The 68,647-nt window shown below is 40.1% G+C and overlaps 4 protein-coding genes across 4 annotated transcripts; all 4 read right to left on the bottom strand.

Annotated features, from left to right (window-relative positions):
• Positions 1–7,925: 7,925 nt before the first annotated feature.
• On the bottom strand, positions 7,926–8,879 carry LOC113891828 (olfactory receptor-like protein OLF3). The gene has a single exon (XM_027540308.1). It carries the CDS (start codon positions 8,877–8,879, stop codon positions 7,926–7,928), a length of 954 nt encoding a protein of 317 aa, XP_027396109.1.
• A 14,426-nt stretch (positions 8,880–23,305) lies between these two features.
• On the bottom strand, positions 23,306–24,259 carry LOC113891797 (olfactory receptor-like protein OLF3). Its single transcript, XM_027540280.1, has one exon. It carries the CDS (start codon positions 24,257–24,259, stop codon positions 23,306–23,308), a length of 954 nt encoding a protein of 317 aa, XP_027396081.1.
• Positions 24,260–42,510: 18,251 nt separating this feature from the next.
• Positions 42,511–43,464, bottom strand: LOC113891829 (olfactory receptor-like protein OLF3). The gene has a single exon (XM_027540309.1). It carries the CDS (start codon positions 43,462–43,464, stop codon positions 42,511–42,513), a length of 954 nt encoding a protein of 317 aa, XP_027396110.1.
• Positions 43,465–65,403: 21,939 nt separating this feature from the next.
• LOC113891831 (olfactory receptor-like protein OLF3) lies at positions 65,404–66,357 on the bottom strand. The gene has a single exon (XM_027540310.1). The coding sequence runs from the start codon at positions 66,355–66,357 to the stop codon at positions 65,404–65,406; it is 954 nt and encodes a 317-aa protein (XP_027396111.1).
• Between the last annotated feature and the right edge of the window lie 2,290 nt (positions 66,358–68,647).

The raw sequence follows: 68,647 nt of genomic DNA on the forward strand, positions 1-68,647 counted from the left end.
TCCAATTCTATTTCTATATATTCTGGATAGGGATTTTTGTGGTTTGGAGACTACAAAATGTAATGGAAAAATTAAAGTTAACTCAGTGAAATGACTGATGATTACCTCTTTCCTTTAACCCTCTTTACTTTTATCTCCATCTGAAATACGTGACTGTCCCCTGTGCCTTAGAAAACTGTCTTTTCTCATCCTAATGCTATGCTCCCTCTTACTGTGCCTAACATGACCAGAAAGTAATAGCATACTCTGTTCAATACCATCCTCAAACTTTCTAATCCTGCTGATGTACTAGTACTTCAGAAAGTACAAGAGCTTGAGTATTATCTCTGGAACGCTTAGTAATTTTCAATTCAGTTCAGTTCAGTTCAGTCGCTCAGTCATGTCCGACTCTTTGCGACCCCATGAATCACAGCATGCCAGGCCTCCCTGTCCATCACCAACTCCCGGAGTTCACTGAGACTCACGTCCATCGAGTCAGTGATGCCATCCAGCCATCTCATCCTCTGTCGTCCCCTTCTCCTCCTGCCCCCAATCCCTCCCAACATCAGACTCTTCCAATGAGTCAACTCTTCACATGAGGTGGCCAAAGTACTGGAGTTTCAGCTTTGGCATCATTCCTTCCAAAGAACACCCAGGGCTGATCTCCTTTAGAATGGACTGGTTGGATCTCCTTGCAGTCCAAGGGACTCTCAAGAGTCTTCTCCAACACCACAGTCCAAAAGCATCAATTCTTCGTCGCTCAGCTTTCTTCACAGTCCAACTCTCGCATCCATACATGACCACTGGAAAAACCATAGCCTTGACTAGACGGACCTTTGTAATCTTACTTGGGCCTTATTCAAATCACAAGTGATTTCCAGGAACCTCACAGACCAAACAAAGCCCACTCTAGATTTTCCACATGCTCTGCCCCTCAAATTATTCTGTCCTTTGTGTAGAGAAAGTGAAATATAAGCACAGCTATCCCAAGAAAATGTTACCTGCTTGCTGCCTGTGATCAGAGAGGGTCATTGAATATATGATGAAAATCATACTTTGTTTTGAGGGTATTCATGACAGTCAGGGCAGATAACCGCAGATAAATAAGATGCCAAAGGTGCCATCCAGCAGAGAAGGGTCTGTGGAAATTTGCATTTGATAATCTTTCTAATGTCTATGAATGAAGCTTGATAAACCATTCTCACTTCAAGAGATAATTTATATAAGTTACAAGAGGAGGCAATAAAAGTACAAAATGTTCTTTAATTCTTTAGAATTTACTCTAGAGCTTCCGATTAGCAAGTCACTTTGTAATATTTCTATCAAAGAAAGAGGAAACCTACCTTTTTATCCCCAGTAAAAAGGGAAAAGTTGGAATATGAAATTATCACTGGTGAAGACCTCAAGTACCAGAGAGAGGTAAGCGACTTCAGAGGGGAAAATCAGAGAACTTTCAGTGGAATGTGACCATGTATATAACAGCATTTTAATAGACAATATTTCTAGAAAGGTATGTGAGGTAGTCTTTAATCCTGCTATAACACACAAAACAATTCGTGTAACACAAGTTCTCTGGGAGAGGGCTAAAAGAAAAACAAAGCAAAACAATCCAGGAGGTACCTGATGATTATTCAAGGTATTCTCAGGAACCAAATAAGGAGACTTTGCTGAAAAATCTGATGATGATGTCTTGTGGTTTTGAGGCTTTCATCTCTTAAAAACAAATAATAGTTAAGGGCTTGACAATGAAAATATAGTATTCCCTGTTCTTGGGTCAGTAATTCCCCTTAAAGGCTCAGCAAGTTATTGATACAAATAGAAACACTCATTGTTAGCATGTCATGTTTCTGCATCATCTCCATGCTTTTAAAGTGCCATGCCCTGGGGTGAATGAATTGCTTTGTCAATGAACTTGCATTTCCCAGTTCAACTATCATTACCTACTCTTGCCCCTTGGTATCCACGGGATTGGTTCCAGAACTCCAGTGAACACCAAAATCCATGGATGTTCAGCTCCCTTATATAAAGTGGTCTGTTATTGCATATAACTCACACACATGCTCCTGTACACTTTAAATCATCTCTAGATTACTTATAATATCTAATACAAAGTAAATGTGATGTAAATAGTTGCCAGTATGTAGCAAATTCAAGTTTTGCTTTTGATAACTTTCTAGAATTATTTTTAATATTTTCAATCCATGGTTGGTGAATCCACAGCTGAGGAACCTGTGAATTTGGGAGTCTAGCTGTAGCCTCTTCATCTGTCTAAACACAGCATACATTCAAATCTGTCCCAATTCATTGGAGTGAGGGAAGTAGGAAGAGTGATGGAATTAGGATATGATGTCAGTAGTAAAAAGAATAATTTTTTAATCAAAAATAAAGATTCAACAGCAAAACAAGTAAAATGAGTAAAACTTTCAAAAATATGATACATAAATAAAAGTTAAAAACAGACTTTCAAAAATAAGGTGGTGGTGTTATAAGTGACAATAACAATAAAACAAACAGCATTCCTAAACCACTTTTCCTTCCTAGAACTGTGATTCAATCTCCCTAAAGAAATGTTCTTCTCAAAAAAGAAGCTGGCAGGAAAGCTTGAGATTTCTCCCAAATGTTAACTGGCTAAGTTGCTATCCCCACCTGATTCCTACTTCCTAATGCACACCTACACTTCTTGGAGCAACAGAAAGTTTAAAGCCAGTTATCCAGCTGAAGTTGCCACCTCTGACCATCATTGTTTAAGAATGAGCTGGTTAACACAAACCTGTCCTCTGGTCCAGATTTCCAGCAGTGTACAGGTGCTGGGGGTGCAATGTGACACAGGGAACACAGCCGATAGTAACTTATGTTCAATGATTCCATGAATGCAGTAAAAGCCCTATTATAGGTACTTCATTTCTCAGAGGTATTCAAAGAAATTTCTCACCAGTTTGGCTATTGAAATGTATTTTCTTACAACAAATTGTTCAAATGTGACCTTTATCTTTATACTAACCAAACTCAACCCAACTGTCACATGAGCCTAGAAAGAAGCTGTGTGTTAAGGAAATCATTTCTTCTTGACCATAATCCTAAGAACCCAATGGAGAGCCTCTGATCATGACTGCCTTACCTCCAGGACAAGAGGCCAGCATTGCCCCAGGAAGAGTTGGGCTGGGCAAGATGTGGGATCTTCTTTTCCCTCAGAGATAAAATCTCTGCAGGCCAATTATGCTGTGCTTGTTAGGTTTCTGTTGTTTTTTCTCTTTTTCTATATGATAATTCTCTCACCTTAAACTCTTACCTGCTTTTAAAGAATTTACAAGTGAGAATAATTTTTTAATGAGCCAGAAAAGAGAGGAGAATCTGAAGCCCTGGTTCCCCTGGAGACATTCTCCTGCCTTTGGTGAAGTTTCACTTTAAGGAAGTTAAAATTTGCCCATGACTTTCTGTCCATGTACTCACGATTGAGACTATTTGAACCAAAGTGTCCAGTTATTCATGGACTGCTCAGATATCTTTGAGCAATATCTCTTCTAACAAGGTTCTGAAATTATACATGGGCTATAATCATATACTATCTTCAGAACTGATGCAGCTATTTCATGGGACCTGTCCCCATTTTGCCTTACTATTGGGGGGTTCCTTTTAACTGGGCATTGTCAAATTATGCATTTTTTATCTAAAAGTCTGCCCTCTTTCTGAAAATACTTCAAAAGTTTACTACCCACTGAAAGAAAGAAATCTGATATCCATCCCATTGATAGACATTTAGTTTGTTTCTGCTTTGCTGCTGTTAAAAAGAACACTCAGATGGACATTCACATACACACACACTCATCTTTTGTCCCACAAATGTCCTCATTTCTGTTTCCCAGTGGTGCAATTGCTATATCACAGATTATGTGTGTGTCTAGCTTTAGCTAATATTGTCAGTTTTGTGAAAACAGATGTTCCAATTGTATGCCCACCAAATCTATATGAAATTTCTTTGCTCTAACCATTCTTTATCCTTAGTCATTTTACTAAGTACTTTACATATAATATTTCATTGAATCCTCTCAAACTTCTCACAAGGAGCTTATTATTCTTTGCAACTTACGAAAAAGAGAGCTGATTCTTAGAGAGGTTTTATAACTTGTCCAGGATCACACTTCTTATTTTGTTATCCTGCTATACTTTGATGAGGACTATGTAGAAGTCTCAAAGAAGTCAGGCAATAGCATGCATACAGCGATAATTTCCATAAAAAGGGGAAAAAAATCTCAAGATAACAAGGATCAGATTTTGCTGAAAGTAGCTTAACCCAAATTTGATGCTAGAAGGACAAGCAAACCACATCACTCTGGCAAGACACACAACCACTTGGTCATGTATATTTTATAGGATCTATATTTTATACAGCAGAATTAGGCTTCAAAAGCCTGAATTTTAGTGGGAAAAATAGGGGAGAGCTTGATGGTCCCAGATATCACAATAATGGACAGTACAGAGTAAAAGCGGAAGCTTGTGTCTCCAGAAGACCTATCACTGGGGTTAAATGCTGCTAGGGCTAAGAAGTAATATAAATCATTCAACTCACACTCAGCAGATATCTAAGAATGATGCTAATATGTGATTTGTGTCTTGCATTCACCCATTAGTTTGGAGTCCTTAGATTTGGGGCAGATGAACCTAAATGATGATAAGAAATGAGATGCTTTCTGAAATGCAAACCAAAGTGAGAACTACTTCAGTTTCTCTTCACCATCATGACCTCAGTCTACATGCTGAAAGAATCCCTTTTTCCTTTTTATATCAGTGCTCTTTATGTGTATACCTTGTGTTGCAATTTTGCAATTTTGTTCCATTTCCTTTATAATACTGTGGCAAACTGTTGCCCATAGGTCAAACTTGGCCTGCCACTGTTTTTGTATGGTCCACAGGAAAAGAATTTTTTTATATTTTAAATGGTTAAAAAAGAAGATTTTATGATGTAAAAATTATATATAATTCTAATTTCAGTGTCCCTATATTTAGATTTATTGGTACCAGCAACATTTATTCCTTTTTTATACATTATCTATGGCTATTTAGTGCTATTATGGGAGAGCTTGACCCAGAAAACCTTGAAAATTTTCTATCTGGCCTAATACAGAAAGAGTTTCCCAACCCCTGCCCTAGAAGACTGTATATTTCCTGAGGTAGTGGCTATATCTCACCAACTGAATCTTTGACTATGCTAAAGCCTTTCACTGTGTGGATCATAACAAACTGTGGAAAATTATTAAAGAGATGGAACTACTAGACCACCTTACCTGTCTCCTGAGAAGCCTGTATGCAGGTCAAGAAGCAACAGTTAAAACAGACATGGAACAAGGGACTGGTTTCAAACTGGGAAAGGAGGATGGCGAGACTATATAGCATCACTCTCTTACTTAATTTCCATACAGAATACATCATGTGAAATGCCTGGCTGAATGGGTCAGAATCTGGAATCTAGATTTCTGGGATAAATATAAACAACCTCAGATATGCAGACAATACCACTCTGATGGCAGAAAGTGAAGAGGAACTAAAAAGTCTTTTGATGAGGGTGAAAGAGGAAAGTGAAAAAGTTGGCTTGAAACTCAACATTCAAACAACTAACATTATGGCATCCAGTCCCATCACTTCATGGCAAATAGATGAGGAAACAGTAACAGATTTTATTTTCTTGGGCTCCAAAATCACTGTGAATGGTGACTGCAGTCTTGAAATTAAAAGATGCTTGTTCCTTGGAAGGGAAGCTGTGACAAACCTAGACAGAGTATTAAAAAGCAGAGACATCACTTTGCCAACAAAGGTGCATGTATCCAAAGCTATGGTTTTTCCAGTAGTCATGTATGGATGTGAGAGTTGGACATAACAAAGGCTGAACACTGAAGAATTGATGCTTTTGAATTGTGGTGTTAGAGAAGACAAGAGAAAGTCCCTTGGACTACGAGGAGATCAAACCAATCAATCCTAAAGGAAATCAACCCTGAATATTCACTGGAAGGACTGAGGCTAAAACTGAAGCTCCAATACTTTGGCCACCGGATGTGAAGGGTCAACTCATTCGAAAAGACCCTGATGTTGGGAAAGATGGAATGCAAAAGAAGAAGAGGACGACAGAGGACGAGATGGTTAGATAGCATCATCCACTCAACGGACATGAATCTGAGCAAACTTCAGGAGATTGTGAAGGACAGGGAAGCCTGACTGCTGCGGTCCATGGGGTTGCAAAGAGTTAGACACAGGTTAGCCAGTGAACAACAACAAGTGGCCATATCTAAACACAACTTTGATACCACGCAATGCCTATAGCAGTGTCTTCGACAAAGTCAAGGTCCACAAAATGACCATATGTAACTTTGAGAGGGCTGAGAATAAAGTCGTTCAAATTAGAGGGAAAATGTGACCTTTGTGACCTTGTAATTGAAGATACTGAGATGAAACTTAAAGATACCTGAGGCAGAGAGTGGTGTCCACAAGTGAAAGAGGGACACTCGTCTGCCGCCCACTGTGGGCTGTACCTTCGCCATTCTCACATCTCACACCTCTGCCTCTTCCTCCCTCCTCTGCACTCTCAGCCATGAGAGCTCCATCTTGTTTCACGGAGAAGAATAGGTGCCAGTGGAAATCCCTCAGCTTCTGATCACCACTGCCGAAACACAAATCAACCAAAAACCAATCAATTGACTTTATAATGAGACAAAAAAGAAAAGGAGAGCCTCTCTTTTAGACTCCTTGAAGACAGTGAGAAGACCCACAATTATTATATTCTTTGTCTCCTCTTACCTATCCCTTGTTTAATCATTTCTTTCCACTTTTATCTTGTTTAGGTTTATCCTTAGAGTCAAGATGCACTCACAGGCAATGCCAGCTCACAAGATTTACAGAGGGGATTTAAGTAGGGGGTTAAGATTTAAGTAGGGGTTTGTGTCTTTGTGTGTGAGGTGTGTGGAGGGGAGTACAAGAACACCTTTAATACGGAGACTTGAGAATAACATCTGCACAGCAGACTGACCTATCCTTATAGTACAAAATCCATATTAAAGCTGTATTATCTTTCATTGGCTTATTCAAGGAAACTACTTTCCTTAGATTAACTGTGTCTTAACATTGAATTCATTTATCTTGCTGTTTATTTGCTTATTTTTTTCCAAAAGTTCAAATAAAGGTTTGCTGAATTTTAAGAAATTACAATTTTACCTTTTGAAAGGTACCCAATATATACAATTGTTTCCTTACCAAATTATTCATATGTTATTTAGCAGTAGCTGTCTCATATTTTTCTTAAATAATATCAATCACAAATAACTCAATTATATCTTTATCGCAGTAAAAAAAGAACTTTAGTTGATGTTTCTCCTCTCATTTATTTCCATTACTCACACAGAGACTGTACATCCACAATAGGTTGTGCAAAAAACATTTCAATCACAGTTGATAGCAACATGCTCCTTAAGATAGTGGCTCACACAATTAATAAATATGACTATATATGGCACACAATGTTTTGAGCATTCAAACATGAAAATGCATTTTGTTCCCAGTGGAAATGAGATGACCTCCTTAAAATGTGGTTGAATAATTCAGTATTCCAAGGTAAAATCCAAGAATGGGTCCATAATTGCAACAATTTTTCATGTTGCTATCAAAACAATAAATATTTTCTTCAAATATTCTAGGGTCATATGAATGGATACTGAGTGGATAACAGTGGGAAGTTCTATTACAGCACTGCTTACTGTCTCTGAACATCCTGCTGTGACATAAAAACACCCCCACATCCCACACCCAACCCAGTCACTCAGCCTCCTACCCAGCATCACAAGCACATGTTTTGTCATCTCCTTCCCGGTTGCCACGGCAATGCAGTTATAAGGCTTCATATCTGAGATGGGTAAGAGAACACACAGGCAAAGCTCCTTTCTCTAAGTGATGCTCATGATTCATCAAGTTGCCAGTTTCGATGTTAATCCAAATAGTTGTCCTAGCAGTTTCTGCCAAGCTTTCTTCACCTCCTTATTCCTTAGACTGTAAATCATGGGGTTCAGCGTGGGTGTCAAAATGGCATAGAAGAGAGAGATCAGCTTCTCCTGAAGCACAGAAGGGCTGGGATTGGGTTGGATGTAAGTGAAAATGGCCATACCATAGCACAGGACAACCACTGTGAGGTGAGAGGCGCAGGTGTGGAAGGCTTTCTTTCTCCCCTCTGTGGACTGGATCTTTAGGATGGTGGAGAGGATCCTGATGTAGGACAGGAGGACCAGGCAGAAAGGCGTCATCAGCAAGACAATGCTAGAAACCATTATTGAGATCTCATTGGAGGAGGTGTCCACACAGGCCAGCCTGACCACAGCTAGGATTTCACAGGATATGTGATCAATATACTTGTTCGTGCACATAGGCAACTGAAAGGTGATGGCAGTATGTATGAGAGAGTTGACAGAGCCACTGACCCAGGATGTGATGGCCAGCCTAGCACAGAGCCCTCCATGCATGATGACCGAGTATCTCAGGAGGTCGCACACAGCCGCATAGCGGTCATAGGCCATCACGGCCAGGAGAACAAACTCAATCCCACCCAGGCCCAGGGAGAAGAATAACTGGGCTGCACAGCTCACATAGGGGATCCCTTTATGTTCCGCAAGAAAATGCACCAGCATCTGAGGAACGATGCTTGTGGCATAGGAGACATCAACAAGGGAGAGGTTGGTGAGAAAGAAATACATGGGAGTGTGGAGTCGGCTGTCCAGTCTGATCAGAAGAACAATGAGGACGTTCCCCAGCAGGGTCAGCAGGTAAGTGACTGAGAACAGGACGAAGAGAGCGACCTGAGTGTCCCAGTCACTGGACAGGCCGAGGAGAATGAATTCTCTCACCCAAGTCTGGTTATCTGCTCCCATTAAAAGATGTGAGGTTATTTATCTGCAGAGACTCAGAAATAATAAAAGCTGTTGAATCAAAGAACCATTTTTGTTGTTCAGTTGCTAAGTCATGTCTGATTTTTTGCAACCCCATGGACTGCAACACACCAGGCTTTCCTGCCTTCACTACCTCCTGGAGCTGCTCAAATTGATGTCCATTGATTTGATGATGCTATTTAACCATATCATCCCTCAGATGCACCCTTCTCCTTTTGCCTTCAATATTCAGTCAAAGAATCATAAAAATAATTTTTTATCAATACATACTGTATGAAATTAACCAGCCTGAGCTGTTTCAGATCATTTATGGGTCAAGATGACAGGCTTTATACTGATACATATTGTATCTACTCTGTATCAGAGACAGCCCAGTGCTTTTATAAGAACATGATGTGGTCTCTAGGAGATTCAGTTAAAGTCTGAAGATAGCCACAGAACAATTTTAAGAACTTCATATCTTAGCCAGCTTACAACAGATTCTAGGATATGGAAAGGATGGTAGGTGACAATGATGGATAAAATGATAAACAATGAAGAAAAACTTGGTTGGAATTTTTTTTTAAAGCATGCATTAGACCTGTCACCTAGACCCATGCTGATAAACTGGATAAATCTATTATAAAAGGAAATATTGGAAATAGAGAGAAACTTACAGAAAGGTCTGGAATCAGTGAACCTAGGTTTGAAACTTAATTTAGCAGCAATGTGATCTTGGTTTAGTGACAAACTTCTATTTATGAAACAGACTTATGCAACTCACAATACATTTAAGCTCAAATGAAGGAAATTTCTGGAGAGAGTACTTGTGAATTTTTACTGGTAGTAGTTCTATAGTAGTATGACCAGTAGTAGCAACATGACCTCCTCCTGGGGGTAAATAAAGTAACAGATGTGACTTTCCTCAGATCTCCTCTATAGATTCAGACATAGACGTTTTAAAGAATAAAACTGTAGGCAACAGTTAATGAATCTTAGGGCTTAGTGGGATATTCTGAGGACTTTTTCTTCCTTTTGGTGTGACTAGACTCTGGTCTCTTAGCCTTTAGTGGAATGAGACAGATAAGAGAATTGTAGTTGGGCCTTGTTTTATTTTTTTCTCTTCAACTTACTATTATTGATAATCTACCATTTTTATATTGGCTCAAAAGAAAACAAGGAAAGTTATGAACGTTTAGGCTTTCTCAATATAAGAAAGAAAGGAAAGCATATGGCTAAGGACCCTTTCTTACTGTTCAAGGCAGAGACGGTATGGATTCTTGTAGATACACATTAGAAAAGAGTTTCCATTTTGTTTTCTTTCTTAGCAGCACTTTTTCAGTAGATCTAATATGTTTTAAGGTCAATTTTGAACAACAGAAATAGTTTTTTACTGTGTCTGAAGCACTGACTCATTCTTACTGTACCTCCACGCCTGTATATTTTTAATTTCCTTTCCTCTCAGTGGACAAAACAAGAGAAAACAGGAGACAAAGGCAGCGAGAGAGATTGAGAGGAGAGGCAGAGCTGCTTGCCTCATATCTGAACCCACATAGATGTCAAGCTGGGTTTCTGAGCAGAAACATGAAGAAAGGTGTTCATACTTCCACTCTTAAAGGACAAAACAAGCAGTTCATTAAATGCCCTTCTTATTCATGATTTAGACACATAGATTTTTACAAACATCTTTCCTGATGTCCTTCTCACAACCTGATCGCCCCTTTAAACAATTCCTTCATTTCTGCTACATCAGGATACTTTCATTACCACCCCTCACTTTGCTTTCCTCAGTCATGACCCGTCTGAGAAAATATCTACTTCCTGGAAACCAGTGTGGAACAATGACCATAGTTGAGTGTCAGCTTTATTCAGCTCTTTCTCCTATATAAGTTTGTCTGTGTTCTCCTCTCAGTATTTGCTACAACTCCAGCTACTTAAACATTTCTGCCAGGTACCTTATGCTCCTTTGTTGTTGTGTAGTCGCTAAATCATCTCTGACTTTTTTGGAGCCCTAAGAACTGTAGCCTGCCAGGCTCCTCTGTCCATGAGATTTCCCAGGCAAGAATACTGGAATAGGTTGCCATTTCCTCCTCCATGGGATATTCCTGATCCAGGGATCAAACCTGCATCTCCTGCATCAGCAACAGATTCTTTACCATTGAGCCACCAGGGAAGCCCCAATGCTCCTTTAATAGACAATAAAACCAGAGAAAGAATGTCAACAAGATGGCAGAATAAGATATTCCTAGCTTTCTTTCTTCCCATGGATACATTAAATAAACATCTATACACAGATCAATTCCCTCTGACAGAAATTCAGAAACTAGTTGAGAGGCAAGAGCCTCTCTACATTGAATAATTGAGAAAACATACACATTAAAACAAGCAGAAGAATCTGAGACATGTTCATGCCCATGAACGCCACCACTGACACATTGCCTTACAAATGGGAGGAATCCCACAACTCCCAGTATTCCCTGGATCACACATTAGGAACACCAACTTTGATGGCTGCCACCTGAGGGACAGGCTCCCAAATCACCTGACTCAGATCTGGGGCCTCAGCACTCAACAGTACCACATATGTTTAGTTGCTCAGTTGTGTCTGACTCTGCAATCCCATGAACTGTAGCCCTCCAGGCTCCTCTGTCCATGGGATTTCCCAGGTAAGAATACTGGAGTGGGTTTCCATGCCCTCCTCCAGGGGATCTTGCTGACCCAGGGATCGAACCCACATCTCCCACATTGCAGGCAAATTCTTTAACCATCTGAGCTACCAGGGAAGCCCTCCATGGAAAGGACTGTGTATTTTCCCAGTTGCTGTCTTAAGGTCAAGGTTCTAATTACCCTGCATCTGTGAGCCTGTAGGGCAGGTAATTAGTAGTCCTCAGAGAGACTGAAGAAATGAGCACTTTCTGTGCCTTGCCTCTACAGAATACTTCCAAATTCATTTTATCAGGCTAGCACGATACTGATACCAAAGCCAAACAATGATACCATGAGGTAAGACCAACATCTTCAAAGAACATAGATGCAAAAATTCTTAATAAACAGCAAACAAACAAAATTCAAAAATACATGAAAAGGATTATATACAACAATCAAGTGGGATTTATCTATGGAACGCAAGGATAGTTCAACATATCCAAATCAATCAAGATGACACATCACACCGGTAGAATGAAAAATGCAGAGAAAGCACCTGGCAAAGTTTAATAGTCATTCATGATTAAAACTCCCAACAAAACAGATATAAAAGGAAATTTGCTGAACACAATAAAGGCCATCTATAAAAAGCCCACAGCTAATGTCATAAACAATGTGAAAGAACTGAAAGTTTTTTCTCTAAGATTCAGAACAAGGCAAGGATGTCCATTCTCATCTCTATTCAATACTAGAAATATTAACAGAGCAATCAGATAAGAAAAAGGAATAAAAGGTATCCTAACCAGAAAGAAGTAAAATTATCTCTGTTTGAAAATGACATAATCTTATGCAGAAAACCCTAGACTCTACCAATACACTGCTATAAGTAAAATGAGTTCAGTAAATTGCAGGATGCAAATCAACAAAAATTACTGGTGTTGTTGCAACATCACTCCATCCAAAAAGGAAATCAAAGGAAAAAAATCCTACATCAAAAAGAATACTTAGGAATAAATTTAACCAAGAAGAAAAATGATGTGTGTGCTTAAGATTATAAATATTGAAGAAAGATGTTAAATAAGACATACCTAAATTGAAAGATATCTCATGTTCATGTCTTAGAAGAATTAATATTGTTAAAATGTCAATACCACCCAAAGTAATACGAAGATCCAAGTCAATGCCTACAAAATTGGTAAACTATATACCTAATAAAGCATTGATATCCAAAATATACAAAGAACTCCCACAAATAAACAGAAAGGACAGCAAACAGCCTGGTTTTTTCAAATGTCAGAAGTCGAGTAGAGATTTTTCCACAGAAGACATATTTATGAGGATGAATAAGTCTAGAGATCTAACATATAAACAGCTGACAGACATATTTAAAGATATTTTAACATCATCAAATATCATGGAAATCAAAATCAAAATCACAATGAGCTATAACCTCACACCTGCTAGGATAGCTATTACCAAAGGAAAAAAAAAGGTAAGTGTTAGCAATGATGTTAAGAAAAGGGAACCCTGTTACACCATTGATGGGTATGTAAATTGGTATGGCCAATATGGAAAACAGTATGGAGACTCTTCAAAAAATAGAACTATCATAACATCTAGCAATTCCACTTTTGTACATAGCCAAAGGAAATGAAATCAGTACCTCAGAGTTATCTGTACTCCCAAAATCACTGCACCGTCATTCATGATAGATAAGAGATGGAAACAAATTTAGTATTCACACATACAAAAATGGAATATTTTTCAGCCTTAAAAGGAAAAAGATATTGTCATTTGTAACAACATAGGTGAACCTGGAAAACATTATGCTAAGTGAAATAAGCCAGGCACAGAAAGAGAAAAACTGCATGACCTCACTTATAACGTGGAATCTCAACATCAAAGACAGAAAGTAGAAAGGTGGTTGGTTACCAAGAGCCGGGAGGTTGAGGAAATGGGTAATGTTGGTCAAATATACAGAGGTGCATAATTTAGGGTGAAAAAGTCTAGAGATCTAAAGTAGACCATAATGACTGCAGTTATTAATATGGCATTTAATACTTGGAATTTGCTAAGAAATTTGATTTTAGGTGCTCATCACACACAAACAAGGAATTATGTGAGAGAACAATAAGAACAATATGTTAATTATCTTGATCATGGTAATCACTTCACTATATGTGTGTGTGTGTGTGTGTATAAATAATCATGTTGTATACATAAAATAATACAAATTTTACTTTAAAAATAAAACTAATAAATCTTATGTATATCCTTTGGGTAATATGTTCATATGTTCAAACTTCAATACCTCTCGGTGTTTTGAGTTTCTTGTTTACTCAAAAATAAGCAAGCTCTGCTGCCTGCTCAGAACATTGTAGTGAGCAGCGACACACCTCTGTAGTTCCTCTCCTTAAACATGAGCACCGTGAGGGAAGGACTTGCTCATGCTTGTGTTTTATGTATTGAGGTGGATGTAGGGTGGTTACTGTGGCCGTAACTAATAGAATACAGTATGTGATATTACCCAATAGGTGTCATTGAAATAGTCGATGAAAATTCATCTCCTGAAAGCGCTGCCACTAATGCCTGAGATCTATTACTTTTATGTTTAGCATTTTCCTCTTAATGAAATGGTTAGATAAAACTAATTAGGAGTTTTAAAATACAAAGTATCTAATCTTAGTGTGAACTAGTATATCAGCTTATGTGCATGCGTGCTCAGTCGCTTCAGCTGTGTCCAACTCTTTGCAGCCCCATGGAATGTATCCCACCAGGCTTCTCAGTCCATGGAACTCTCCAGGCAAGAATACTGGAGTGGAGAGTCATTCCCTTTTTCAGGGCATCTTCCCAACCCAGGGTTTGAACTTGGATCTCCCACATTGCAGGTGGATTCTTTACCATCTGAGCCACCAGAGAAGCCCATTTAACAATTTTAATTGCATTTAGTTTCTATTGCTACTATGTGGAACAATACTCCAAAATACTTGATTTTCCTTTGTAAGGAAGAATCCAGGGCTTGACACGTGGGTACTTTTTCCTTTTCCACATTTATTGTCACATTTTATTAACCTGCCCTGATCAGTGTATTACACATTTAAAACTATCTAACAACACTTTCTACTTGTACCCGCTGACAGTTTCATAAATTATCTTGCTCCTTTTCCACTCATTAGAAAAAAGTATTAATTTGAAAAACTTAGCAGGTATATATACTACAGAAGAACTCCTCAGTGTAATACCATCCAGAATTATATTTCAGAATAACAATCCCTTCCATTAATCATGCCAATTCAAAGACTATGTGGATGGATAAACCTCAAAAATCCAATCTCCAACAGTGTGAAGGCTTATAGGTGAGCCCGCGACCCTTATGATCTCCACATTACCCATTCACCGTAGAGATGATACCTTCAGCTAAGGGATGGAAAGCCAACACCTTTTTTTCTCTCCTAAAAGTGTTTGTATGTCATCTTTTGTAAGAATCCAAATAGAAGTCCTAAATGTAGAAGCAGAGCACATGAAGGGGGGCCCACAACCTAAAGATAGGTTTTCTTTCATGCTGGTCAGAATAAATGAGAATCATACCTTTTGGCAGTTGAGTTGTCAATAGAAATGGCACTTCAATTTAAAGAGTCATCTGACCTGTAGGTGAATACTTGGTTGCTGTATACACTAAGTGCATCTATCATGAGCAGAAATATTTGCATCAACCTATTGTTTGGAAACAAAAGATCCCAAGGTCACTTAGATGGATGAAGTTTCAAATATGGTTTAATACCCTGAGAGGGAAACTAGTTTTTCTTCTTCATGGTTTTATTATCTATTTCACATCTAGATTTTTTTGTTGCCTGACTTTTCATGTAAGCTGAGTCCAATTATTGAGACACTGTCCAATATGTGAAAACCTGAAATTCACCTTTGATGATATATGTTACCATGATTTCATTTGTAAATGCTCACTTTCTTTGTATTTCTCATCCCCTATAGGTAAGACTAGGGTATTCTTTTGTAGTGTAATTCCCTAAACCTGGAAGCTTTCCACAGTATAATCCCTACAACTTATTCTGTAGAGTCAGGAGACCTCATTTCTAGTGCCACTTCATAGTCTTCCTGTTTATGAACATAAGCAATCCATTTAATAATTTTACATTTCAAATTCCTCTCACAGAAAGGAAAATCCAAATACTATGAGAAAAAGACACTTTAAAGCTATGTCCAGAGATGTAATATACTCCTCCTATTTGTTCAAGAATATCAATATCTAATAATCATTTACATCTGGGCTTCTTTAATAACTGTTTCCCTGAAAAAAAGATGCAGAATGTATCCATAGGAATTCCAATCGTTAATTATTAATCATCTTCACTGTTCCCCTCTGTTTCATATTTTCTCTTTCTCTCTGCCAGTACTAAAGTTTAAAATTGAGAAACTCATACAACAAAAATATAATTAAGCCTCCAACATCTGGAAAGCAGTATTATTTTACCACCTTCGCTATTTTACACAGGGTGAGAAGATTCCAACATTCATGGTTTATATTTTCAACTCAAAGTCTTTGACAAGTCACATCAGTTCTATTTCTACCTCTCCTGAAAAATCTCTGCTTACAACCATCTTCTCTTAGTACCTCTATTAACAAACATTCATTAGTACCAGAAAAAAATGGTCATGTGTTCTTCGGTTCAGGTTTACGTTGCTTTCTGAAGACTGCTCTTCTTCAAAAAAGTGATGGACCATAGGGATTAATTTTCTTGGTTTCTGGGCTAAGATCACCTGTGACTAGTTTAGTTTGTGAGGGAAATTGATGAGAAGAAGCTCACAGGTACCCCAGAATTGGCTCAGACACAAACCTAATGAGGTGTGACAGTGGCTGAATTAGAAATGTAGGCAGAGTGCCTTTGGGATCTGTAAGCATTAGAGCATTAATTGTTGCCTCCACTCCCAACCCTCAAGGGCAGGGCCTTGATGCCACACTTCTTCTCTCTGTGGAAGATGGTACTCCATCCTCCTCAGACTACAACAAACTACTGAAGCCTTAGGTCATTCTAAGAAGCTGGAGATGGCAGCTTTTTGAGGATAGGATAATCTTGTACAGCCCAATCATGATATTTAGCTCTCAATATATGCCAAAGAATGCTCAAACTACCGCACAATTGCACTCATCTCACATGCTAGTAAAGTAACGCTCAAAATTCTTCAAGCCAGGCTTCAGCAATACATGAACCATGAACTTCCAGATGTTCAAGCTGGTTTTAGAAAAGGTAGAGGAAACAGAGATCAAATTGCCAACATCTACAGGATCATCAAAAAAGCAATAGAGTTCCAGAAAAACATCTATTTCTGCTTTATTGACTATGCCAAAGCCTTTGACTGTGTGGATCACAATAAACTGTGGAAAATTCTGAAAGAGATGGGAATACCAGACCACCTGACTTGCCTCTTGAGAAACCTGTATGCAGGTCAGAAAGCAACAGTTAGAACTGGACGTGGAACAATAGATTGGTTCCAAATAGGAAAAGGAGTACATCAAGGCTATAAATTGTCACCCTGCTTATTTAACTTATATGCAGACTACATCATAAGAAACACTGGGCTGGATGAAACAAAGCTGGAATAAAGATTGCCAGGAGAAATATCAATAACCTTAGAGGTTATACATAAAGGTATACGCATGGCATATACACCCTTATGGCTGACAGCGAAGAAGAACTAAAGAGCCTCTTGATGAAAGTGAAAGAGGAGAGTGAAAAAGTTGGCTTAAAGCTCAACATTCAGAAAACGAAGATCATGGCATCCGGTCCTATCACTTAATGGCAGATAGATGGGGAAACAGTAGAAATGGTGGCTGACTTTATTTTGGGGGGCTCCAAAATCACTGCAGATGGTGACTGCAGCCATGAAATTAAAAGACGCTTACTCCCTGGAAATCCCTGAAGATGGTGATTGCAGCAATGAAATTAAAAGAAGCTTACTCCTTGGAAGGAAAGTTATGACCAATCTAGACAGCATATTAAAAAGCAGAGACATTACTTTGCCAAAAGGTCCATCTAGCCAAGGCTATAGTTTTTCCAGTGGTCATGTATGGATGTGAGAGTTGGACCGTGAAGAAAGCTGAGCGCCGAAGAATTGATGCATTTGAACTGTGGTGTTGGAGAAGACTCTTGAGAGTCCCTTGGACTGCAAGGAGATCCAACCAGTCTATCCTAAAGGAGATCAGTCCTGGGTGTTCATTGGAAGGACTGATGTTGAAGCTTAAACTCCAATACTTTGGCCACCTGATGCAAAGAGTGGACTCATTGGAAAAGACCCTGATGCTGGGAAAGATTGAGGGCAGGAGGAGAAGGGGACAACAGAGGATGAGATGGTTGGATGGCATCACTGACTCAATGGACATGGGTTTGGGTGGACTCCAGGAGTTGGTGATGGACAGGGAGGCCTGGCGTGCTGCCGTTCATGGGGTTGTAAAGAGTTGGACACGACTGAGCGACTGAACTGAACTGAACTCCTTGGAAGGAAAGTTATGACCAACCTAGACAGCATATTAAAAAGCAGAGACATTACTTTGCCAACAAAGGTCCATCTAGTCAAGGCTATGGTTTTATCAGTGGTCATGTATGGATGTGAGAGTTGGACTATAAAGAAAGCTGAGCGCTGAAGAACTGATGCTTTTGAACTGTAGTGTTGGAGAAGACTCTTAAGAGTCCCTTGGATTGCATGGAGATCAAACCAGTCCATCCTAAAGGAGATCAGTCCTGAGTGTTCATTGGAAGGACTGATGTTGAAGCTGAAACTCCAATACTTTGGCCACCTAATGCAAAGAGCTGACTCATTTGTAAAGATCCTGATGCTGGGAAAGATTGAAGGCAGGAGGAGAAGGGGAAAACAGAGGATGAGATGGTTGGATGGCATCACTGACTCAATGGACATGAGTTTGAGTAAACTCCGGGAGTTGGTGATGGACAGGGAGGCCTGGCATGCTGCAGTCCATGGGGTCTCAAAGAGTCGGACACCACTGAGTGACTGAACTGAACTGAACTGAACACCTTTCCTCATGAACAATGACTAGACCTGCGTCCAAACTTGGGCAAAATTAAAAAAGCTATTCCCTTTGGCTCCACGTTGCCTTCATCTCTCCTTCTGAAAATAGAGTTGTGCTTCCCTCCCCTGAGATATGTGCCAAGAATCTAATGGACTCCTGTGAGCAATGCAAGGACAGAGGGACAGCCAAGTACATATTTTGCATTGGTTTTCAACTTTTAGAAACAGTAATGCTATGCAGAAAGATTTAAGACTCAAAATAAGGTCCCAGAAAGGGAGTGAAGAAAACCTTATGATTTATAGGGGGGAAAGGGGGAAAGGAAAAAGGTCAATTGAAATCCTCCACACAGAAGTATGAACTTCTATACCTCTTCAAATCTTTAATTTTTATGAAGAGATTCAATGTAATTTTGATAGAATACAGTCACATTAACATTCTCTAATATATTCTGTAGGCATTGCACATCTTTTAAGTGAATTATTTATTCATTTATCTCCCAGATAATATTCTTAGCATCATTAACACATTTACTCATTTACCCCTCTGTAACCATCTCAATACTCACTCACTTGCTCATGTGCTCATCCAACCATCTGTGCAACCCATCAGTCATCCACGTTATAACCCTTCTATAACCCTTGTTGTCATTTTTGTTGTTTAGTTGCTAAGTCATGTCTGACTTTTTTGTGACCCCATGGACTGTAGCCCGTCCAGCTCCCCTATCCTTCACCATCTCCCAGAGTTTGCTCAAATTCATCTGTCCAAATTCATTCATGTGAGTCAGTGATGCTACCTAGCCATCTCATCCTCTGTTGCCCCCTTCTCCTCCTGTCTTCGGTCTTTCCCAGCATCAGGGTCTTTTCCAATGAGTCGGCTCTTCACATCAGGTGGCCAGAGCATTGGAGCTTCTGCTTCAGAATCAGTTCTTCCAATGAATATTCAGGACTGATTTCCTTTAGGACTGGCTGGCTTGATCTCCTTTAAGTCCAAAGGACTGTCTCTTGTCTTTTCCAGCATCACAATTTCTTTATTCTTCAGTGTGCAGCCTTCTTTATAGTCCAACTCTCATATCCCTATATGACTACTGGAAAAATAGCTTTGACTATATGTACCTTTGTTGGCAAAGTGATGGCTCTGCTTTTTAATACGTTGTCTAGGTTTGTCATCCCTTTCCTTCCAAGGAGCAATTGTCTTTTAATTTCATGGCTTCAGTCACCATCCTCAGTGTTTTTGGAGCCAAAGAAAAGAAAATATGTCGCTGCTTCTACCTTTTTCCCCATCTATTTGCTATGAAGTGATGTAACAGGATGCTATGATCTTAGTTTTTCTAATGTTGGGTTTCAGTCCAGCTTTTTCACTCTCCTCTTTCACCCTCATCAAGAGGCTCTTTAGTTTCTCTTCATTTTCTGCTTTTAGAGCAGTATATACCCACTCCAATGTTCTCGCCTGGAGAATCCCAGGGATGGGGGAGCCTGGTGGACTGCCGTCTATGGGGTCACACAGAGTCAGACACGATTGAAGTGACTTACCAGCAGCAGCAGCAGAGCAGTATATGCATATCTGAGTTTGTTGAAATTTCTCTCAGCAATCTTGATTCCAGCTTGTGATTCATCCAGCCATTTCACATGATGTACTCTGCATAAAACATAAATAAGAGGATGACTATATATGCCCTTGTCATACTCCTTTCCCAATTTTAAAACAGTCAGTTGTTCCATGGCTGGTTTTAACTGTTGCTTCTTGACCTGCATACAGGTTTCTCAGGAGGCAGGTAAGGTGATCTGGTATTCCCATCTCTTTAGAATTTTCTACAGTTTGTTAGGATCCACACAGTCAAAGGCTTTCATGGAGTCAATGAAGCAGATGTTTTTCTGGAATTCCTTGGCTTTGTTTATGATCCAGCAAATGTTGGCAGTTTGATCTCCGGTTCCTCTGCCTTTTCTAAATCCAGCTTGTGCATGTGCAAGATCTCTGCATATCTTAACTTCAGAGTCCCCTAATGTCCCAGTAGTATCACTGGAAGAGCCCCTAATGTCCCAGTAGTATCACTGGAACAGCCCCTTCACTGGTCTCCTTGTCTCTAATCTTTTCTTCCTCTGACTCATTTGCCACAGTGATAATTCAAAAACGTAAATTTTATCAACCCAAGCTCCCACTTCAAAATCTTTACTAGCTTCCTGTTGCTTTCAGGATAAACTTCAAAATAGTTTAGCATTTCATGGCCTCTAAGACCTGACTTCTCCCTGCTTCACCCTCACTATTTTTTCGGTCTGCTCTGCCCTGAAAGCCAGGCTCCAGGATAGTTTTGAACACTCATGATATCTTCCAGCTCAGCACTTTTTACAAGTTGCCCCTTTGCTCAGGTTGATCATTATTTAGATAACTTGTTCTCACTTTTCTGGTCTCCATCCAGACGTTTTCTGATCCCGTCATATAGAAGATTTCTATAATCACCCCTGAAGCCTTATTCTTTCCGTGACACTCAGTGCATTTTATCTGTTTCATTATCTGCCATCCCAACTCTGTGGCCATATCCCTGTCAGGATTGTTCCGTATTAACTGTTGTCTCTCAAGAACCATTCATGCTACTAACACAGAGTAGACTCTCCACTGATATTTCTGAATTAACAACAAGCCTGGTAACAATGACTACTTTTAGGAATGCCTGATTATATTCCAAAATGTGTGTTTCCCTGCTGGCTCAGACAGTAAAGAATATGCCTGCAATGTAGGAAAGCAGGGTTCAACCCCTGGGTCAGGAAGATCTCCTGGAGAAGGAATTAGCTACCCAATCCAGTGTTCTTGCCTGGAGAATTCCATGGACATAGGGGTCTGGTGGGCTATACTTCATGGGGTTGTAAAGAGTCAGATGAAATTAAAAGACACTTGCTCCTTGGAAGTAAAACTATGACAAACCTAGGCAGCATATTAAAAAGCAGAGACATCACTTTGCTGACAAAGGACCATATAGTCAAATCTATGGCTCTTCCAGTAATCAGGTATGGATGTGACAGTTGAACCACAAAGAAGGCTGAGCACTGAAGAACTGATGCTTCCGAACTGTGGTGCTAGAGAAGACTTTTGAAAATCCCTTGGACAGCAAGGAGATCAAACTAGTCAATCCTAAAGGAAATTAACCCTGAATATTCATTGCAAGGACTGATGCTGAAGCTGAAGCTCCAACAGTTTGACTACCTGATACCAAGAGCCAACTCATTGGAAAGGACCCTGATACTGGGAAAGACTGAGGGCAGGAGGAGAAGGGGGCACACAGGATGAGATGGTTGGATGGCATCACTGACTCAATGGGCATGAGTTTGAGCAAACTCAGGGAGATAGTAAAGACAGGGAAGCCTGGTGTGCTTCAGAACATGGAGTCACAGAGAGTTGGACATGACTTAGTGACTGAACAACATTGCAAATTTTAGCATTGATAGTTTTAGGTAAACTTAATACATCAAATGGATTTTGGATTATATGAAACTTCAGTTTGTTTAAACACAGAGACTGTGGGACAACGTGTTCACAAATGGGAAAACTGCCCCTCAACTGATATGAAGAAAAGACAATGGAAGAAAGGACTTTGAGATGTCTTCAAGGGGGTGAGGCCATGAGCTTCCATCATAATCTTTCTCCCCATTTCCTTTTCATTATCCAATGTACAATTACTTCTTCTGCCTCTTTCTCCTTATTTAGGCTGTCTCTCAGAAGTGAGGTCTATTCCAGACTATTCTAACCTCTGCAAATTTACAAAGAACAACTAGGGCCTACAGTGTGTGAGGAGGAGGGATGGGAGAAGGGGTTTATAAGGAGACTGGAGGCTGACATGGGCACAGCTGACTCAACTATCTTGATTCCCAAAATACATATTAACGTTGTCTTATCTTTTACTGCCTTTGCCTCAGGAATCTGTCCTTCCTTAGGTTAACTACATCTTTTGTTTTATGTATATGATTTCATATATTATATACTTATTTGTTTCTAAAATCGCAAAAAAAGAAATTATAGATGTTTCAGAAGTTGGATTGGTTAAACTTTTAAATGGTACCCTGTATATATGCAGTAAAATTTCTCTCAAACTGCACAGTATCAAAAAAAAGAGCTTGAAACATAGCTTTCCATGAACAGTAATAGCTTGGCATAGAAACACCTTCATTTATATCAGTGTAAAACAAGACCTTTAATTGATCCTCCCACTGAGTACCTCCAGCACTCAAAGGCTTTATGTCCGTACGTCATAAGTCCAGCACTAAACATTTTAACCAGTCTTTAAAGCAATACTCACCTAAGAACAATGACTCCCACAATTATTGGCACATACATTATTTTAAATAAGTCTAAAATGTGAAAATGGTTTTGTTTCCAATGGAAACAAAATAACCTTGTACAGTGTAAGAACCACTGGTCCAAAGTAAGATTTATGAATAGACTCATGATTACAAGCAATATGACCAATCAAGATAGCAAATGACATTTTAAAAAATATTATCAGTTCACATGAATGGAGACCAAGCCAGTAGTAGAAGTTCTATTACCGTAGTGCTTAATTTCTCTGAACATCCTGCTGTGACATAAAATGTTCCTGCATTAAATGCCTTAACCTAACTCCTCAGCTGCCTACCCAGCATAATCAGCACACATTTTGTCATCACATTCCTGGTTGCCAGGGTAATGCTTCATAGCAGAGTTAGTGGGAGAACACACAGGCAAAGCTCTCTTCTCCAATGATGCTCATTATTCATTAAGCTGCTAGTTTCGATGTTAATCCAGATAATTGTCCTAGAAGCTTCTGCCAGGCCCCCTTCACCTCCTTATTCCTTAGACTGTAAATCATGGGGTTCAGCATGGGTGTCAAAATGGCGTAGAAGAGAGAGATCAGCTTCTCCTGAAGCACAGAAGGGCTGGGATTGGGCTGAATGTAAATGAAAATGGCCATACCATAGCACAGGACAACCACTGTGAGGTGAGAGGCACAGGTGTGGAAGGCTTTCTTTCTCCCCTCTGTGGACTGGATCTTCAGGATGGTGGAGATGATCCTGATGTAGGACAGGAGGACCAGGCAGAAAGGTGTCATCAGCAAGACAATGCTAGAAACCATGATGGCCACCTCATTGGAGGAGGTGTCCACACAGGCCAGCCTGACCACAGCTAAGAGTTCACAGGATATGTGATCAATATACTTGTTCATGCACATAGGCAACTGGAAGGTGATGGTGGTCTGCACGAGAGAGTTGACAGAGCCACTGACCCAGGATGTGATGGCCAGCCTAGCACAGAGCCCTCTGTGCATGATGACCGAGTATCTCAGGGGGTCGCACACAGCCACATAGCGGTCATAGGCCATCATGGCCAAGAGAACAAACTCAATCCCACCCAGGCCCAGGGAGAAGAATAACTGGGCTGCACAGCTCACATAGGGGATCCCTTTATGTTCTGCAAGAAAATGCACCAGCATCTGAGGAACGATGCTTGTGGCATAGGAGACATCAACAAAGGAGAGGTTGGTGAGAAAGAAATACATGGGAGTGTGGAGTCGGCTGTCCAGTCTGATCAGAAGAACAATGAGGATGTTCCCCAGCAGGGTCAGCAGGTAAGTGACTGAGAACAGGACAAAGAGAGTGACCTGAGTGGCCCAGTCACTGGACAGGCCAAGGAGAATGAATCCTCTCACCCAAGTCTGGTTATCTGCTCCCATGAAAAAAATGTAAGGATTAGTCTGCAGAGAGAGTCAGAAATAACAGAGTCTATTGAATTACAGAACCCTAAAAATCACTTCTATCAATATATACTGTATGAATTTGGGCACTCCTAGTCAGATGTTTCGGATTGCCCATGGGCCAAGATGACAGGCTGCCTCCTGATGTACGTGGTACGCATTCTGCAGCAGAGAACAGGCCAGTACCTTCATAGGACTTAATGTGGTCCTTGAGAGACCCAGTTAAAGCCTGAAGATGGTGTAGTACGATTTTAGGAGCTCCACATCTTTGCCAGCTTACCTCAGATTCTAGGACATGGGAAGGACAGTAGGTGACAATAAGTGAATCTTTAAACAGTGAAGAAAGGCTGGTGGGAAAGTTACAAAACTTACCTTAAATATGTCACCGAGGCCCATCATGGTATAATGATGGATTTATACATTTCTATTATAAAAGGAAATGTTGAAAAGAAGCAGGTGCTTGTGAAAATATCTGAAATCAGAGAATCTAGGTTTGACACCTGATTTTATTTATCAACTCTGTGATTTTTTGGTTCAGTGGCAAATTTTGTTTATGAGACTCACCAGGACATTTAAGCTCAAATGTAGGTAACTTACAGAGAAAGTACTTTGTAAACCGCTACTTGTAGTAGTACTACAGTAGCGTGAGTATTAGTTGTGGCACGATCTCTGCCTTGGGGTAAATAAAGTAGCAAGTATGATTTTCTCATGAACCCACCAGCCCTCCCCCACCAACAATTCAGACACAGATAATACTAGAGGCAATTTTTAATAGCACTGAGGGCTTAGGAACAGTGTGTCCCTTTGAGAACCTGGGGACCATTTGTCTGACAGGCTTGTCTGTTTAGCCTCAGTGGGATACAATGGGATAGATGATTGTAATTGTATCTTGTTCTTTTCATTTTTCTCCTTTCAACTTGTAGCTGGTAAAGATCTACTGTTTTATATCAGCTCAAAATTAAGGAGATGAGAATATGGATGGTTGACTTTTTATTTACAAGAGAGAAAGGGAAGCAAATGCCCAGCAACCTTTCTGTATTGTCAAAGGCAGAGAAGCAGGTATGAATTCGTGTAAACGTACAGAGGAATGAGGTTGACTTTTTGCTTTCTTTCATCCAGAAAGTGCTTTTTTCAGTAGAATTATATGCTATAATATCAATTTTGAATATTAATAAGAAGGCATTTACATTTTTAAGAATATTTTTTATAGGACTGATTCACTTGTATTATTTCTCCACACCTGCCCAATTCACTAACTTTCCTTTTCTTTCAGTGCACAAAATAAAGCAGGAGATAAGGCATTAAGAGGGCTTGAGGGCAGAAACAGAGCTGCTTGTGTTATCGGCAAACCCTTAGGGGTTGGGGCAGGGTCTCTGAGCAGAAAACTGAACACTGTCTGAGCTTCAACTCTCTTACCTGTGTGAAAATTCATAAAGGAAAACCCTAACTAAGGAAGTTCAGATAGGAAGTCTCAAGCAGACCAGCAACATAAATTAGAGGATGAATCATCAATTACTAGGGCCCAGAGAAGAATTACCAATAGGAAAGAATCATCAATTGCGAACCTCAACAGGAAAAGATATACAAAATATACACATTGCATCTCCTTTTAGAAACCGACTACCCCAGCAACTCAGCCAGGGAGATACTGTCATCGCCCTGAATTCTCAAGTCTCTCCAAAAGACTTTGGTTCAAAACAATTCTTCCCAACACCCTCCTTTTTCTCTATAAGCTTCCTCTCCTTTGTTTGTGGTACGTAACAATGGCTTTTGCTACAGCATGCCCTGAATTCCAACTCCTCTTGCTCTTCCCAAATAAACCCATTTTGCTGGTAAAATAACTGCTTTGAGACTGAAAAGCTGTTAAAGGACAAAACAAAGCAAGTAGGTTTAGAAATGGCCATATGTTTCACGATTCAGATTTATACATTTTCCAGAATGTCTACACACCTGCTATCCTCTACTGCTCTGTCAAGACACTTTCCACACCATCCCTTGCTTTGCTTCTCTTCATCATGGTCAGGCTGAAAAGAAACATCTACTTGCCTCAAAAAAGGCTGTCAAATATAATTCTGAAACTGCAAGAAAATATTTAACTTAAAAAAAATTGTGAACTGTTGTTGACTATATAGCAGACCTTCAGCAGAAAGTAGACATTTCTTTTTTTATTTTATTTTTAATATAAATTTATTTATTTTAATTGGAGGTTAATTACCTCTTTTTCTACTAATTTGGCAAATTTCTATAAAGTCTCATCTTGGCTAGATGCTGGTGTTTCAAGATGAGTATTACACTTATCTGTGTTCAAGACCTAAGCCATCTGTAGAGGAAATGACACAAAACACGTCATCCTCACATCATTTTCCCCTCTGCGGTCTGTGCAAGCCACCTGGAGAACAGGCCAGCCAGTAACTCCCTGTGTTCCTCTAACTCATCCAGCACATCTCTCTACTATAGCTTGTGTCTCCTTACAAACACAAATGAGGGACTGGGTCGCCTCTCAGCACAGGTGTGAGCTTCAGAGTCTAATAGTTTCTGTTTTGAATTCATTCTCTTCCACTTCCTGAAGCAAGCAACTTGCCCTCTCTGAGTCTCATAATTCTCATCTATACAGCGTGGGTAATATTGGCCTACCGAAAGGATCACTGGTGAAGTTAAGGAGCTGAAGATCCAGCATTGCTATCAGATCAGATCAGTCACTCAGTCGTGTCCAACTCTTTGCGACCCCATGAATCGCAGCATGCCAGGCCTCCCTGTCCATCACCAACTCCCGGAGTTCACTCAGACTCACGTCCATTGAGTCGGTGATGCCATCCAGCCATCTCATCCTCTATCGTCCCCTTCTCCTCCCACCCCCAATCCCTCCCAGCATCAGAGTCTTTTCCAATGAGTCAACTCTTCACATGAGGTGGCCAAAGTACTGGAGTTTCAGCTTTAGCATCATTCCTTCCAAAGAACTCCCAGGGCTGATCTCCTTCAGAATGGACTGGTTGGATTTCCTTGCAGTCCAAGGGACTCTCAAGAGTCTTCCCCAACAGCACAGTTCAAAAGCATCAATTCTTCAGTGCTCAGCCTTCTTCACAGTCCAACTCTCACATCCATACATGACCACAGGAAAAACCATAGCCTTGACTAGATGAACCTTTGTTGGCAAAGTAATGTCTCTGCTATTGAATATGCTATCTAGGTTGGTCAAAACTTTCCTTCCAAGGAGTAAGCATCTTTTAATTTCATGGCTGCAGTCACCATCTGTAGTCATTTTGGAGCCCAGAAAAATAAAGTCTGACACTGTTTCCACTGTTTCCCCATCTATTTCCCATGAAGTGGTGGGACCGGATGCCATGATCTTAATTTTCTGAATGTTGAGCTTTAGGACAAATACCCACTACTTGTTTATGATAATTGATAGAAGCTTTGATTCCAGGCTTTCTCTCTCACATGATCTTATTCTGTCATTCAGCCTCTCTTTTGATCATTCTGGGGTCTTTCCTACTTCTGATAAGCTCCTTTTCAACTTCATTATAAAAAATAAACAAACCTTTCAACATGGAGAGAGGAATCTTCACTATTTTCCATTTTAATTCTTTCTTTCACATCCAGCTTTCACACCGAGTTCTCAAATGATTGGTGTCCACTTGCCGGGTTCATTTCCTCAAAACATTCATTCTTTAACACATGGAAATAGAGTTTTCACCTTAATTAATTCATGGAAACACTCATGGCCTTCTAGGCATCAAACCCAGAGACTTTCATTTCTTTTTCATTGCTAACTTTGAAGAACGTTAACTAATTCCTCTTTCTGACTTTTAACTCTTTCGCTTCTGATCTGATTTTCCTCCAATCTGTTATTTCTCATCTGCACACTTGGGTAAATCTCCTAAATTCTCCTACCCCAGTACTCTAAGAATGTTTCAAGTTTCTTGCTTTCAATTTATACTCTTCTTTCTAGTTTTCCTTTCTGGAAGAGTTTGTGATTTCTGGGGCTTCCCCAGGGACTCAGACATTAAAGAATTTGCCTACAATGCAGGAGACCCGGTCCTATCCATGTGTTAAGAAGATCCTCCGGAAGAGGGCATGCAGCCCACTCCAGTATTCTTGCCTAGAGAATCCCGTGGACAGAGGAGCCTGGTGAGTTGCAGTCCATTGGGTCGCAAAGAGGCAGCTGAATGGCTAACACTTTCACTTTCACATGCAGCTCACCCTTAGTTCCACATTTATCTCCTAGCATGTGTCTCAGTCACTTCAGTCATGCCCAACTCTTTCTCATGTACTACCTTGTCCACCCCATGGACTGTAGCCCACCAAGCTCCTCCGTCCATGGGATTTCCCAGGCAAGGGTACTGGAGTGGGTTGCATTCCCTTCTCCAGAGGATCTTCCTGACCCAGGGATGGAACCCAGGTCTCCTGCATTGCAGGCAGATTCTTTACCACTGACCCACTGGGGAAGCCCCTTTATCATCTAGACTTCCCTCCAAAGCTCCAGATGCTTTTCCCAACAGCTTAACAAATGTTTCATGAATGTCTCACCAACGTCTTGATTCCTCTCCCCACATGCTGTATTCATGTCCTTCCTGACTTCACGTCTAACAATGGAACTAAAGTGCACCCACTCTTCCAACATATCATGATTGATTTTTTTCTTCCTCCTCACTACTCCATAGAATAAATCCTCATTTATTTAATCCTCAAATAAATCTTTGTTTTAATTACACATCTTCCAGCCTTCACTTAGTGTTCATTCACACTTATGTTTGCCCTCATCAATCTCACTTTATGAAGTGTAACAGCTTCTTTGTAAATTTCCCTGATGTAAGCTCTACCCACTCTACATATCCTACAGACTGCCTCCACATCAATGATGCAAAATACAAATTTATTCACGTCATTTTCATAGACAAACAGATCTATGATGCCTAAATGTGCACGGAATTAAGTTCATCCTGAGTAGAATCCCACACAATCCACAATCTTACCCTGTCTTATTCCTAAATTTCATTAGCTTATTAAAATAGCTGAAATATCTCTCATTCATATGTTACCTGATTATTTTTAACCCAAGACTACTATTCATTTTTAAACACCATGTCTTATTTCAAACTTATTAATATCCAAATGCACCTTTTATCCACAATCAGTGTAGCCCCTTCTGGGACTCATTATAGATAAAGAAAATAGAAATAACATCAGCATTTGGAAAGCCAAATTAAGGAGGAAATGTGTTCATTGGATGCTTCTAACACTTCCTGAGGTTTATACTGTCTCCATATTACTTTGTGGTCAGCTCCAATGGATTAGAGCTGAGTGTAGATCCTGGCCCACGGGGAGAATGAACTAGTGCCTGAGAACGTCCTTCATCCCTCACCACTCCTATCAGGAAGCCAAAGCATGGTCTTCTTAGCCCAGAGTAATTTGTGGAATATGTAGCTCTCTAAACACGTTTTTCTTTGAGATCAAATAACTAAGAGAACAATCTGGGAATATTTGTCCATTTGCCTGTGTAAACAGAACAACAAAACCTCATAGTGCAGGGCTGGGCACACGACTGATATTCAAAACCAGAGTTAAACAGTGACCACAGTTCAGAGCCTGATCTATCTGGCTCTTCCTCCTGTAAAAGTTGTTTCCTTCTCAGTATTGTTTTAATTTTGGCTAATTCACATCTATTCCAGGTTCATAAAAGTGAAGTCGCTCAGTTGTGTCCGACCCTTTGTGACCCATGGACTGCAGCCTCCCAGGCTCCTCCGTCCATGGGATTTTCCAGGCAAGAGTACTGGAGTGGGTTGCCATTTCCTTCTCCAGGGCATCTTCCCAACTCAGGGATTGAACCCGGGTCTCCCACATTGCAGGCAGATGCTTTACCCTCTAAGCCAAATGCCCCTTTAATAAAAAACAAAATCCTATTTTACATCTTTTGTGTCATATCATGCTCATACTCAACAAATCTCAAATCATATCTCTTCCTTTGTTTTGAGCTTTGCCATACTTATTAGGGTGAAAAGATTTCAGCATTCATAGTTTATATCTTCAATCCTCTAATCAGGTCAGTTCTATTTCTGACCCTATGGAAGCCTCTGTCTCCACGTGACCCACTGAGGATATGTTAGAACTCTCACTCATTGATTAGTGCCAAAACAAGCACGTCTCCTTCCATCTAGGTTTCTGTTGCTCTCTGAAGAGTACTTTCCCCAACAAGGTGATAGACCAGAGATTGGAGGGGTCGACACTCCTTGGCTCCTGTGCTAAGATCACCTGGGACAAGTTTAGTTTATGGGCGAAACTGCTGGGAAGTTCACAGATGCACCAGAATTGGCTCAGACACAAAATAATGAGGTATAGCAGTGGCTAAATTAGCAATGTGGGCAAACAGATTCCCCCCAGGAGCCTTATGCTTTAGTTGTTAATTGCTGCCTCCACTCCAAAACCTCAAGGGCAGGACCTTGGGGCTATGCTTCTTCTCCCTGTGCAATCCAGTCCTCCTCAGATTGCAATCCACTGAAGCCTTAGGTCATCTAAAAACTCACTGAAGCCAGTATTCTGATATTTTAGGATATTCTCCTACAGCCCAAACTGACTTTCTGTACTCAATCTCCTATCCTGGTGATCAGTGACTAGGCCTGCGTCCACCTGGTGAAAAGCCAGTTAGCCTCTTCTACTCCATGACGACCTAATTTCTCCTTCTGGAGACAGGAGAGCTATTTTCATTCCCCTGAGATATATGCTGAGTTGGCTAAGCTGCCGTGAACACTGCATTTTGAGTGGACCTGAGTACACTGGTCATGATAACTGCAAAGTATAGAGAGACTTAAAACTCCAAATAAAATACACAACAATAGTTTTATGGTCTACATGGGAAAAAAAGGAAAAAGAGTATCCAAGTCCTTAAAACAGAGCTTACTTTCTAAACCTTTCCAAATTTTTGATAATCTATAAAAAGACTCAATGTAATTCTGACAGAATGCAGTCACATTATCATTCTCTGATATATTCTTTAGACATCATGCATCTGTTAAGTGAACCATTTATCCATTTATTGATTCATCTACCAAGTCATATACCCAGTAATTCTTAACACCACCATTAACATAGCCATTTGTTTACCCAGCTGTCTATAACCAGCTTGATATTCACTTGTCCATTTGCTTAACTGCTAGTCCAACCATTTATGCATTCCCTCCCTCACATGCCTGGAGAAGGCAACGGCATCCCACTCCAGTACTCTTGCCTGGAAAATCCCATGGGCGGAGGAGCCTGCTGCAGTCCACGGAGTTGCTAAGAGTCGGGTACGACTGAGCGACTTCACTTTCACTTTTCACTTTCACACATTGGAGAAGGAAATGGCAACCCACTCCAGTGTTCTTGCCTGGAGAATCCCAGAGGCCGGGGAGCCTGGTGGGCTGCTGTCTATGGGGTTGCACAGAGCCGGACACGACTGAAGTGACTTAGCAGCAGCAGCAGCCCTCACAAGCCACTTCATCTCTTTACCTAATATACATAAATTATTTGCCAGATCTTTTACTCACTCAGTGCATCATCCTTCTGCTCATCCACCTTCCATCATGTCCCCACGGCTTCTCTTTTACAGCATCCAGTGACTCTGAGAAAGATTATGTGATGTCCCAGGCAATAGAAAGGGAAAGTAGAGAGGCTTCTCAGTCCTCACTTGATTGTCTACACTCCAACAAAATTGACAGGTTGCATATTTTTTTTCAGGAAAGTTGGAAAAATTCCATTACTGTGAGAGTTCTGAGTGCAGTATCCAGACCTTCATATCACCCCCATTTTTCTCCCCTCGTATGCAGACAACAGAGGTGAACTCCCAAATGCCAAGCTTCTAACAAAGACTCTCAGCTCTCTCAGCTCATGGGGTTATAGTCATACATGACTGAGTACAACAACAAAACTGAGTTAAGGAGCCTCCCAGGTGTTTCTGATAGAGTGAAACACTTTTCAGGTGTTTCTCAGAGATTAAAATTTAAGAACTACTGGATCTGTTCACTCTGTAGATCACTGTCACATTAATCTTTCACTACAGCACTTTATACTCTACAACTACTCACCTCACAACATTTGATCTAAAGTTTCCAATGAATTTAATCCCAGATCTCAATCATCTGAGAGAAAAAAATTTTTAAGTCAAACACAATCTAAGAGTTTTCCTGCTTCTCTCCCATGTGAGCCCCCATGATTCTAAAATTCTTGCTATTCCCCAAATGGGAAATGCTCTCTCTTCTAAGTGGAAAGTTTATTTCATAGTATCTACCTAGAAGTTGAAATAGTTCCTTCAAGAAGCATTTGTGACAGACACACTAATATATTATCATTGTTTAGGCTTGGGTTTGTAAGAAAGGCATGAACATAAATTATTTGCTCCAAATAATTTGATTAAGGTGCTTTGAGAAAACTGCTTTGTCTGCTTTAAAATTCCTTAGTTTGAAAATCATCATTTACCATTGTTCCTGTAAATTATCATCCACCTCCCCCACTTTTTACTTTATCTGTTAAAAATCCTGTTAAAAATTGAAAATATTAATACTCTGTTGCAGGATGTTCATAATAGGAAGGCTGTGTCTGTTGCAGGGAGGAGGGGCAGATATAATACACGAGAACTGTCAGTACTTTCTACTCAACTTTGTTGTGCATTTTAAAATGCTCTAAAAAAGAGTCTACTTAGATAAAGTAAAGTAACTGAGCTTGTTCTAGCTTTCACTTAGGTTGTAGAAAGCTGGAAAGAACATTGACTCTTTCCTAAAACAAGAGAAGTTTCGATAATCTACAAAATCATATCTTTGAAATCATCAGTAAAATGAGATTGCAGGGCAAACAAACAGCATGAAATCTAGGGAAAGATAGGTCCATCCAGAAAGAGATAGGATGTGAGCTCTTACTTACCTGGATGAGACCATGGAAGGAAAATAGGGCACCCCTCCCCCCAACTAGCCAGTGAAAATTGCTTTACCAAACTGCTGAAGTTCGTGTGGGGTACTGTGAGCATAGAATGGCTGAGAATCATGCCAAAAAGAGAAGTTCCCACAAATTCTCAATATTTTCTCCATAAACTTAGAACTGTCCTCCCAAGAATATTTGGGGAAAAGTAGAAACCAGAGAAAACTTTCTTCCTATGGTAGGTCAAGGAGAAGGCAGCTGCAGCCTCTGCAGTGAGCAGAAAGAACTCTCCAACCACCAAATCATCTCCATTATGGAACAAAAGCCTGAAGCCACCGGGGGAAGGACTACAATCCCTGTTTTCCTCAGAGACAGTTGAAGATTCATTAAAGAGGAAACCAGAAAAATAAATAAATAAATTCCCATGTTGGGGGTCCTTGGGACAGGAAGCTACTCTGTGTTCAGATCATGAGCCATCTATCTTCTTACTCTGTAGAAGTGGCAAGACTACTGATATCTTACAATGAACAATGTTAGATTTCGTGATCTCTGGAGAAGAAGATTTAGCTTCGGAACCAGGAACCAGGCTTGATCATTCAAGAGCTTTTGTGTAGCAGAGTTTTATTAAAGTAAGAAGAGGGACAGAGAAAGTTTCTAACATAGACATCAGAAGGGGGACGGAGAATGCGCCCCTTGCTAGTGTTAGAAAGGGAGTTACACACTTTTTTAAATTGGTTATTACAGTTAATCAAAAGAATGTCTCAAGATTGTAAAAAATTTACCAGACCCACTCCCACAATTTATGTTTTAGGATAACCGGTTTAGAACTTAACAATAGAAAGATCCTAAAAGACCCATTCCTATAATATCTCTCTTGAATCTTGAAGTTGCCCTGTCTTGTCCAACTCTTTGCAATCCCATGGACTGTAGCCTACAAGGCTCCCCCATTCATGGAATTTTCCAGGCAAGAGTACTGGAGTGGGTTGCCATTTCCTTTTCCAGAGGATCTTCCCAACCCAGGGATCAAACGCAGGTTTCCCACACTGCAGTCAGATGCTTTACTGTCTGAGCCACCAGGGAAGCCCTCCCATAATGTACATTCTAAAATACCAGGATTAGTCAGAAGGTTCTTGTTAAGGAGAAACAAGTCCTCAAGCAAGATACATCGTTATATTGACTAAGACAAAGCAATGTAGAAAAGAAAGTTTGTCCTTTTCTCGTTGAGAGCCCCAGACCCCTTTTGCCTTCTCTAGGACTCCAGACCCCTTTCTCCTCCTCAGGAACCCTGGACTTCTTATCAAGCTACCTAGGAATTGACTCGGAGAAGGCAATGGCACCCCACTCCAGTACTCTTGCCTGGAAAATCCCATGGATGGAGGAGCCTGGTAGGCTGCACTCCATGGGGTCGCTAAGAGTTGGGCATGTCTGAGCGACTTCACTTTCACTTTTCACTTTCATGCATTGGAGAAGGAAATGGCAACCCACTCCAGTATTCTTGCCTGGAGAATCCCGGGGACAGAGGAGCCTAGTGGGCTGCCGTCTATGGGGTCGCACAGAGTCACGACTGAAGCGACTTAGCAGCAGCAGCAGGAATTGACTCTCTCACCGTTAAGAAAGCCCCAACCCTGAGACACGGGGACAAAGGATGTGCCTAAGTCTGAGACAGATCCTGGACAACAGAGAGTTGCCCCTCCGTCACCAAACTAGCAACAACTGAGAAACAAGTAACAGCAGTGTACCACAGGTTAGACATGGGGAAGACATTCTGGATGGGCAGTCTTATAGGGTAACTTAAGACAAAGGGAGGAACAGGGACACTTGGAAAAACCCTCCAGTGACTGAATGTCCCACAAGCTTAAAACTCAACATTCAAAAAACTAAGATCATGGCATCTGATCCCATGACTTCACAGCAAATAGATGGAGAAACAATGGAAACAGTGACAGACTTCATCTTCTTGGGCTCTAAAATCACTGCGATGGTGACTGCAGCCATGAAATTAAAGATGCTTGCTCCTTGAAAGAAGAGCTATGACCAACCTAGACAGCAAATTAAAAAGCAGAGATATTATTTTGCCAACAAAGGTCCATCTAGTCAAAGCTATGGTTTTTTCCAGTAGTCATGTATGGATGTGAGAATTGGATTATAAAGAAAGTTGAACGCTGAAGAATTGATGCTTGAACTGTGGTGTTGGAGAAGCCTCTTGAGAGTCCCTTGGACTGCAAGGAGATCCAACCAGTCCATCCTAAAGGAAATCAGTCCCAAGTATTCATTGGAAGGACTGATGCTGAAGCTGAAACTCCAATATTTTGGCCACCTGATGTGAAGAACTGACTCACTGGAAAAGACCTTGATGCTGGGAAAGGTTGAAGGCAGGAGGAGAAGGGGATGACAGAGGATGAGATGGCTAGATGGTATCACTGACTAGATGGACATGAGTTTGAGCAAGCTGTGGGAGTTGGTGATGGACAAGGAAGACTGGTGTGCTGCAGTCCATCGAGTCACAAAGAGTTGGACATGACTGACTGACTAAACTGAACTGAATAATAGAAAAAATTGAATTTGTTGTTGTGCTAAGGATAACCTTAACAACACAAAACTCAAACTCAGCTCTACCCATGACTACATTGATTCCCACAGTCTTCACAACACAAGACTACAGGATAAACAGTAGAGATGTGTCCATTTCAAAGTACAATACTATTTATCTCATTGTACACACAAAATGCCCGGGTGCCAATCAAAATTAAAGGTCAGAGAAAAAGACAAGGAAAATCATACTGTACTGAACAAAGAAATTTAAAAACCAGAATTAGATATACTTGGATTGTAGGAACTACCACACAGGGGTTAAAGTAACTCTCATAAAGAAGTAAAGGGTCTAGTGGAACACATGGATGTTTTCATAAACGCTTGAGTAATTTCAGTAGAGAATTGAAAACTATGTGGAGGAATTAAATGGAATGCTAAACAGAAGAGACACAGTCACGGAAACAAAGATTCCTTATGCATAGCCTTCAGAGAGCCACGAAACAATCAGTAAGGGTAAAGATAAACCAGAAAAATCAGCAAAACTGAAGCACAAAGAGAAAAAAATATACAATGATAAAAAGAGTCCAGAGCCTCCCAGGGCTGTAAGATAAGAAAACACTCTAACATACATGAAATTGGAAAATCCCAACAGAAAACAGAGACAGAAGTACAAGAAAATACTAAAGAGATAATGGCTGGGGGGAAAAAAATGGATGAAATCAAAGCACAAATCCAAGAAACTCAGCCGAATAGGATAACTAAGAAAATAAAAACATAAACACATGACATTTTAATTGTATACAAGCCAAAAATAGAGTGAAATCACTGAAGGTAGCCAGAGATAAAAGATACCCCACATAGAGAAGACAAAGATCTAAATTAAAATGGAATTCTTCTCAGAAACTGTGCAAAGCAGAAAATACGTGAATGACATCTTCAGAGCCCGGGAGGGGTGGTGTGGAGGATGTCAACAAAGAATTTTATGTGAAGAACAAATACATTTTGAATGAAGGAAAAAATGTAGTTACTTTAAGACAAACAAAATGAATGAGTACATTTCTAGCAGTCCTAGGTCACAAGGAATGTTGATGGAATTCTTCAGACTTTCTTGAAGACATTATTACCATTATAAACCAGGAAATGTAAAAAATGGGATTGTATATTGCATCATATCAGAAAGTGTGGGAGCTACTGAAGATTACTAGGGTCATGTGGAAAAATTTTGTCCAATCTGAAAAGATTCTATGATACGCTGAGTATTGACTGACCCCCTGAAGATGTCTTTGTCCTGATTCTCAGAATGTGTGAATATGCTGCCTTTTACGTTAAAACTTACACGTGTTTTAAATTAAGGATCTTAAAGTGGAGACTATCCCAGATAATCTTAGTGGTCCCATGTAGTAAGAAGCATCCTTAAGAGAGCACAGTGATGGGAGCAGAGACATAAGAAAAGGTGTAAAAAATGGAGGCAGAGAGTCAGACTCAGAGAGGTTTTCTGGGCTGCTGACGGTGAAGCTGGGAAAAGGGGAGGCAAGCAAAGAAGTGGAGGCTGGTGAAGGCAAGAGGGGCATGGGATGAGGAGTGGAGAAGACTCTCAAGTATATCAACCAGACAAAGAAATGAGGAGCAGCATCTTCAGAAATTCTCCTTCTTGAACTGTCATGCGTATATTTGACATGTGTATACTTGTATTTTTCACTAATTTTCTCCTTTCATCACACCCCTCTACCATTTTATATAGTGTGTTTTCATGGTGGTAAATTTTGCACTTTACTCCACAATTTATAGAACATGCATATATAGGATTATGACATGTTAGAGGAGGTGGTGGATCCACAGAAAACTCTAATTGAAGAAAACAGGAAATATTCCTCTGAAATGTCTTTTATCATGTGATTTTACTTTTCTCTTTGTCCATTGCCACAACCTGAGTACAGATTCATTTTATGTCTCAGTAGGGTCACTAGAGCAGGCCCCTAGATGGTCTCCTGGTTTCTCATCTTTTCTCCTTTGACTCTTTTGCAAAAATGATGATTCAAAAATGTAAATTTTATCGAGCCATGTCTCTGCTTAAAAACCTCTACTAGCTGCCATTGCTCTCAATAAAGTTGAAAGTCAATGTGGCATCAGTGCCCTCCATACTCTGACCCTTCATGACCTGCCTGCTGCACCCTCACTATGGCTTCAATCTTCTCTGCCCTACAGGCGAGGCTTTGGGACATTTCTGAACTTCCATGCTCTCCCAGTTCTGAGACTCTCACAGGTTGTCTGCATCTTTGTATGGACTGTTGTCCTCTGAGTAACTTTTCCTCACTTATCTGGTCTCTAACTGGACCTGTTCTGGTCCTTTCATACAGAAGACTCCTGAAATCACCCCTGGAGACTTGCTTTCTCTGTGACACTTACTACACTGTATTTGTTTCATCATCTGTCATCTTTGCTCTAGGACCATGTTACTGCCAGAAATGCATCATGTTGATTATTGTGTCTCAAAAACAGTTCATGATCATACACACAGTATACACTTCATTCAGTTCAGTAGTTCAGTCACTCAGTCGTGTGCGACTCTTTCCACCCTATGAACTGCAGCACGCCAGGCCTCCCTGTCCATCACCAACTCCCGGAGTTCACTCAAACTCATGTCCATTGAGTCAGTGATGCCATCCAGCCATCTCACCCTCTGTCGTCCCCTTATCCTCCTGCCCCCAATCCCTCCCAGCATCAGAGTCTTTTCCAATGAGTCAACTCTTCCAATGAGGTGGCCAAAGTACTGGAGTTTCAGCTTCAGCATCAGTCCTTCCAAAGAACACCCAGGGCTGATTTCCTTTAGAATGGACTGGTTGGATCTCCTTGCAGTCCAAGGGACTCTCGAGAGTCTTCTGCAACACCACAGTTCAAAAGCATAAATTCTTCGGTACTCAGCTTTCTTCACAGTCCAACTCACATCCATACATGACCACTGGAAAAACCATAGCCTTGACAAGATGGACCTTTGTTGGCAAAGTAATGTCTTTGCTTTTGAATATGCTGTCTAGGTTGCTCATAACTTTCCTTCCAAGGAGTAAGTGTCTTTTAATTTCATGGCTGCAATCACCATCTGCAGTGATTTTGGAGCCCAAAAAACTTAAGTCTGACACTGTTTCCACTATTTCCCCATCTATTTGCCATGGAGTGATGGGACCAGATGCCATGATCTTCATTTTCTGAATATTGAGCTTTAAAAGCCAACTTTTTCACTCTCCTCTTTCACTTTCATCAAGAGGCTTTTGAGTTCCTCTTCACTTTCTGCCATAAGGGTGGTGTCATCTGCATATCTGAGGTTATTGATATTTCTCCTAGTAATCTTGATTCCAGCTTGTGTTTCTTCCAGTCCAGTGTTTCTCATGATGTACTCTGCATATAAGTTAAATAAGCAGGGTGACAATATACAGGTAACAATATACAGTACCTTGATGTACTCCTTTTCCTATTTGGAACCAGTCTGTTGTTCCATGTCCAGTTCTAACTGTTGCTTCCTGACCTGCATATAGGTTTCTCAAGAGGCAGGTCAGGTGGTCTGGTATTCCCATGTCTTGAAGAATTTTCCACAGGTTATTGTGATCCACACAGTCAAAGGCTTTGGCATAGTCAATAAAGCAGAAATAGATGTTTTTCTGGAACTCTCTTGCTTTTTCCATGTTCCAGTGGATGTTGGCAATTTGATCTCTGGTTCCTCTGCCTTTTCTAAAACCAGCTTGAACATCTGGAAGTTCACGGTTCGCGTATTGCTGAAGCCTGGCTTGGAGAATTTTGAACATTACTTTACTGGTGTGTGAGATGAGTGCAATTGTGCGGTAGTTTGAGCATTCTTTGGCATTGCCTTTCTTTGGGATTGGAATGAAAATGGACCTTTTCTAGTCCTGTGGCCACTGCTGAGTTTTCCAAATTTGCTGGCATACTGAGTGCAGCACTTTCCCAGCATTATCTTTCAGGATTTGAAAGAGCTCCACTGGAATTCCATCACCTCCACTAGCTTTGTTCGTAGTGATGCTTTCTAAGGCCCACTTGACTTCACATTCCAGGATGTTTGGCTCTAGGTGAGTGATCACACCATCCTGATTATCTTGGCCATGAAGCTCTTTTTTGTACAGTTCTTCTGTGTATTCTTGCCACCTCTTCTTAATATCTTCTGCTTCTGTTAGGTCCATACCATTTCTGTCCTTTATCGAGCCCATCTTTGCATGAAATGTTCCCTTGGTATCTCTAATTTTCTTGAAGAGATCTCTAGTCTTTCCCATTCTGTTGTTTTCTTCTATTTCTTTGCATTGATCACTGAGGAAGGCTTTCTTATCTTTCCTTGCTATTCTTTGGAACTCTGCATTCAGATGCTTATATCTTTCCTTTTCTCCTTTGCTTTTCACTTCTTTTCTTTTCACAGCTATTTGTAAGCCCTCCTCAGACAGTCATTTTGCTTTTTTGCATTTCTTTTTCTTGGGGATGGTCTTGATCCCTGTATCCTGTACAATGTCACGAACTTCCATCCAGAGATCATCAGGCACTCTATCTATCAGATCTAGGCCCTTAAATCTATTTCTCACTTCCACTGTATAATCAAAAGGGATTTGATTTAGGTCATACCTGAATGGTCTAGTGGTTTTCCCCACTTTCTTCAATTTCAGTCTGAATTTGGCAATAAAGAGTTCATGATCTGAGCCACAGTCAGCTCCCAGTCTAGTTTTTGCTGACTGTATAGAGCTTCTCCATCTTTGAATGCAAAGAATATAATCAGTCTGATTTCGGTGTTGACTATCTGGTGATGTCCATGTGCAGAGTCTTCTCTTGTGTTGTTGGAAGAGGGTGTTTGCTTTGACCAGTGCATTCTCTTAGCAAATCTCTATCAGCCTTTGCCCTGTTTCATTCCGTACTCCAAGGCCAAATTTGCCTGTTACTCCAGGTGTTTCTTGACTTCCTACTTTTGCATTCCAGTCCCCTCTAATGAAAAGGACATCTTTTTTGGGTGTTAGTTCTAAAAGGTCTTGTAGGTCTTCATAGAACTGTTCAATTTCAGCTTCTTCAGTATTACTGGTAGGGGCATAGGCTTGGATTACTGTGATATTGAATGGTTTGCCTTGGAAACGAAAGAGATCATTCTGTCATTTTTGAGATTGCATCCAAGTACTGCATTTCAGACTCTTTTGTTGACCATGATGGCTACTCCATTTCTTCTATTAACATTCCTTAATTAACAGCAAGAGAGCTTTAGCCCACTAATATTGACATGTTTGGAGATGCTTGCCTAAAACACATTTATAGGCCTAAATTACTTTATGTAAAATTCTATATTAAATGGGCCTTCAACTCTGCTTGAGCACTGGGATTTGTCCACAAGTGGAAGAACTGCTTATCACCTGACTTAAAGAAGAGACAAGGGAAGAAAGGACTTTGAGATGTCTTCAAGGAAGTGTGAAGATGAGCTGCTACCATATTCTTTCTCCCCTTCCCCTTCTTTATTTCTTATATAATTACTTCTTCCCCACCTTTATTTTATTTAGGCTTTCTGTCAGAAGTGAGGTCTACTCCAGACTATTCTAAACCCAGCAGATTTATAATTAAAGCCCTGCAGTGTGTGAGGAGGAGCGATGGGAGAAAGGGTTTATACTGAGACTGGAGGATGACATGGGCACAGTTGACTCAACTATCTTGATTCCCAAACTAAATGTGTCTTACTTTATATTAGTTGTGTTTGAAGAATCTGTCTTTTCATAGATAAACTACATCTTTGGTATCTTACACAATATTTCAAATATTACATGCTAATTTTATATCTAAACCTAGAGAAAGAATTAGATTCTTTTGTTCAGAGATTGGACAGTTTTAATATATGAATGGTACCCCTTAGGCTTCCCTGGTGGCTCAGATGGTAAAGCGTCTGCCTACAATGCGGGAGACCCAGGTTCGATCCCTGGTTCAGGAAGATCCTCTGGAGAAGGAAACGGCAACCCACTCCAGTACTCCTGCCTGGAAAATCCCATGGACAGAGGAACCTGGTGGGCTACAGTCCATGGGGTCGCAAAGAGTCGGACACGACTGAGCGACTTCACTTGGCTTTGCTTTCACCCCTTAGGTATGCATTAAAATTCCTCTTAAATTGTTTGTATAATATCAAGGAGAGGTTAAAACTTAGCATCTCCTTGGTCAGTAATAGCCATGTGTACAAACACCTTTACTTACATCCTTTCTGTGTAAAAGACCTTTCATTGATTCTTCCACTCAGTTACCCCCAGCACTCAGACAAGGCTTTATGTCCACATGTCAGAGGCTCTGCATAAAACATTTTAATCAGCCTTGATGACAACATTCACCTCAGAATAGCGATTTACAAAATTTCTACATGTGGACACATACTCCATGCGTTATTTTCAGTAAGTCTAAAATGTGAAAATGCTTTTGTTCCAAATGGAAACATAATAACCTTCTACAAAATTTAGATGAATAAGAACAACTGGTCCAAAGCAAGATCTATTAATAGATCCATGATTACAAAAATATGATATTTCACAATAACAAATTATTTTTTGCATTAATTTTGGGTTAAGTGAATGGAGATTAAGTGTGGGAAGTTCTATCACAGCAGTGCTTAATTTCTCGGAACATCCTGCTGTGACATAAAAACACCCTTACATCCCACACTTCAACCGAACAACTCAGCCTCCTACCCAGCATCACCAGTACATGTTCCATCATCACCTTCCTGGTTGCCAGGGCAATGCAGTTAATTCTTCATATCAGAATTAAGTGACAGGCAAAGCTCTTTTTCTCTAAGTAATGCTCATAATTCAAGTTCTCAATTTTGACATTAATCCAGATAATTGTCCTAGAAGCTTCTGCCAGGCCCCCTTCACCTCCTTGTTCCTTAGACTGTAAATCATGGGGTTCAGCACAGGCATCAAAATGGCATAGAAGACAGAGATCAGCTTCTCCTGAAGCACAGAAGGGCTGGAATTGGGCTGGATGTAAGTGAAAATGGTCATGCCATAGCACAAGAAAACCACTGTGAGGTGAGAGGCACAGGTGTGGAAGGCTTTCTTTCTCCCCTCTGTGGACTGGATCTTCAGGATGGTGGAGATGATCCTGATGTAGGACAGGAGAACCAGGCAGAAAGGTGTCATCAGCAACACAATGCTAGAAACCATGATGGCCACCTCATTGGAGGAGGTGTCCACACAGGCCAGCCTGACCACAGCTAGGATTTCACAGGATATGTGATCAATATACTTGTTCGTGCACATAGGCAACTGAAAGGTGATGGTGGTCTGCACGAGAGAGTTGACAGAGCCACTGACCCAGGATGTGATGGCCAGCCTAGCACAGAGCCCTCCGTGCATGATGACCGAGTATCTCAGGGGGTCGCACACAGCCGCATAGCGGTCATAGGCCATCACGGCCAGGAGAACAAACTCAATCCCACCCAGGCCCAGGGAGAAGAATAACTGGGCTGCACAGCTCACATAGGGGATCCCTTTATGTTCCACAAGAAAATGCACCAGCATCTGAGGAACGATGCTTGTGGCATAGGAGACATCAACAAGGGAGAGGTTGGTGAGAAAGAAATACATGGGAGTGTGGAGTCGGCTGTCCAGTCTGATCAGAAGAACAATGAGGACGTTCCCCAGCAGGGTCAGCAGGTAAGTGACTGAGAACAAGACGAAGAGAGTGACCTGAGTGTCCCAGTCACTGGACAGGCCGAGGAGAATGAATTCTCTCACCCAAGTCTGGTTATTTGCTCCCATTAAAAAAATGTGAGGTTATTAATCTGCAGAAAGAGACAAAAATTGTAGAAGCTGTTGAATTAACTATAAGAATAACTTCTTAAAAGAATGCATACTGTATTCAACCTTCCAGCCTTAGCCAGATGTTTTAGAGTGTTTTCGGCCAAGATGTCAGGCCTGATTCTGGTATGCATTATATCTACTTCACACAAGTAATGCAAACCATTGCCTTCTAAAGTACAGAGTGGTCTGAGGGAGTTCTTCATAGCCTGGCAATAATGCAGTGCAGTTTTATATCCTTCCAATTTACACTAGTTTCCAGGACAAGAGGGGATGGTAGGTGACAATGAGAGATAAGTTGATAAACAATGCTGATAACCCTACATAAATCTGCTACAACAAACATGAGGAAATGAATAAATAACCTACCAAAAAAAAAAGATTCAGAAGTGGCACATGGATAGTACTAAGAAGGCTAGTGTCTCATGGAGAGATCTGAAGTTAAATCTTGTTTTCATGAACTTACCAGATGTGTGATTGGGTTAGAGATTTAAACTTTTATGTAGAGAATGTGATCATATTTTATAATTAGTATGTGTATTTAAGGTCAAATGTAAATAATTCATGAGGAAGTTACTTTTTGAACTATTACTGGTGGCAGGACTTTAACAGAATGGTACTAGTTGTAATCTAAGCTCCTCCCTTGGAGAGAAACAAACGTACTTCCCTCACTGCACTTCACCTTACACTCATCATTAGCTGGTTGTCCTAAAATACAAATATAATTATACCTCTTTCACGCACAAACAAATCTTGTAATGTATAACTGCTTACAGAATTAAGAATATCATGGGCATGGAGTGTCTGAATACTTGTTCATTAGAACCTGACATGTTTTTTCTTTATTAATTTTAGCATTCATTATCATGCATGCTTTTTAGGGCAAAGCATTTTACAAAAATAACCTGTTAATACTTAAATACCCTTCATGGATATGTCAGCTAGTTATTTTTAACCCATCAGTGTGTATATGTAAATATATATATATATATATATATACATACATATACACACACACACACACATCTATCTATATAGGCAATTTCCTTGATTTTAAAGTAATTTAAATTCAAAATAATTGATATCAAAATATTTCTATTTTCTACAGTCATGGAAACCCTTTTAAGACTCCTGGCAGACTAAGAATACAGAAATAACATCTGTAAATGTATAGCTGAATAAAGAAGGGAAATGGACTTGTCTGATGGTTTTCACATACCTGCAATAAACACCATCTCCAACGTTAGTGTTACCTTGGATCAACTTTCAGCTAAATAGAGCTAGATTCCTAGTAGGTCTCAGGATGCACAATTAAATAACTGGTAAATAGTGTGTGTATATCTAAACGCTTGATGTCAGAAAGCTAAAGCTTGATATTTTCAACTCTAAACAGATTCTAGGGATTTGATGCTATCCGTAAACATGTGTTGTTCATTGATGTCAACAGGTAAAATGGACTTTTGTGGGTATTTATTCCCACAAAATAATTGTTTCTTTTCTTAATAGAAACAACAGAGAAAAACCCTCCTCACAAGGAACTAGGAACACAGCTCTTGTTCAAAAGCCAGGTTTGAAGATAAACACAGTTAAGAGTTGGTCTTGTTAATGCTTCCTCCCCCACAAGACAGTCTATGTTCTTTTTTCAGTACTTGTCCCAACTCTAGTTGCTTTATCTTTCTGCAGGTACCTAATGGCGCTTTAGGGCTATTAGCATACATGCACGCAATGCTTCTTTAATGATAAGGAGCTATTTTACATGCTTAGGCCATATCTTCCTCATACTACACGACTACACCTCTCAAAATGTTTTGAGTTTTCTTTGTCTAGTCAAAAATAAACAATCCAAGCTACCTGCTCAAGACATAGTGTTGACGAATGACATACCCCTGTGGTTCATCTTAGACATGAGCAACACAAAGGAAGGACTTCTGCATGCCTGTGCTTTATGGTCTGTGGTGGATGTAGGGAAATTATTGTGACACAGTAAGTGATACAATATGAAGGTGCCATTGAAACATTCTGTTACAAAGTATCTCCGTCTTGCCCGATCATGAATTCTTGAAACTCAAATATTAGTAATTTATGCCTTTTATGTTGATATTATCCTGAATTTTTTAGATATAATTAGCATAAAATGGAGGTTTTAAGATGTGAATTACTTGATCTCATGACTCTTTAAAATAGATGATGCAAGAAGGAAAACTGAGACGCTTACAAATGGAGAAGGGATGAGGAATGATATAGAAACTAAAGGAAAATCAGCTATGAGGTTTGGAGAGCAAAGACCAATTATTCATTGCTAAAATATACCCTTTGATGACCCTAAGTAAAAGTATCTCCATGTGCCTTGTCCCATTAGTCTGTTTATTAATACTGACAGCAAATACTACCAAAATGCCTTCTCTCTATGACAGAGGAATGGAAATAAAAAATTAGTTTTGAGATTCCCAGTACAACTCATTTCCCATGGCCTAACAACAAATTAAAAAGTTCAACTTTATTCAATTGTGATTCACTTAAGAATTGTGTTTATTTACGCTTAAAGCTCAGAGAAGGCAATGGCACCCCACTCCAGTACTCTTGCCTGGAAAATCCCATGGACAGAGGAGCTTGGTAGGCTGCAGTCCATGCTAAGGGTCGGACACGACTGAGCGACTTCACTTTCACTTTTCACTTTTCACTTTCATGCATTGGAGAAGGAAATGGCAGCCCACTCCAGTGTTCTTGCCTGGAGAATCCCAGGGATGGGGGAGCCTGGTGGGCTGCCATCTCTGGGGTCGCACAGAGTTGGACACGACTGAAGTGACTTAGCAGCAAGCTTAAAGCTATTTGATCTTCAGTGTTGGCATTCTTGACAACCTTGGCTGGGACAAGTAAGAATCCTGAATACAAAAACACATTAAGGTAGCTCTCATAACCTGCAGATGTGTTTCTTTCATGTTGATCAAAATGACTCAGCGCCCATATCTCTATAAAGCTGAAGATTCCATGGATGCTTTCATAGACACTGTCCATACTTTCATTTAGAGAAATTTTCTCTGACTCATGACTGAAGAGTTGCTTGATGTAGACAGCAAGCATATCATACCTGAGAAGGAATATTTGCATCATCTTACTCTGTAGAAACAGAGAACCCATGGTCTTCAGGGTGGCTGATATCTCAAAGATGGGTTTAACACACTGAAAGAACAATTAATTTATTCTCATTCAGGTCCTGTGATCTCCTTCCAACCTGATTTGGTGACCTGACTTCACACAATCTTAGACCAATTATGAGACCCCATTTCTCAAACATGTGCAATCCTGACATTCACCTTTGGTGATATATTTCATTACAGCCTCAGTGGATAAATCCTCACCTTATTTGTATCTCTTGTCTTTCTCCCTGTTGCTAACACCAAGATTTTCTTTGGCAGGGTAATTCCAGCTGTCTCCAAATCTCCACAGTGCAGTCTCTACAGACAATTCTTGAGGAACCAAGCCTGGGATGAGCTGGGAGACCTAGATCCTAAGTCCAGTTCACTGTCTTGAGTTCCTAAGGTCTCTGCATAAGCCATTAATTGTCTTATATCTTAATTTATCTGTTATTAAAAAGGAAAACTATGTCTTGGGTACAAAAGCCTTCAGAAAAATTGAAATATGAGGCTTTAAGCAATTGACAGTTATCTTTTCTGGAAATATAATATTCCTACTATCTGCTAGTTAATATCAATACTGAACTAAAAATTTTATACTTTGGGGCTTCCCTGACTTCATCTTTATGTCAGTACTAAACCTTAGAGTTGAAAAGTTTGCAGAAAAAAAATTGTACATAAGCCTAAAACTTAAGCAAAGCAGTTATTTTAATACATTTGCAGCAATACTTAGGGTGAACAGTTTCACCAGTCATGTTACATATCCTTGACCCAAAGTCTCTAACAAGTCGCATCACTTCTGTTTCTATATCTTCTAAACCCACACTCCCACATGCCGCTGGTGACTCTCAAACATTAATCAGTGTCTGACAAAATATACATTTATGCTACCATCTGTGTCTAAGCTGATGTGAAGAGTTTTCTCTTCCAACAGAGGGAAGGACCATATAGAATAGATACTCCCAAATTCCTTGGGCTCCAGTAAGTCACCTGGGACTAATTGTGACTGTGAGGGACACTACTGGGAGGAAGTTGACAAGAGCTCCAAAAACAGCTCCAACACAGACCTAGTGAGCTTTGGCAGCCACTTCACTGGCAACACAGGGCCGACGGATTCCCCTCAGGGGCCCCGTGCATTAGAGTGGTAATTGCTGCCCCCACTCCCAATTCACAAGGGCAGGGCCTCCATGCTGCCCTTCTCCCTGTGGAAGGCTGTTCTCCATCCTTCTCCCACCAACATCTTCATTATAGCCCTGATGCTGCTGCTGCTAAGTCGCTTCAGTCGTGTCCGACTCTGTGCAACCCCAGAGACGGCAGCCCACCAGGCTCCCTCATCCCTGGGATTCTCCAGGCAAGAACACTGGAGTGGGTTGCCATTTCCTTCCCCAATGCATGAAAGTAAAAAGTGAAAGTAAGTCCCTCAGTCGTGTCCGACTCTTCTCGACCCCATGGACTGTAGCCCACCAGGCTCCTCGGTCCATGGGATTTTCCAGGCAAGAGTAGTGGAGTGGGGTGCCATTGCCTTCTCCGCATTATAGCCCTAGGTCATTCTAAAAAGTCAAAGAAACCAGCTTACTGAGGTTTTAGGATGTTCTCCTATAACCCAAAACAAACTTTAGCCTTCAGTGTCCCAATCTAGGAAGAACTGACTGGGGCTGCATCTAGATCTAGTGTAAATACCAATTCTCCCCCTTTGGGCTCCAGATGCCCTTATTTCTTCTTCTAGAAATAGGAGAGATGTGCTTCAGTCCCCTGACGTATGTGCCGTCTAATTGGTTCTGTGAGCATGGCCAGGATGATAGACATTCTAGTACATGTCTCATGATGCTACTTAAGCTCCAAAAGTGATAGCATCACATAGGCAGATTTAAAAATCCAAGATACGGAAGCAATCTAAGTGTCCATCCACAGACGAATGGATGAAGAAGATGTGGTGTGTATGTATATATACACAATGGAATACTACTAATACATAAGAAAAAATTTTGCCATTGCAGCAACATGGATGGTCTTGAAGAGAATTATACTAAGTCGTCAGACAGTAAAAGACAATATTGCATCATGTAACTTATAGACATTTCTCCAAAGAAGACATACAGATGGCTAACAAACACATGAAAAGATGCTCAACATCACTCATTATCAGAGAAATGCAAATCAAGACCACTATGAGGTACCATTTCACACCAGTCAGAATGGCTGCGATCCAAAAGTCTACAAATAATAAATGCTGGAGAGGGTGTGGAGAAAAGGGAACCCTCTTACACTGTTGGTGGGAATGCAAACTAGTACAGCCACTATGGAGAACAGTGTGGAGATTCCTTAAAAAACTGGAAATAGAACTGCCTTATGATCCAGCAATCCCACTGCTGGGCATACACACTGAGGAAACCAGAAGGGAAAGAGACATGTGTACCCCAGTGTTCATCACAGCACTGTTTATAATAGCCAGGACATGGAAGCAACCTAGATGTCCATCAGCAGATGAATGGATAAGAAAGCAGTGGTACATATACACAATGGAGTATTACTCAGCCATTAAAAAGAATTCATTTGAATCAGTTCTAATGAGGTGGATGAAACTGGAGCCTATTACACAGAGTGAAGTAAGCCAGAAGGAAAAACACCAATACAGTATACTAATGCATATATATGGAATTTAGAAAGATGATAACAATAACCCTGTGTATGAGACAGCAAAAGAGACACTGATGTATGGAACAGTCTTATGGACTCTGTGAGAGAGGGAGACGGTGGGAAGATTTGGGAGACTGGCATTGAAACATGTATAATATCATGTATGAAACGAGTTGCCAGTCCAGGTTTGATGCACGATACTGGATGCTTGGGGCTGGTGCACTGGGACGACCCAGAGGGATGGTGTGGGGAGGGAGGAGGGAGGAGGGTTCAGGATGGGGAGCACATGTATACCTGTGAAGGATTCATTTTGATATTTGGCAAAACTAATACAATTATGTAAAGTTTAAAAATAAAATTTAAAAAAAATCTAAAAAATACAACAAACTAATGAATGTATCAAAAAATAAGTAGATTCGTGGATATAGAGAATAGCCCAGTGATTACCAATGGGGAGGGGCAATATAAGGGTGGAAGAAAAGGAGGTACAAATTATTGGGTGTAAGATAGGCTTAAGGATATACTGCACAACATGAGGAATAGAGCCAATATTTTGTAACAACTGTAAATAGAAAGTAACCTTTAAATTGTATAAAAATTAAGATAATCACGTATAAGCCATTAAATTATATTTATATTAAATAAAATCTAAATCTACAATAAATTGACAAAGGGAGTTTTAGCAATTAATAAAAAAAATGGCAAAGCAATAAGGTTGTCCAAAATTCTTGACAAAGAAGGATTAAACTTCTACACTTCTTCAAATTTTATTTTAATTAAAGTTTATATTTATAGAGATTGTAGATTAACATTTCATAAGAAATAATACAGAAGTACCTCTCATACTGATTTACCAGTTTCTCAAAATGGAAGCATCTTGCAAAGCTACAGTACAATATCATAAGATAGTATGATAAACAATGTAATTATGTAATTATAGTCATGTGGTTGGAGAAGGCAATGGCACCCCACTCCAGTACTCTTGCCTGGAAAATCCCATGGACAGAGGAGCCTGGTAGGCTGCAGTCCATGGGGTCGCTGAGTCAGACACGACTGAGCGGCTTCACTTTCACTTTTCACTTTCATGCATTGGAGAAGGAAATGGCAACCCACTCCAGTGTTCTTGCCTGGAGAATCCCAGGGGCGGGGGAGCCTGGTGGGCTGCCGTCTATGGGGTCGCACAGAGTCGGACACGACTGAAGCAACTTAGCAGCAGCAGCAGTCATGTGGTATGAATAATATAATATGATAATGTAGTAATACAATATCACAACATACTGGCATTGATACAGTCAAGATACAGAACATTTCCTTTACCACAAGAATCCTTCATGTTGTCCTCTTATAGCCCCATCTGTTTCTGTCCAGCCTTTACCCTCTCCTTTTAACCTCTAGTTATTACCATCTGTTCTCTCTAATTTTAGCATTTCAAAAATTATATATAAGTAAAATCATACAGTATATTCCTTGAGGACTGTCTTCTTCATCAGTAACTTGGAATCACACACTGCCACATAGTGATCATAGGCCATCACTGCCAGAGGGAAAATCCCAAACTTACCCAAACCTCTTGCTGCTAAGTCACTTCAGTCGTGTCCGACTCTGTGCGACTCCATAGACGACAGCCCCTCGTCCCTGGGATTCTCCAGGCAAGAACACTGGAGTGGGTTGCCATTTCCCCCTCCAATGCATGAAAATGAAAAGTGAAAGTGAAGTCTCTCAGTCGTGTCTGACTCCTAGCGACCCCATGGACTGGAGCCTACCAGGCTCCTCCATCCATGGGAGTTTCCAGGCAAGAGTACTGGAGTGGGGTGCCATTGCCTTCTCCTTACCCAAACCTAGGGAAAAAAATAACTGGGCTGCAAAGCTCCTATGTAGAATTACTTGATGTTCTGCAAGAAAATGTACCAGCATCTGAGGAACAATGCTCGTGGTATAGAGATATCAGCAACAGAGAGGTTGCTGAGAAAGAAATACATGAGTATATTAAAAAGAGTCATGCACCATGATCATCTCAGGAACGCAAGGATAGCTTGATACCCACAACTCAATCAATAAAAAATTTTAGTAACTACCTGGTTATGGTTATGGTGATGGATGGTAACTGCACTTTTGTGGTGATCATTTTGCAATATATACAAACACTGAATCACTACATGGTACAACTGAAACTAATATAATGTTGTATGCCCATTATGCCTCAGTTTTAAAGATAATTTAATCACCAAAATTTTTTAAGTAATAAAGTAAATAAAAATATACCATTTGGATGCAAATTGGTTATGCTAGAAAGGTTGTGTGTGTGTTGAGGGGTGGAGGGAGCAGTAGGACATATATGGGAATTTTCCGTACTTTCTGCTTAACTTTGCTGTGAATTTAAAACAGCTCTAAAAAAACCAAGTTAATTAGTTGAGACTGTTCTAGCTTCCACTTAGGTTCCAGAAAGCTAGAAAGAGCATTCAGATCAGATCAGTCACTCAGTCTTGTCCGACTCTTTGCGACCCCATGAATCGAAGCACACCAGGCTTCCCTGTCCATCACCAACTCCTGGAGTTCACTCAGACTCACACCCATAGAGTCAATGATGCCATCCAGCCATCTCATCCTCTGTCGTCCCCTTCTCCTCTTGCCCCCAATCCCTCCCAGCATCAGACTCTTTTCCAATGAGTCAACTCTTCACATGAGGTGGCCAAAGTACTGGAATTTCAGCTTTAGCATCAGTCCTTCCAAAGAAATCCCAGGGCTGATCTCCTTCAGAATGGACTGGTTGGATCTCCTTGCAGTCCAAGGGACTCTCAAGAGTCTTCCCCAACACCACAGTTCAAAAGCATCAATTCTTCAGCACTCAGCCTTCTTCACAGTCCAACTCTCACATCCATACATGACCACAGGAAAAACCATAGCCTTGACTAGACGAACCTTTGTTGGCAAAGTAATGTCTCTGCTTTTGAATATGCTATCTAGGTTGGTCATAACTTTCCTTCCAAGGAGTAAGCGTCTTTTAATTTCATGGCTGCAGTCACCATCTGTAGTGATTTTGGAGCCCAGAAAAATAAAGTCTGACACTGTTTCCACTGTTTCCCCATCTATTTCCCATGAAGTGCTGGGACCGGATGCCATGATCTTCGTTTTCTGAATGTTGAGCTTTAAGCCAACTTTTTCACTCTCCACTTTCACTTTCTTTTTTTTTTTCTTTTTTTTTTTTTTCTTTAATAGAAAATTATTTAATTAGTATACATGTGTTCCCCATCCTGAACCCTCCTCCCTCCTCCCTCCCCACACCATCCCTCTGGGTCGTCCCAGTGCACCAGCCCCAAGCATCCAGCATCGTGCATTGAACCTGGACTGGCATCTCGTTTCATACATGATGTTTCACATGTTTCAATGCCATTCTCCCAAATCTTCCCACCCTCTCCCTCTCCCACAGAGTCCATAAGACTGTTCCATACATCAGTGTCTCTTTTGCTGTCTCGTATACAGGGTTATCGTTACCATCTTTCTAAATTCCATATATATGCGTTAGTATACTGTATTGGTGTTTTTCCTTCTGGCTTACTTCACTCTGTGTAATAGGCTCCAGTTTCATCCACCTCATTAGAACTGATTCAAATGTATTCTTTTTAATGGCTGAGTAATACTCCATTGTGTATATGTACCACTGCTTTCTTATCCATTCATCTGCTGATGGACATCTAGGTTGCTTCCATGTCCTGGCTATTATAAACAGTGCTGCATTGAATATTGGGATACACGTGTCTCTTTCCCTTCTGGTTTCCTCAGTGTGTATGCCCAGCAGTGGGATTGCTGGATCATAAGGCAGTTCTACTTCCAGTTTTTTAAGGAATCTCCACACTGTTCTCCATAGTGGCTGTACTAGTTTGCATTCCCACCAACAGTGTAAGAGGGTTCCCTTTTCTCCACACCCTCTCCAGCATTTATTATTTGTAGACTTTTGGATCGCAGCCATTCTGACTGGTGTGAAATGGTACCTCATAGTGGTCTTGATTTGCATTTCTCTGATAATGAGTGATGTTGAGCATCTTTTCATGTGTTTGTTAGCCATCTGTATGTCTTCTTTGGAGAAATGTCTATTTAGATCTTTGGCCCATTTTTGATTGGGTCATTTATTTTTCTGGAGTTGAGCTGTAGGAGTTGCTTGTATATTTTTGAGATTAGTTGTTTGTCGGTTGCTTCATTTGCTATTATTTTCTCCCATTCTGAAGGCTGTCTTTTCACCTTGCTAATAGTTTCCTTTGATGTGCAGAAGCTTTTAAGTTTAATTAGGTCCCATTTGTTTATTTTTACTTTTATTTCCAATATTCTGGGAGGTGGATCATAGAGGATCCTGCTGTGATGTATGTCAGAGAGTGTTTTGCCTATGTTCTCCTCTAGGAGTTTTATAGTTTCTGGTCTTACGTTGAGATCTTTAATCCATTTTGAGTTTATTTTTGTATATGGTGTTAGAAAGTGTTCTAGTTTCATTCTTTTACAAGTGGTTGACCAGATTTCCCAGCACCACTTGTTAAAGAGATTGTCTTTAATCCATTGTATATTCTTGCCTCCTTTGTCAAAGATAAGGTGTCCATATGTGCGTGGATTGATCTCTGGGCTTTCTATTTTGTTCCATTGATCTATATTTCTGTCTTTGTGCCAGTACCATACTGTCTTGATAACTGTGGCTTTGTAGTAGAGCCTGAAGTCAGGTAGGTTGATTCCTCCAGTTCCATTTTTCTTTCTCAAGATCGCTTTGGCTATTCGAGGTTTTTTGTATTTCCATACAAATTGTGAAATTATTTGTTCTAGCTCTGTGAAGAATACTGTTGGTAGCTTGATAGGGATTGCATTGAATCTATAAATTGCTTTGGGTAGTATACTCATTTTCACTATATTGATTCTTCCAATCCATGAACATGGTATATTTCTCCATCTATTAGTGTCCTCTTTGATTTCTTTCACCAGTGTTTTATAGTTTTCTATATATAGGTCTTTAGTTTCTTTAGGTAGATATATTCCTAAGTATTTTATTCTTTTCATTGCAATGGTGAATGGAATTGTTTCCTTAATTTCTCTTTCTGTTTTCTCATTATTAGTGTATAGGAATGCAAGGGATTTCTGTGTGTTGATTTTATATCCTGCAACTTTACTATAATCATTGATTAGTTCTAGTAATTTTCTGGTGGAGTCTTTAGGGTTTTCTATGTAGAGGATCATGTCATCTGCAAATAGTGAGAGTTTTACTTCTTCTTTTCCAATTTGGATTCCTTTTATTTCTTTTTCTGCTCTGATTGCTGTGGCCAAAACTTCCAAAACTATGTTGAATAGTAATGGTGAAAGTGGGCACCCTTGTCTTGTTCCTGACTTTAGAGGAAATGCTTTCAATTTTTCACCATTGAGGATAATGTTTGCTGTGGGTTTGTCATATATAGCTTTTATTATGTTGAGGTATGTTCCTTCTATTCCTGCTTTCTGGAGAGTTTTTATCATAAATGGGTGTTGAATTTTGTCAAAGGCTTTCTCTGCATCTATTGAGATAATCATATGGTTTTTGTTTTTCAATTTGTTAATGTGGTGTATTACATTGATTGATTTGTGGATATTGAAGAATCCTTGCATCCCTGGGATAAAGCCCACTTGGTCATGGTGTATGATCTTTTTAATATGTTGTTGGATTCTGATTGCTAGAATTTTGTTTAGGATTTTTGCATCTATGTTCATCAGTGATATTGGCCTGTAGTTTTCTTTTTTTGTGGGATCTTTGTCAGGTTTTGGTATTAGGGTGATGGTGGCCTCATAGAATGAGTTTGGAAGTTCACCTTCCTCTGCAATTTTCTGGAAGAGTTTGAGCAGGATAGGTGTTAGCTCTTCTCTAAATTTTTGGTAGAATTCAGCTGTGAAGCCGTCTGGACCTGGGCTTTTGTTTGCTGGAAGATTTTTGATTACAGTTTCAATTTCCGTGCTTGTGATGGGTCTGTTAAGGTTTTCTATTTCTTCCTGGTCAAGTTTTGGAAAGTTGTACTTTTCTAAGAATTTGTCCATTTCTTCCTCGTTGTCCATTTTATTGGCATATAATTGTTGATAATAGTCTCTTATGATCCTTTGTATTTCTGTGTTGTCTGTTGTGATCTCTCCATTTTCATTTCTAATTTTATTGATTTGATTTTTCTCCCTTTGTTTCTTGATGAGTCTGGCTAATGGTTTGTCAATTTTATTTATCCTTTCAAAGAACCAGCTTTTGGCTTTGTTGATTTTTGCTATGGTCTCTTTTGTTTCTTTTGCATTTATTTCTGCTCTAATTTTTAAGATTTCTTTCCTTCTACTAACCCTGGGGTTCTTCATTTCTTCCTTTTCTAGTTGCTTTAGGTGTAGAGTTAGGTTATTTATTTTACTTTTTTCTTGTTTCTTGAGGTGTGCCTGTATTGCTATGAACTTTCCCCTTAGGACTGCTTTTACCGTGTCCCACAGGTTTTGGGTTGTTGTGTTTTCATTTTCATTCGTTTCTATGCAAATTTTGATTTCTTTTTTGATTTCTTCTGTGATTTGTTGGTTATTCAGCAGCGTGTTGTTCAGCCTCCATATGTTGGAATTTTTAATAGTTTTTCTCCTGTAATTGAGATCTAATCTTACTGCATTGTGGTCAGAAAAGATGCTTAGAATGATTTCTATTTTTTTGAATTTACCAAGGCTAGCTTTATGGCCCAGGATGTGATCTATCCTGGAGAAGGTTCCATGTGCGCTTGAGAAAAAGGTGAAATTCATTGTTTTGGGATGAAATGTCCTATAGATATCAGTTAGGTCTAACTGGTCTATTGTATCATTCAAAGTTTGTGTTTCCTTGTTAATTTTCTGTTTAGTTGATCTATCCATAGGTGTGAGTGGGGTATTAAAGTCTCCCACTATTATTGTGTTATTGTTAATTTCTCCTTTCATACTTGTTAGCATTTGTCTTACATACTGCGGTGCTCCCGTGTTGGGTGCATATATATTTATAATTGTTATATCTTCTTCTTGGATTGATCCTTTGATCATTATGTAGTGACCTTCTTTGTCTCTTTTCACAGCCTTTGTTTTAAAGTCTATTTTATCTGATATGAGTATTGCTACTCCTGCTTTCTTTTGGTCCCTATTTGCATGGAAAATCTTTTTCCAGCCCTTCACTTTCAGTCTGTATGTGTCCCCTGTTTTGAGGTGGGTCTCCTGTAGACAACATATGTAGGGGTCTTGTTTTTGTATCCATTCAGCCAGTCTTTGTCTTTTGGTTGGGGCATTCAACCCATTTACGTTTAAGGTAATTACTGATAAATATGATCCCGTTGCCATTTACTTTATTGTTTGGGGTTCAAATTTATACACCATTTTTGTGTTTCCTGTCTAGAGAATGTCCTTTAGTATTTGTTGGAGAGCTGGTTTGGTGGTGCAGAATTCTCTCAGCTTTTGCTTGTCTGAGAAGCTTTTGATTTCTCCTTCATACTTGAATGAAATCCTTGCTGGGTACAATAATCTGGGCTGTAGGTTATTTTCTTTCATCACTTTAAGTATGTCTTGCCATTCCCTCCTGGCTTGAAGAGTTTCTATTGAAAGATCAGCTGTTATCCTTATGGGAATTCCCTTGTGTGTTATCTGTTGTTTTTCCCTTGCTGCTTTTAATATTTGTTCTTTGTGTTTGATCTTTGTTAATTTGATTAATATGTGTCTTGGGGTGTTTCGCCTTGGGTTTATCCTGTTTGGGATTCTCTGGGTTTCTTGGACTTGGGTGATTATTTCCTTCCCCAGTTTAGGGAAGTTTTCAACTATTATCTCCTCAAGTATTTTCTCATGGTCTTTCTTTTTGTCTTCTTCTTCTGGAACCCCTATGATTCGAATGTTGTAGCGTTTAATATTGTCCTGGAGGTCTCTGAGATTGTCCTCATTTCTTTTAATTCGTTTTTCTTTTATTTTCTCTGATTTATTTATTTCTACCATTCTATCTTCTAATTCATTAATCCTATCTTCTGCCTCTGTTATTCTACTATTTGTTGCCTCCAGAGTGTTTTAAATTTCATTTATTGCATTATTCATTATATATTGACTCTTTTTTATTTCTTCTAGGTCCTTGTTAAACCTTTCTTGCATCTTCTCAATCCTTGTCTCCAAGCTATTTATCTGTGATTTCACTTTCATCAAGAGGCTTTTGAGTTCCTCTTCATTTTCTGCCATAAGGGTGGTGTCATCTGCATATCTGAGGTTACTGATATTTCTCCCGGCAATCTTGATTCCAGTTTGTGTTTCTTCCAGTTCAGAGTTTCTCATGATGTACTCTGCATAAAAGTTAAATAAGCAGGGTGACAATATACAGCCTTGACGAACTCCTTTTCCTATTTGGAACCAGTCTGTTGTTCCAGGTCCACTTCTAACTGTTGCTTCCTGACCTGCATACAAATTTCTCAAGAGGCAGATCGGGTGGTCTGGTATTCCCATCTCTTTCAGAATTTTCCACAGTTTATTGTGATCCACACAGTCAAAGGCTTTGGCATAGTCAATAAAGCAGAAATAGATGTTTTTCTGGAACTCTCTTGCTTTTTCCATGATCCAGCGGATGTTGGCAATTTGATCTCTGGTTCCTCTGCCTTTTCTAAAACCAGCTTGAACATCAGGAAGTTCATGGTTCACATATTGCTGAACTGGTTCCATCTTGACAGAATGTGGTCCACTGGAGAAGAGAATGGCAAACCACTTCAGTATTCTTGACTTGAGAACCCCATGAACAGTATGAAAAGGCAAAATGATAGGATATTGAAAGAGAAACTCCCCAGGTCAGTAGGTGCCCAATATGCTACTGGAGATCAGTGGAGAAATAACTCCAGAAAGAATGAAGGGATGGAGCCAAAGCAAAAACAATACCCAGCTGTGGATGTGACTGGTGATAGAAGCAAGGTCCGATGCTGTAAAGAGCAATATTGCATAGGAACCTGGAATGTCAGGTCCATGAATCAGGGCAAATTGGAAGTGGTCAAACAAGAGATGGCAAGAGTGAATGTCGACATTCTAGGAATCAGCGAACTGAAATGGACTGGAATGGGTGAATTTAACTCAGATGACCATTATATCTACTACTGTGGGCAGGAATCCCTCAGAAGAAATGGAGTGGCCATCATGGTCAACAAAAGAGTCCGAAATGCAGTACTTGGATGCAATCTCAAAAACGACAAAATGATCTCTGTTCGTTTCCAAGGCAAACCATTCAATATCACAGTAATCCAAGTCCATGCCCCAATCAGTAAGGCTGAAGAAGCTGAAGTTGAATGGTTCTATGAAGACCTACAAGACCTTTTAGAACTAACACCCCAAAAAGATGTCCTTTTCATTATAGGGGACTGGAATGCAAAAGTAGGAAGTCAAGAAACACCTGGAGTAACAGGCAAATTTGGCCTTGGAATATGGAATGAAGCAGGGCAAAGACTATTAATAGAGTTTTGCCAAGAAAATGCACTGGTCAAAGCAAACACCCTCTTCCAACAACACAAGAGAAGACTCTATACATGGACATCACCAGATGGTCAACACCAAAATCAGATTGATTATATTCTTTGCAGCCAAAGATAGAGAAGCTCTATACAGTCAGCAAAAACAAGACCGGGAGCTGACTGTGGCTCAGACCATGAACTCCTTATTGCCAAATTCAAACTTAAACTGAAGAAAGTAGGGAAAACCACTAGACCATTCAGGTATGACCTAAATCAAACCCCTTATGATTATACAGTGGAACTGAGAAATAGATTTAAGGGCCTAGATCTGATATATAAAGTGCCTGATTAACTATGGAATGAGACAGGGATCAAGACCATTTCCATAGAAAAGAAATGCAAAAAAGCAAAATGGCTGTCTGGGGAGGCCTTACAAATAGCTGTGAAAAGAAGAGAAGTGAAAAGCAAGGGAGAAAAGGAAAGATATAAACATCTGAATGCAGAGTTCCAAAGAATAGCAAGAAGAGATAAGAAAGCCTTCTTCAGCGATCAGTGCAAAGAAATAGAGGAAAACAACAGAATGGGAAAGACTAGAGATCTCTTCAAGAAAATCAGGGATACCAAAGGAACATTTCATGCAAAGATGAGCTTGATAAAGGACAGAAATGGTATGGACCTAACAGAAGCAGAAGATATTAAGAAGAGATGGCAAGAATACACAGAAGAGCTGTACAAAAAAGAGCTTCATGACACAGATAATCACGATGGTGTGATCACTCACCTAGAGCCAGACATCCTGGAATGTGAAGTCAAGTGGGCCTTAGAAAGCATCACTACGAACAAAGCTAGTGGAGGTGATGGAATTCCAGTTGAGCTATTTCAAACCCTGAAAGATGATGCTGTGAAAGTGCTGCACTCAATATGCCAGCAAATTTGGAAAACTCAGCAGTGGCCACAGGACTGGAAAAGGTCTGTTTTCATTCCAATCCCAAAAAAAGGCAATGCCAAAGAATGCTCAAACTACTGCACAATTGCACTCATCTCACACGCTAGTAATGCTCAAAATTCTCCAAGCCAGGCTTCAGCAATATGTGAACCATGAACTTCCTGATGTTCAAGCTGGTTTTAGAAAAGGCAGAGGAACCAGAGATCAAATTGCCAACATCCGCTGGATCATGGAAAAAGCAAGAGAGTTCCAGAAAAACATCTATTTCTGCTTTATTGACTATGCCAAAGCCTTTGACTGTGTGGATCACAATAAATTGTGGAAAATTCTGAAAGAGATGGGAATACCAGACCACCTGATCTGCCTCTTAAGAAATTTGTATGCAGGTCAGGAAGCAACAGTTAGAAGTGGACATGGAACAACAGACTGGTTCCAAATAGGAAAAGGAGTTCGTCAAGGCTGTATATTGTCACCCTGCTTATTTAACTTTTATGCAGAGTACATCATGAGAAACGCTGGACTGGAAGGAACACAAACTGGAATCAAGATTGCCGGGAGAAATATCAATAACCTCAGATATGCAGATGACACCACCCTTATGGCAGAAAATGAAGAGGAACTCAAAAGCCTCTTGATGAAAGTGAAAGTGGAGAGTGAAAAAGTTGGCTTAAAGCTCAACATTCAGAAAACGAAGATCATGGCATCCGGTCCCACCACTTCATGGGAAATAGATGGGGAAATAGTGGAAACAGTGTCAGACTTTATTTTTCTGGGCTCCAAAATCACTACAGATGGTGACTGCATCCATGAAATTAAAAGACGCTTACTCCTTGGAAGGAAAGTTATGACCAACCTAGATAGCATATCCAAAAGCAGAGACATTACTTTGCCAACAAAGGTTCGTCTAGTCAAGGCTATGGTTTTTCCAGTGGTCATGTATAGACGTGAGAGTTGGACTGTGAAGAAGGCTGAATGCTGAAGAATTGATGCTTTTGAACTGTGGTGTTGGGGAAGACTCTTGAGAGTCCCTTGGACTGGAAGGAGATCCAACCAGTCCATTCTGAAGATCAGCCTTGGGATTTCTTTGGAAGGAATGATGCTAAAGCTGAAATTCCAGTACTTTGACCACCTCATGCAAAGAGTTGACTCATTGGAAAAGACTCTGATGCTGGGAGGGATTGGGGGCAGGAGGAGAAGGGGACGACAGAAGATGAGATGGCTGGATGGCATCACTGACTCTATGGACGTGAGTCTGAGTGAACTCCAGGAGTTGGTGATGGACAGGGAAGCCTGGTGTGCTTCGATTCATGGGGTCACAAAGAGTCAGACACAACTGAGCGACTGATATGATCTGATCTAAAGCAAGAAACGTTTCAGTGAACTACAAAATCATAACTACCCGTGAAATCATTGGTTAACTGAGATTGCAGGGCAGCCAAATAGCATAAATCTCAAGAAGGAGAAGTCCATCCAGGAAAAGATAGGATGTGAGCTCTGACTTACATGGGTCACAGTACGGAAGGAAAATAGGCCCCCAAACTAGTGAGTGAAAATTGATTCAACAAATTGCTAAAGTTCAAGCGTGGGGTGTGGTGAGTATAGAACGGCTGAGAGCCATGGCAAAAAGAGGAGTTCCACCAGTTCTCAATGTTTTCTCTACAGATTTAGGACAGTCCTTGCAAGAATGTTTGCAGGAAAGTGAAAAACCAGAGAAAGCAGAAAGCCTTCTACCTGGTGCAGGTCTAAGAGAAGGCAGCCACAGCCATAGCAGTGAGCAGAAGGAACTCTCCAACCACCAATGACCATAGAAACACAAAACTCAAACCCAGCTCATCCGATGACTGTGTTGATTCTCATACTATCTATAAAACACGTGTCAAACTGAAGAAATGTGTCCATTTCAAAGCATTATACTATTTATGTTAGAGTCTATTATACTATGTGAAAAACATAAGCTGTAAATCTAAATTAAAGGTCAGAGGAAAAGGCAAAAAAAATTTGTAAATGTCACTGAATAAAAGGTTAACAAAAGAAAATATTCCGAAATGAAAGAAAATAATTCAAAAAGATATTTTTGGATTACAGGAACTATCACACAGGGGTTTAAAATAAGACTCATAAATAAATTAAAAGGTCTAGAAGAAAGGATAAACATTGTCATAAATTCTTGAGAAATTTCAACATCGAACTGAAAACTACACAGAGAAATTAAGTTGAAATGCTAGGTGTGAAGGACATAGTCAAAGAACTAACGACTGCTTATGAGTAGACTTAATAGAATCAAAAAATGATCAGTAAGAAAAAAGATGAACTGATAGAAATTAGCAAAACTGAAGCACAAAGAGGAAAAAATTATAATGATAAAAAGAGAAAAGACTCTTCCAGGCCTGTGGGACAATAGCAAACAAGCTAACATATGTGAAATTGGAAAATCCCAACAGAAAAACAGAGATAGAAGGAATACAAGAAATATTTGAAGATATAGTGACTGAAAAAAAATAATGAAAGAAATTGAAAGCACAAAACCAAGAAATTCAGCAAAATAGGGAAAAACAAAAACGTGGACATATGATATTCTATCTAAAAGGTAAATGAAGATCGAGAAGGGAGCCTGAAATAAAGTTACATCACATACAGAAGTAAAACTGAAAGTAGAATGCTTCTCAGAAACTATGCAAAACAGAAGACAAGGAGGGATAAAGTTAAAGTCTGAGGTAGTGGTGGTGAGTTGGGGGGGCTGTCATCAGAGAATTCTTTGTGTAGAAAAAGTACTTTTGAGAATAAAGGAGAAATAAAGACCTTTTCAAATAAACAAACCTGAATGAATATTTTCTAGCAGACCTAGATTTCAAGAAATGATAATGGAATTCTTCAGGGCTTCTTGAAGAAATAATCCCCATTATAAGGCAGGAAATCTAAAAGATAGGATTGTATATTGTATCACATCAAAAAGTAAGAGAGCTATTGAAGATTACTGGGGTCATGGGGAAAAACTAAGTGTCCAAGCTGAATAGGTTCTGTGATAAGCTAAATAATGACCGACCTCCTGAAGACGTCTTTGCCCTGATTATCAGAATGTGTGAATATCCTGCCTTTTATGTTAAAAGTTACTTGCACATGTTTTAAATTAAGGATCTTAACATGGAGGCTATTCTGGATAATCTTAGGGGTCCCACATAGAAGATGGATCTTTAAGCGAGCACAATGATGGGAACAGAGACAATAGAAAGAGATGTGAAATGGAGGCAGAACCTAGAAGGGTGGGATGGGGTGGGAGGGGGGTCCATGGGGAGGGGACATATGTATATCTATAGTTGATTCATGCTGATGTATGGTAGAAACCAAAACAATATTGTAAAGCAATTATCCTCCAATTGAAAATAAATAATTAAAAAATAAAGTTTCTAAAATAAATACATACAAATAAGAATATGGTAAAATGTGCTAAAAAATCAAAATATGGTAAACTGTGTTTGAGCCCTGGGTTGGGAAGATCCCCTGGAAGAGGGCATGGCAACCCACTCCAGTATTCTTGCCTGGAGAATCCCCATGGACAGAGGAGCCTGGCGGGCTATAGCCCTTGTGGTTGCAAAGAGTTGGACACGACTAAGCGACTAAGCATAGCACACAAACTGTGCTTAAGGCGTATGGGGGGGAAAAGAAAGTGGAGGCAGAGGATCAGACTCAGAGAAAGGTTTACTGTGCTGCTGACCTTGAAGCTGGGGGAAGGGGTGACGAGCAAAGTGGAGGCTGGTGCAGGCAAAGGGGTCATGAGATGAAGACTGCAGAAGAGTCACAGATATCTCAACCAGGCATAGAAATTCCCCTTCTTAAAGCACCGTGTATATAATTGACATGCGTATACTTGTATTTTCCACTAATTTTCTTCTACTAGCTCCCCACTGGTCTCAGATGAAGTCAGAAGATAATCTTGCATCAGTGCCCTCTGTACCCTGACACTTCCTACCTGCCTGCTTCACCCTCACTACTGCCTGCATCTTCTATCTTCTCTGCGCTGCAAGTGAGGCTGTGGGCTGTTTCTGAACTTCCATGCTCTCCCAGCTCTGCACCTTTCCCAGGCTGTCTGCACCTTGGTCTGGACTGTTGTCATCTGGATAACTTTCCCTTACTTTTCTGGTCTCCACTTGAACCCTTTTTAAGGTACAGTTAAATATCAACTCTGTTTGAACACTGAGATTGTGTGTTCACAAGTAGAACTGCACATCAACTGACTCAAAGAAGAGACAATGGAAGAAAGAACTTTGAGAAGTCTTCAAGGGAGTATGAAGATGAGCTGCTATCGTATTCTTTCTCCCCCTTTCCCTTTATTTCTTGTACAATTACTACTTTCCCCTCTTTTATTTAGGCTTTCTCTCAGAGGTGAGGTCTACTCTAAACTAATTCAGCTCGGTAGATTTACAAAGATGAGCTAGGGCCCTGTTGTGTGGAGGAGGAAGGATGGAAGAACGTGTTTCTATGGAGACAGGAAGCTGACATCCTCACAGCTGACTCGACCATCTTGGTTCACCAAATTAAGTCTGTCTTATTTTACATCAGTATTGGATGAGGAATCTTTCTTTTAGATTAAATACACCTTAAAAATTTTATACATTATTTCAAATTTTATGTGCCTATTTTGTGTCCAAAGTCTAGGAAAAGAGCTAAGATATTTTTCAGAGGTTGAAGAGTTTTAACATTTAAATGGTACCCTGTCAAATTCTTCATAAACTGTGAGGTTAAATTACTCTCAGTTTATATTACTATCAGAAAGAGTTTGAAATGTAGCTGTTCCTGGGCCAATCCTAGCCATGTGTATATTCACCTTTAGTCATATTCTATTCAGGTAAAACAAGACCTTTACTTGACTATTCTGAGTCACCTCTGGGACCTAAAGGTTGAGTTTTATCTCCAGATCTCAAAGGTCAAGCTCAAAAACATTTTTAATCAGCCTTGATAGCAACACTCTCCTCAGAACAGTAATTCATATAATTACTGGATATGGATATATATCCCACACATTATTTTTGGTGAGTCTAAAAGGTAAAAATGCTTTTGTTCCCAATGAAAACACAATAAAGCTGTAAAAAATTTTTGGATTAATAAGGACCAGTGATATTATGAGCAAAAATACTATGAACATTTATACACAAGTCATTTTGTAGACAATTTTCATTTCTCCTGGGAAGATTCCTAAGAGGAAAATTGCTGGGTCATGTGGTAAGCATATGGTTAATTTTATAAAAAATTGCCACTTTATACCCTTGACAGAAACTGCCACTTTATACCCTTAACAACAATGAGTTCATGTTGCTCCATATCTGTACCAGAACTCAGCACTACCAATATTCTTAATTTTAGTCATTTGAGTGGGTCACCTGGTTTTTAAAAAAGAGTTATGCATTTGGAAGTCAAAGTACATATTTCTAAATTTAAAAAAAAGAACAAATAGTCCAAAGTAAGATCCATCAATAGGCCTATGATTACAAACAAAATTATAAAGCAAAACATGGTATTTTTTTCATTATTCTAGGGTCGTACGAATGGAGACTGATCAGTTCTATTACAGTAGTGCTTTATTTCTCTAAACATGCTGCCATGACATAGAGATATGCCCATGTCCCACACTCTAACCCAGAATCACCAATTCCTGGTTGCCAGGGCAATGAATTTGAAGCTTCATATCAGAGTTAAGTGGGGGAACACACAGGCAAAGCTCTTTTGTCTAAGTGATGCTCATGATTTATCAAGTCGCCACTTTTGACGTTAATCCAGATAATTGTCCTAGAAGCTTCTGCCAGGCCCCCTTCACCTCCTTGTTCCTTAGACTGTAAATCATGGGGTTCAGCACAGGCATCAAAATGGCATAGAAGACAGAGATCAGCTTCTCCTGAAGCACAGAAGGGCTGGAATTGGGCTGGATGTAAGTGAAAATGGTCATGCTATAGCACAGGACAACCACTGTGAGGTGAGAGGCACAAGTGTGGAAGGCTTTCTTTCTCCCCTCTGTGGACTGGATCTTCAGGATGGTGGAGATGATCCTGATGTAGGACAGGAGGACCAGGCAGAAAGGCGTCATCAGCAACACAATACTAGAAACCATGATGGCCACCTCATTGGAGGAGGTGTCCACACAGGCCAGCCTGACCACAGCTAAGAGCTCACAGGATATGTGATCAATATACTTGTTCGTGCACATAGGCAACTGAAAGGTGATGGTGGTCTGCACGAGAGAGTTGACAGAGCCACTGACCCAGGATGTGATGGCCAGCCTAGCACAGAGCCCTCTGTGCATGATGACCGAGTATCTCAAGGGGTCGCACACAGCCACATAGCGGTCATAGGCCATCACGGCCAGGAGAACAAACTCAATCCCACCCAGGCCCAGGGAGAAGAATAACTGGGCTGCACAGCTCACGTAGGGGATCCCTTTATGTTCCGCAAGAAAATGCACCAGCATCTGAGGAACGATGCTTGTGGCATAGGAGACATCAACAAGGGAGAGGTTGGTGAGAAAGAAATACATGGGAGTGTGGAGTCGGCTGTCCAGTCTGATCAGAAGAACAATGAGGACGTTCCCCAGCAGGGTCAGCAGGTAAGTGACTGAGAACAGGACGAAGAGAGCGACCTGAGTGGCCCAGTCACTGGACAGGCCAAGGAGAATGAATTCTCTCACCCAAGTCTGGTTATCTGCTCCCATATAAAAAACAGGATTATTAATCTGCAGAGAGAGTCAGAAATAACAGATGCTATTGAATTAAAGAATCATAAGAATAACTTCTTAGAAGAATGCTTAACATAATGATTGGCCAACCTTGACCAGATATTCTAGACCATTTATGGACCAAGAAGACAGGCCTGATTGTACTATGTATTATATCTACTCTACATAAGAGAGAGGCTAGCACTTTCCTCTGGACATGATGTGATCTCATAGAGTCAGTCAAAGCCTTGGAAATAATGCTGAGCAATTTTTGGAAGCTCTAAGTTACTGCAATTTCCAGAGAGGGGAGAAGTGCAGATGACAATGGGAAGTAAAATGATTAACAAGGAAGATAAACATGGTCTGAAGTTCGCAGACTTCCTTCTATGTACCTACTACATAAAATATGGTAAAATGTATAAATAAAATATTGTTAAAGGATTTGTAAGAGGCAGATATATAACAAGTAAGACTGGCAAATGCTAGAAAAATCTGGAATTTGGGAACCTGAATGTAAATCTTTATTTATGACTTACTAGATGCTTGATTGGGTTAGAAATTTAAACTTTTGCATACCAAATTTGATAATGCTGCATAATTTAAAAGTGCATGTATGCTCGAGTGTAGATAACATGGGGAAAGTATTTTATAAACTTACTTGTCATCATACTTCAGTAGTAGCATACTACCAGGTATAGCATGAGCTGTGCCCTGTGAAAGACAGAGTAACAAATGTTGTGCTTTCCTCATAGTCCCTCCACAGTTAAAATAAACGAAGCAAAACCTTGAATAGATCTGAAATCTAAGATGTTGGTTTGAATGCTTTGAAACTCCAGGAAATTATGAGTCTCTGAGATTTCGTGTCTTCCGTCTTTGGAAGGGGAAGAGGGCTATTTTATCTTGTTCTTTTTATTTTTCTACCCTATTTTTTTACTCATTCTGACTTGCTCTTTTTATTTTCCTATACATATGTATAGGAATATACATAGACTCTATATATGATCTAGCGTGTATATACAATCTCAGTAAAACTGATAGTATGAAAATAATCTCTTAAGCTTCCTAGTATTAAAAGAGGAAAACAAATCTTAACTTTTGTTGAGTATTTAGCAGATATGCATAATAAGTAGACACTTTGTTTTTGAATGATTTTGCAAACATGGATGAAGTGCCATCTTCCCTGGATGTTGGAATTTCAGTTGTGAATATTACCCTTCCCCTCTGCTCAAACTGTAGTGCTGGAGAAGACTCTTGAACAAGGAAATCAAACCAGTCAATTCTAAAGGAAATCAACCCTGAATATTCATTGGAAGAACTGATGTCGAAGCTGAAGCTCCAACACTTTGGTCACCTGATGTGAAGCGCTGATTCACTGAAAAAGACCCTGATGCTGGGAAGGATTTAAGGAAATAGGGGAAGGGGCTGGCAGAGGATGAGACAGTTAGATAGCATCACCGACTCAATGACATGAGTTTGGACAAACTCTGGGAGGTAGCAGACAACAGAGGAGTACGTTATCTGTTCCCCTTTGTGCTGTACAAGCTGCCTGGAGAGCATGCAGCCCAAGTCTCCCTGTGCTCCTCTTTCTCACCCGCACATCTCTCTACTACAGCCCTCACATGACTACAAATGAAGGTCAGCATCACATCTGAGGGAAAGGGTGACTTCTAAAAGCAGTACTGCTTTTGAAGCAGGACTTCTAAAAACAGTTCCTGCTTTGAAGCTACAATTGACCCTTGAAGAATGAGGAGGTTAGGGGTGACCGGCCTCGGTGCAGTTGAATATCCAAGTGTAATTTACAGACAGCCCTCTGCACTCCCATTTCCTCCACTTCAGCAGACTCAACCATACTTTCATGATGCAATGCTGTACCTTTTCTGAACTGTAATATTTACAGTGAAAAAATCTGCATAAAAGGAGACCCACACAATGCAAAGCTGTGTTGCTCAAGGGTCAACAAATTCCTTTTCAACCTCTCTGATTCAGCCTGTGCCTACTGGAAAGCAGCCGATACTCTTTTACCAGACTGATCATTCCAAATTGCAAATTTAATTATAGCCTTAAATAGCTAACAGATCTTCGGATATATAATTGCTTACAGAATTAAAACATCCTGAGTAGGAGAATCATTATATTTTACATTAATTGTAGCATTCAATGTCCTGTGCATGTTTCAGAGCAAAGCATTCTATTATTAAAACTCTACTAATACTTAAACACTCATCATGGATAAATTGGCGAATTACATTTAACCCATCAAAGAGTGTGTTTATTTTTAAAATAAAGA

Source organism: Bos indicus x Bos taurus, chromosome 4 (genome assembly GCF_003369695.1).
Source record: "Bos indicus x Bos taurus breed Angus x Brahman F1 hybrid chromosome 4, Bos_hybrid_MaternalHap_v2.0, whole genome shotgun sequence".
Classification (NCBI taxonomy): domain Eukaryota; kingdom Metazoa; phylum Chordata; class Mammalia; order Artiodactyla; family Bovidae; genus Bos; species Bos indicus x Bos taurus.

Excerpts from the sequence above, each read along its gene's own strand:
- LOC113891828 (XM_027540308.1), bottom strand. The coding sequence starts at position 8,879 with ATGGGAGCAGATAACCAGACTTGGGTGAGAGAATTCATTCTCCTCGGC.
- LOC113891797 (XM_027540280.1), bottom strand. The coding sequence starts at position 24,259 with ATGGGAGCAGATAACCAGACTTGGGTGAGAGGATTCATTCTCCTTGGC.
- LOC113891829 (XM_027540309.1), bottom strand. The coding sequence starts at position 43,464 with ATGGGAGCAAATAACCAGACTTGGGTGAGAGAATTCATTCTCCTCGGC.
- LOC113891831 (XM_027540310.1), bottom strand. The coding sequence starts at position 66,357 with ATGGGAGCAGATAACCAGACTTGGGTGAGAGAATTCATTCTCCTTGGC.